This window comes from Callorhinus ursinus, unplaced genomic scaffold (genome assembly GCF_003265705.2).
Source record: "Callorhinus ursinus isolate GAN/ISIS: 27379988/994484 unplaced genomic scaffold, GSC_fseal_2.0 scaffold61, whole genome shotgun sequence".
Taxonomy (NCBI): domain Eukaryota; kingdom Metazoa; phylum Chordata; class Mammalia; order Carnivora; family Otariidae; genus Callorhinus; species Callorhinus ursinus.
Window position 1 is genome coordinate 4,519,711 of NW_027397123.1, and position 72,089 is coordinate 4,591,799.

General features: G+C 40.8%; 2 protein-coding genes across 5 annotated transcripts in view; both read right to left on the bottom strand.

Moving 5' to 3' along the window:
* Positions 1 to 512: 512 nt before the first annotated feature.
* ZNF30 (zinc finger protein 30) lies at positions 513 to 29,172 on the bottom strand. The gene is given in 8 exon segments (XM_025854359.2): positions 513 to 3,593; positions 3,595 to 4,821; positions 4,823 to 5,125; positions 5,127 to 5,160; positions 20,134 to 20,232; positions 21,232 to 21,382; positions 22,609 to 22,697; positions 24,012 to 29,172. Coding segments are annotated over 7 exon segments (1,935 nt in total). The 5' UTR covers positions 22,618 to 22,697; positions 24,012 to 29,172; the 3' UTR covers positions 513 to 3,481.
* Positions 29,173 to 61,281: 32,109 nt separating this feature from the next.
* Positions 61,282 to 72,089, bottom strand: part of ZNF599 (zinc finger protein 599) — a 48,176-nt gene continuing 37,368 nt past the window's right edge. For all 4 annotated transcript variants that reach the window (XM_073885281.1, XM_073885280.1, XM_073885282.1 and 1 more), the window contains one exon: positions 61,282 to 66,390. In XM_073885281.1, coding sequence (XP_073741382.1) covers positions 64,868 to 66,390 — 1,523 coding nt within the window. In that variant the 3' untranslated portion in view covers positions 61,282 to 64,867. The remainder of the gene's footprint in view (positions 66,391 to 72,089) is intronic.

Below are 72,089 nucleotides of genomic sequence, written 5' to 3' on the forward strand. Positions count from 1 at the left end.
TACCATCAGACACCTATTAGAGTAACTGAAAACAAAAACAAACTGACAATACCAAGTGCTAACAACAGTGTAATAACTGGAACTTTCATACATTGATGTTGGGAATGTAAAATAATACAGTCACTTTGGAAAATAGTTTGGTAATTTCTTGTAAAGTTAAAAACATGTAGTTACCATATGACAGCACCTCTACTCCTAGGTTACCTAAAGAAATGAAAATGTCCACACAAAAGTACAAACAGTGCCTTTATTCATGATTGCCAAAACCTGGAAACAACCCAAACTGCTATCATCTGGTGAATGGATAAACAGATTGTGGTTCACCCATAAGGACTACTACTCAACAATAAAAACAAATGAGCAATATGTGTGTACATATGTATGTATATTCATTCATTTGTTATATATTGTTGTATATAATCATTTGTTATAAATTGTTATATATATAAAGTATTTATGTATATTACATATATTTAACAACAGAATTTATAACATCAAGAATTACAACATACTTAAGAGTAAGTTTAACAAAATATGAGGAAGACTGACCATTACCCAGCATTGCTAAGAGAAATTAAAGACCTAAATAAAAAGAAACAGATGTTCATGAATTGGTGGACTCAATAGTGTTCAGATGTGAATTATCTCCATATTGATCTATAGATTCAATACAATCCATATTATAATCCTCCCATTTTCCCCCTTAGCAATTGACAAGCTGATTTTAAAATATGTAACTGAAAAAGACTTTCAACAAAGCAGTAGCAGTTTTGAAGTGTGCAGTAATCAATACTCTGGTATTGTTAGAATAGACACATGGTACAATAGTATATAAGAGTATTCGGAAATAAATGTTATGCAGTCTACTGATTTTCAAAAAGTAACTCAATGGAGGGAGAGAATTCGTTTCAAGAAATGGTCCTAGAACAAATGTGTATGATTGTCCCTTCCTTTAACACCTTTATTAATTGCATACACTGTGACAATAAGTTTCTAATTAATTTTGTTATTTTATTTTTAATATATTTATTTATTTGAGAGAGACAGTGAGAGAGAGCACAAGTGGAAAGGAGGGGGAGAGGCAGGCTCTCCGCTGAGCAGGGAGCCCGATGAGGGGCTCAATCCCAGGACCCTGGGATCACGATCTGAGCCGAAGGCAGATGCTTAACTAACTGAGCCACCCAGGTGCCCCTGGAACATTAATTTTAAGATAACATTAATTTTAAAATTAGGGGCACCTAATTTTTAAATTACATTAATTTTAAATAACATTAATAACATAAAATAACATTAATTTTAAAATTGGGGACACCTGGGTGGCACAGTTAGTTAAGCATCTGCCTTCGGCTCAGATCGTGATCCCAGGGTTCTGGGATCGAGCCCTGTATCCGGCTCCCTGCTCAGTGTGGAGTCTGCTTCTCCCTCTCCCTCTGCCCCTCACCCCTGCTCATGCTCACATGTGTGTGCTCTCTCAAAATAAATAAATAAATAAATATATTTTTAAATAAAATTAATGTTCCAATTACAGTTCGGGCCTCATATCAAAATTTCTGATACACAGGCATCTCATTATTATCTTCTCTGAGTAAACCGTAATTTCATAATTTTTGGTTTTCTCTTTAATCCCAAACTTATGCATACATGTAATCACTTCCCAAATTGAGATGTTAAAACTATCACTATTCAGCTCATTAATTGCAAAAGAAGCTGTACAATGGAAACCTCCAGCAGTGACTACCCTATCAAAGTTGCAACACTTAGTATTATTAATTATGGGAAAACCTGATGTTGTGTGTTTATAAAAAATGCCGCATTACCTTGGAAGTGTTTTTCAGAACCCAGTGAAATCTGTGTAACCTCCAATATGGAAAAAATCTGGGTAGAGGAACAAGTTAGGTGACAGCGTGAGGAAACAAATACAGAATGTGAGGCATTCTCTAATACAACTCCCTTGGATTTTTCCCAAAAAATCATGTAAAAAAGGTGGGGCTCAAGAGTAAAAGGCTAATATTTAGGAGTAAAGCCTACAACTTCCTCTTACGTGTAGAAATAAACATGTACACATGGAGAGATAAGAATATAGAGATAAAATAAATAAGGCAAAATGTTACAAAGATGGTGGCAATTTTGCTATTCTTTCAACTTTTCTCTATTTTGAAATGTCTATGAAAAAAAAAGTTGTAAAAGAAATTTCCAAGTGGGCATTATTCTATCTTATTATTAATTTTGAACTTATCTTGAATTTTGGACAAAGAATGTGGATTATAGGTTATTCTCAATAACTTCATACACATTAAAAGGCTGGGTATCTTTCAAGAATTGTTTGATTCAACTTAACAGATAAGTTCTAAATGAATATCCTCTCATGTTTCTTTTTTTCTACAAAGTTTTATCCAGAAAGATTTATCTAAAATTCTCAAATGGATACACAAATATAAGGGTATATCTAAATTAACTACTCCTGTAGGGTCTTACTCTCAAAATTTCACTACCAGTTTAAAAAAATGCTAATGGGGCGCCTGGATGGCTTGGTCAGTTAAGCATCTGCCTTCAGCTCAGGTCGTGATCCCAGGGTCCTAGAATCAAGCCCCACATCGGGCTCCCTGCTCTGCGGGAGGCCTGCTTCTCCCACTCCCCCTGCTTGTGTTCCCTCTCTTGCTGTGTCTCTCTCTGTCAAATAAATAAATAAAATCTTTAAAAAATTAAAAATAAAAAATGCTAATAATAGGGCACCTGGGTGGCTCAGTCAGTTAAGCGACTGCCTTCGGCTCAGGTCATGATCCTGGAGTCCCGGGATCGAGTCCCGCATCGGGCTCCCTGCTCAGCGGGCAGTCCGATTCTCCCTCTGACCCTCCTCCCTCTCGTGCTCTCTATCTCTCATTCTCTCTCTCAAATAAATAAATAAAATCTTTAAAAAAATGCTAATAATAAAATTAATAAATATTGAGCATAGGTTTTTACAAGTACATAGGTTCTATAACCACCATTTTGAAGCAATGCCCTGAAATAAAAAATAAGGTGCCTAATGTCAAATAGGTTGATGGTGGTGGCATGACAATGACAAGAACTGACATCTGTGCTATGGCAGACTTTCCAACATATATTAACTGTTTTTTTAAAAATCAGGATGGATTATCTGAAGTTTAGCAATGATTTAAGAGTAGTGGAAGGTTTTTTTATTCACTAGTTCATTCAACCATATTAGAATATGTCATATAAACTTTCATGCTATCAGTGCTGTATTAATGTCTCCCACCTTTTCTGAACTGGCCAATCCAGAATATTCGGATTCAAATATTATAAACACAAGAATGACAAAGGCTTTATGTTTTCTGAATTCCATTATGAATTCTCTAATAGGAGAATATTTTCTAAAGGCCTACCAAGATTTTTAACATCCATGTTTCTCATTAGCATAAACTCTCTGACGCTGAACAATGTTTAAGCCATACATAATGGACTTCCCAAATTCCTTAAATTTTTAGGGTTTTACATGCATATGGTTTCTCTGATGTACTTTAAGGGCTGAACTATATCTAAAGGGCTTCCCACGTTTTCTGCATTTAAAGGGTTTCTCACCAGTGTGTATCCTGATGTTCACTAAGGAATGAATTAAGTCTAAAGGTCTTGCCACATTCCTTACATTCAAAGGGTTTCTCACCAGTATGAACACTCTGATGTCCAATAAGTTGTCCATACACAGTAAAGGCCTTTCCACATTCCTAACATTCATAAGGTTTCTCACCAGTATGAATTCTTCCATGTTGTACAAGGTAGGAGGCACAACCAATAGTTTTTCCAAATTCCTTGCATTTATAGGGTTTCACATCAATGTGAATTTTCTGATGTTGTGTAAGATGTACATGTACTCTAAAGACCTTCTCACATTCCTTACATTCATAGGGTTTCTCACCAGTATGAACCCTTTGATGTACAGTAAATTGATGGTAACTAATAAAAGCCTTTCCACATTCCTTACACTCATAGGGTTTCTCACCGGTATGAATCCTCTGGTGTTGAACAAGGTATGAGCCAGTGCTAAAGGCCTTGCCACACTCTTTACACTCATACGGTTTCTCACCTGTATGAAGTCTTTCATGTTGAACAAGGTATAAGGCAGGACTAAAGGCCCTCCCACATTCCTTGCATTCGTAGGGCTTTACCCCTGAATGAATTCTCAGATGTGCATTAAGAAATGAACTAAGTCTAAAGGCCTTCCCACATTCCTTACATTCAAAAGGTTTCTCACCAGTATGAATACTCTGATATCGAGTAAGTTGTCCATACACAGTAAAGGTCTTCCCACATTCCTTGCATTCATAGGGTTTCTCACCAGTATGAATTCTCTGATGTTTAACCAGGGGTAAGCTACTACTGAAGGCCTTTCCACATTCTTTACATTCATAGGGTTTTTCACCAGTGTGAATTCGCTGATGTTGAACCAGGTATGAGAAGGTACTGAAGGCCTTCCCACATTCTTTACGTACAAAAGGTTTTTCACCAGTCTGAATAGTCTGATGCCAAAGTTTTCCATACACTATAAAAGCTTTCCCGCATTCCTTACATTCATAGGGTTTCTCACCTTTATGGATTTTTTGATGTTGAACAAGGTATGAGCTACTATAAAAAGCTTTTCCACATTTCCCACATTCATAGGGTGTCTTAACAGTATGAATACTCTGATGTATAGTAAATTGATGGTTATTACTAGAGGTCTTCCCACATTCCTTACATTCATATGGTTTCTCACCAGTATGAATTCTCCCATGTTTAACAAAGCCTGAGCCTCTAATAAAAGCCTTCCCACATTCTTTACATTCACAGTTTCTCAACAGTTTGAATTCTCTGATGTCGAACAAGGTATGAAAAGGTGGCAAATTCCTTACATTTATAAGGTTTCTCACCAATATGAAATCTCTGATGTATGGTGAGTTGATGTCCATTACTAAAGTTCTTCCCACATTCTTTACATTTGCAGGTTTTTTCACTAGAATGTGTTCTCTCATGTTGAACAAGGTTCGAGCCTTGACAAAACGTGTTCCCACATCCCTGACATTCACATGATTGCTCTCTGTTAGGAAGTCTCTGATGTAGAGCAAAAGATGTACATTTCTCAATAGTGGCATTTCTTTAGAGCTGTCTCATCCCTCAACTGAAAATCTGAAAGAAAACAAACAAAAAAAACCCCCCAAATATTCTGTTTTCCTATATGAGAAAATATAGGAATAGAGATTTCTATGGAAGAAAAGAGACATTGAAAATATCTACTAGAAATAAATAGCCTAGGCAATACTAAAATACTCTTACAAAAATCAAAAACAGGTCAAAGAGAAATACAGAGATTAATGAGAGTTTATTTAAAATATCAAGGTTGGTGATAAAATAGGTTTCACTTCTGATATTAGGTGTGGATCAGAATCTTTGAAGAGCTTGTTGAGAAACTGATATTCCAGCATTATCCCAGACGTCCTGAATCAGAATATACAAGGCAATCAAGTTCCTGGGCACTGATATGTTTAACATTTCTTACAAATGTTTCTGATACAGATGAAATTTCATTTCCCCCCACTGTGGCTTCTCTTTACACTTAGAGTAAAACCCATGCTTCTTTCATTAATATGATCCCCACTTACCTATCAGGCCTCATATCAAGTCATAATTTTCTTTGTTCCCTATTTACCTCACTTTCCCCTTTCAGCACTTGGAATGTGTCACAAATTTTCTCATCTTTTGGTTCCATCTGCAGGTGATGTCATCTCCCAAAAATTCTTTGGCATGTGTTGTTTGCAGACTGGATCTTTCTCATCCTATATATGTTCAAGGTAAAATGTCACTTTATCAGGATACTGTAAATTGCTGACCTTGTCTAAGGATGTCCATGTCTTTATCTTCTGTTCTAACACTTACTTCTTGTAATTCCTATCTGTTTTCAATTATATAATTATTTCTCTTTGTCAAAATTTTAATTTACTTCTCCCAAACCTACCTGTGATAAATATTTTGGCCTTCATGACCTTTGCCCACATCATGCCTGTGAATATGTTGCATCACATGGCAAAAGATGTGTAATTAAGGTTACTAATTAGTTGCTTTAAGATGGAGACATTAACCTGGCTTATCTGGGTTGGCCCTAAAAAGCAGAGCTTTCTCCTGGCTGAGGGCAGAAGGGGAGTCAGAGACCTTCAAAGTGTGAGATGGACAAGACTTGCTGGTTGCTGGCTGGAAGACAGAGCGGGCCACATGGAAAGTGTGAGAAGGAAATAAATTCTGCCAGTAACCTGTGAGCTTGGAAGAAGACCCCATGCCCCAAAGAACTGCAGTCACAGCTGATACTTGGATTTAGCCATCCTGTGCTGAACTGATCTATACAATTATTTGATTACATAGGACTATAGTCTTAAGCTACTAAATTTGTGGTAATTTGTTACAAAGTAATAGAAAACGAACACACTCTCCAAAAAGCAGGCCCAACCCCTATTTCATTCAGCACTGAACTATAACTCGCTAGCACACAGCAGAAATTGATTGCACAAAAAGATAAATCTCTAGACAAAAGAAATACTTAGGATATAATTAAAAGACAATATCATACAAATAACTCACTGATAACCCATTAATATAATATAGATAATCCTTGAAGAAATAAACAATTTCTGGAATGAGGCAGGGAAGGTACAAGATGAACCTCAGATATCTTTGCCAAAAAGTCAGGTAAATTTTGAAGACTCATAGGTTTCTCAAGAAACAGAAGAGACTTACTATGGAGCTCTGTATGGCAAATACAATGACAAAAGGAACACATGAATGATTATTTTCGATTATACATTCTGAATCAATGATAATGGATGGATAAAAGATGAATCCATAGTAATTCCTGTAAGCGAACAGAAAAAAAATAATTTTTAATCTTTGTTGTTGAATAATCTCACACTTAGAAAAAGTATTTAACTACTAGTAAAGAGTCAAATAATTTGTCTTTCTCTTTTCATTGGAACTATGTTTCAAGATAAACAAAAAGTACTAGTTTAGAATACTAAAATATTTACACAAGAAACTATAGTAACAAAGTACCTTCCTACAAATAATGATATTTTTTATTCTGATGAAGATTAACAACGTGACAAGTTGCTAAAGAAATGAATAAAGTAAGAGGAAAACCACACAGATTACTGTTTAGTTACAAGGGGAAAAATTAAATAATGTGGGTTTGGACTGTTATCACTCTAATCCAGTGGTCAATTTTTTTTTTTTAAGATTTATTTATTTTACAGAGAGAGCATGCATCTGTGTGACTTGGGGGAAGAACAGGAGAGGGAGAGAGAGAATCCTCAAGCAAACTCCCTGCTGAATGTGGAGCCCAACACGGGGCTTGATCCCAGGACCCTGAGATCATGACCTGAGCCAAAATCAAGAGTTGGCTGCTTAACCCACTGAGATAAAAATGTTTACCTTTAAAAAATATTTCCATGTTATGTGATAAGCTGTACAGGCATTTTGACCAGAACCAGACCACTGGGATGGCCCCTACAGATAAGTATTGAATTTGCACGCAAGAGTCAACTGGAAAATTGGATCAGATATGTTATCTCATTAAACTGACTGTCTGCCTTTAGGATGATTTCTGTTATCTCTTAAGATCATTTTGGCCCATCAATTCTCCAACTTCTCAGAAAAAAAAAAAGAGCTATTTAGATCATTTCATTCAAAAAGGAGAAAATCTGGGCATTGACTATTGTCAAAAAACTTCAACCACCATTAAAGGAGAATTTTGAACTGCTTTCTTCTGCTCTCAGGGCTTTTCACGTCATACTATACCAGATGACCTCAAAATGGGGAGAATTATACAGCACTGTGGTTCAGGACCCCTAGATTTGGGTCACGTCACAAAGGTATAGCACTCGTATCCAAGAAATTGGATAGGCAGTGGTTCTAGACAGATTCTATTTAGAAAATATACTGGCCCAACAAGGCAGAGATATGACTCTTAAGAGAATGTTGTACTCACATCTTTAAAGACCTCTCTGAGATCTAGGAACCCAGGAAACAAGTAAGAAATCACCAAGTTAGGTAATAAGAATAATTCCCTCCATATTGGGTTCTGTCGGCTCTTTGGATCAGGAATGGAATCTGTTCTTTTGGTTGAATTTGACTACTAGCCTCTGATCCTGGTTTAGAAGCAGACTAGAAATCCTGATCATAATATTTCTCATAGTACTGTCTATACTACAGCATTCAAATGTATAATCTACAGTCCTAAATGCTGTTGTGCTACCATATTCTTATCAACAGATCCAAATAATTTTCCAAATAAAAAAATAAGAAAATACACTTTCAAAAGGTTGAAATGACTTTCATATACACACAACCATGACACATCCAACAACTGTGTACATTTGGAGAATTTTGCTCCCGAGAAGATAATGTTCTATCCTCCAGATAAGGCTGAAAAATGACCTAAAAGGTAGTAGGGGAAACCAAGAAGTGAAACCAATATAATTCCTTGTCTCTGGGTTAAACAAAATTGAGAAAAACATACTTCCTGGGACATGTCTTAACCTTCCATAAATTATCAGGGCCCATGGGATTAAGTTTTAGTTTTTGAGTTTTTTTTTTTTAAGCAGTTCTAACTATTTGTAAGAATTAATATTTTCTGACTTTTATTCTTTCTTAAAGACCTTCCAAAGACAAAAATTCACTTATTTTCAAAAAAGAATAAATTTCTTTCTACCTTACAGTTACATAGGGTTCTACTGGATCTTTTCATGGAACTAAGATATACAATGGGATACCAATCATCTATTTTTCCTTTAAGAATAAAAGAATAATGTTCCCTTGGGACATTTTTCTGTTTCATCATCTGAAAAGCTATTTCATCATTATCAATTATATCCCAGTGTGCAAAAAAGAAAAATTTAAAATAAGGAAGTGGAAGAATGCTGGAATTGCCCAGAAAGATGATACAGTAGTGAAATAAATCATTACTACATTGTCCTTCAATTTTCTCAATGTGTTGCTCAAAGGATTGCACCCATCACCTTTTAAGGTTTCAAAGAAGACTTCAGACATCAAATTTGTGCCTTAAAAAATATTTAGCATTTGGGACGCCTGGGTAGCTCAGTTGGTTAAGCATCTGCCTTCGGCTCAGGTCATGATCCCAGGGTCCTGGGATTGAGCCCCGCATCGGGCTCCCTGCTCAGTGGGGAGCCTCCTTCTCCCTCTGCCTGCCGCTCCCCCTGCTTGTGCTCTCTCTCTGTCAAATAAATAAATAAAATCTTTAAAAAATATTTAGCGTTTATTGAACCCAGTTGAGAATTCAAAATTTTTCATTTTCTACCCATTATGGCAAAGATAAGCAAAGTGACAAAGAAAGACACTTCATAAACATCATGTAAATCAGAAGATGAGTGCAAAGATAAAGGAAGCAGTGCTCTAGAGCAGCCTGTCCAATATGGTAGCCACCAGCTCTGTGACTAAACTGAACTGAGAGGTGCTGTGAGTGTAACATACACACCAGATTTTGAAGACTTAGAGCAAAGAGAAATGTAAACTATCTCATTAGTAATTTTATAGTGATTGTACATAAAAACTGATATTTGGGATATATTGAAATAAACAAAATGCATTATTAATTACCATTTTCTTTTTAAATTCACCACTAGGAGATTTTAAATTACCTATGTGGCTTGCATTACATTCTAGATGACAAAATGGTATGTGGTGTACTATCTTACTAATATTGTTTACAGTAAAAAAAGACCACTGAGAGACAAGTTGCATATGGACTCAGAAAATAGGAAAAGTCATCGGGAGGCCAATTTTGTAGTGCGAACTGGGGGTGATGGTGGTTTGGATTAGAATGTTAGTGGTGGAAATTGGTGAGAAGGTATGGCACTCATAATATATTTTGAACATAGAACGAACAACATGCTGGTGTTCCTGCTGTGTGATATTCCAAATAGTTAAAGCCAAGATCATCAAAGGCAGTCTTAGTCTGAATGTTCATTTGAGCCTAAGATGACCCTCTCATAGGTGCTGCAAGTTAAAAAAAATGATTTTCTTGTTGTGGTTATAGAGAATAATGTCCTTTTCTTAGTATATTCTTTTTTTTTAATTTTTTATTGTTATGTTAATCACTATACATTACATCATTAGTTTTTGATGTATTTTCTTAGTATATTCTTGAATATTTAGGGATGAAATGTTAATTTGTGCAACTTACTTAAGTGGTACAGCAAAACTTTTTTTATATATAGATACAGAACAAAGCAAAAGATTAAAAATTGGTGAATCTAAGTGATGGTGTTAAGGATTGCTATATTACTTTTTCAACTTTTACGTGGATTTTAATTCAGTTGGCAACATACAAAACCAAAACACAAAACAGACTTTTAAGAACAGCATATTTCCTTACATTAAGAAACATTAAAAACAATACAATTTATTTAAAACAAAACAAAACAAAACAAAAAACCCTCAAAGTGATATATGTAGACTGATTAGATACAAAGTGGATAGGGTTGAATGGTGGTTCCCCCTCCCTCAGAAGGTGAGGAAATAGATGTAATTCATTAATATGAGGTCATTTCGGATTAGTGTGAGCACTAAATCTAAAGTGACTGGTGTCCTTAGGAGAAAAGGAGAGGACACATAGAGACAGACACAAAGGAGGACATGCTGTGACAACAGAGGCAGAGATGGGAGTGATGTAGCTATAAACCAAAGAAGGCCAAGACTACCAGCAACCACCAGAAGCTAGAAAAAAGCAAAAAATGATCCTCCCCCGGAACCTTCAGAGACAGCATGCCCTTGACTTCTTGATTTCAAACTTCTGGCTTTGAGAATTGTGAGGCAGATTTCTGTTGTCTTAAGCCACCAAGTTTGTAGTAATTTGTTATAGCAGAACCAATTTACAAGTTTGTGATAACTTATGATGGCAAAAACTAATACACAAAGATAAATATATACTACAGAAAAGAGCTACGAGACAGGTGTTAAAAAAAAACTTTTCTTCAGGTAATTTCCATTTCTGAAAATCAATTCTAATCAAATCCTGAATAATTATAGGAATAAATAGAGAGTTAGTCTCAATTAAAAAAAATAGGTGGGAGCCAATCAAAATGTGTGACACAGAACTGAAACTAAATAAAAATTTTAAATGCAAATAATAGTCTCTGAAAAAATTATAAATTTTTTTTAAAGATTTTATTTATTTATTTGACAGAGAGAGACATAGCGAGAGCAGGAACACAAGCAGGGGGAGTGGGAGAGGGAGAAGCAGGCTTCCCGCAGAGCAGGGAGCCCGATGTGGGACTCGACCCCAGGACCCTGGGATCATGACCTGAGCCGAAGGCAGACGCTTAACGACTGAGCCACCCAGGTGCCCAAAAAATTATAAATTTCAAACATGAACATTTCCTGCTCTTTTCTTTTTTAATTTAAATTTTACTTAGTTAACATACAGTGTAATATTGTTTCTGGAGTAGAATTCAGTGATTTGTCACTTAAATACAACACCCAGTGCTCATCACAACAAGTGCCCTCCTTAATACCCAGCACCTGTCTAGCCCATCTTCCACTCACCTCCCTCCATCAATCCTCAGTTTGTTCTCTATCTTTAAGAATCTTTTATGGTTTGTTTCCCTCTCTCCTTTTTCTTTCCCCTTCCCATCAAACATGAACATTTTCTATTAGAACTTATATCAGCTTTTCAAAAAAGAAGCTAAATTTCTTCTGTTTTTTAAATGAAAAATAATTAGTGCATGTTCCTAACTATATGACTTTCAACCACAGAATTGTATTTGAAATGTTGCAAAAGATCTTCATTTTATCAAAAAGAATGCTATCTCTTTCTTCCTGCCTTCTCTTCACTGCTAGGATACTGCATCTTCTTCCAGGACATTCCTCCTTCCCAGCCACTCTTGGGCCATCTCTCCTCAGCAGACTCCAGTGTCTACATCTCTCGCCCTCACTTACATCTCCATATCCTACTAGAGCTGCTCTTTACTAGAGCTCCCTTTACTAAGTTGTGAATGCCATTTAATTACATATTCTAGCTCACATATTAAGACTAAATTTCATTATAAGGGTTTGTTTTAAGTAAAAAAGGACACAGGCTACCATGAAGAGGCTCCCATTTGCCAAATATGAGACAATTTGAATATCAGAATGATAGTAGAAGATTATAACTAGCTGAATACAGTAAGAATGCCTGGGTTCACACCGAATAAATAACTGAAACATTGTTCAAATTGAGAAACAATCTGCAAAAGAGATGTACTCATCAAAAATGCCAAGGTCATAAAAGGCAAAGACAGACCAAGGAGTTCTTTCAAATTAAAGGAGATTAAAGTAAGAAGACTACTAAATGAAATTCATGACTTTTGTCTTGGATACTGGGTTGAATTTTATTTTTTTTCTATAAAGGATACCACTGAGGAGGCACCTGCGTGGCTCAGTTGGTTAAGCGTCTGGCTCTTGTTTTTGGCTCAGGTCATGATCTCAGGGTTGTGAGATTGAGGCCAGAGTTGGGCTCTGCACTCAGCAGGGAGTCTGCTTGGGATTCTCTCTCTCCTTCTCCCTCTGTCCCTCCCCCTGCTCATGTGCACTCTCTCTCTCTCTAAATAAAAGAATATAAAGAAAAGAAAATAAAGAAAAAAAGAAATATACACTGAAACATTTAGGGTAAAGGTGAAGTCATTTCAAGGGAAAGGGACAGAATGAGAATGATAAAAAGCAAATATATAAAATATTAACAGTCTCCAGCTAAAGGTTACATGTATGTTCTGTGTTATTCTCACAAATTTTCTGGTTAGGAATTATTTCAAAATAAAGAGTTACATAAAATCCATCAATTAAGAACCCTGTACATATTTGTTTAAATCAATACATTTCAGCTAAAAGAAGAAGATACAAATGCAGAATGGCACAGTGATTATTAAAGATAAGCCAACTCTGTCTAAATTCTAGTTCCAAGAACTAGCTCTATAATTAGGGAAATTTCTTAATCATCCCAAGTCTTAGTTCCCTCAAATAATAAAATACTGATAGCAATCTGAAAAATGTCTCACAATATTGCCATGAGAATCAATAAGGCAATAACGTGTAAAATGCTGAGAAGAGTGTCAGGCATAGAGTAGAGAATCAATAAAGTAACTGCTATTATCACCACCCCCCGTATGCATCAGAGACAATGATAAAAAAGGGAGAAAGTCGGTAGAGCATGAGTAAAGCTCAACAAAGGTTTCATACCTCCCCTCACTAATTTTCAGTTAATCATTTTTCTTCCTATAGCTCTGAGAAAACACAAGATAAAAGATATATATTTGTTCCTCTTCTATATCAATTAAGTTATCAACATCCACATCCACTGTCACCGTTTTCGCTTACTCACAAAATTCCACCATCTTCCCCGTCCAGCTCAAGGCCATTGCTTCTACAATAATTTCCTCTTAACTCATCCATTTTTACCACTCTGTGGAAGCGTTCCCAACATCAATCATGCAGGTGTAACCCCATGTCCCAACCAACCCCATCTCTTCATAGGCAATGCCTCTACAGAACTGTGGTACTCACTCCCATTCTGCTTAAACCACTCCTGTCAGGCTTTCATTCCTTGATGCCACTGAGGATTTTCCCTTCCAGGAAGGTCAAATATTGAGGCCATTGCTCATTTCTTGTTTTAATTCCCGTTTCAGTGATCGTTCATCCGCCCTGAATCATATTCTTCATCTTTGGTGGTACCACTTTCCTGTTTTAATTCTACCTTAAAATGTGCTTCTTCTCAACAGTCTCTTGTGCAGCCCCCCCCAAAAGACAGAACTATGAGACTCCTCTATCTGCACTGGCTCTTTGGGAAGACCTCATGCACTCCCCTGGCTTTAAATACCAGCCATATGCCAATAAAACCCAACTGCTAAGTATGAGCCTACACTCTCCCTGAGCTCAGGCTTGCATATTCAACAGCCTCGTCAGCATTTCTAATTGGATGATTAATAGCCATCTCAAGCTTCACTTATTCAAAGTACATGTGTTTAGATTTGCTCTCCATCCTGCCTTTTCTCTCTTTCCCATCTCAGGCAGTTGTGTCACCATTCACCGGCTCAATTCAAAACCTGCTCATCCTTCTTCATGTCCTTCGCCGCCACCCCCATTTATAATTCACCAGCATGTTGTTAGTTCTATGTTCAAAATCCATTATGAGGGGGGGCAGAGCAAGATGGCGGAGGAGTAGGAGACCTGGGTTTCGTCTGGTCTCAGGAATTCAGATGGATAGGGATCAAACCATTCTGAACACCTACGAACTCAACAGGAGATCGAAGAAAAGAATAGCAACAACTCTCTGAACAGAAAAGCGACCACTTTCTGGAAGGTAGGATGTGTGGAGAAGTGAATCCGAGGCGATATTCGGGAGGATAGACGCGGGGGAGGGGGCCTCCATGGGCCGCTTCTGGCAAGTGATAGAGCCGCGGAGCACAAAATCAGAACTTTTGGAAGTCGGCTCTGCTGAGGGACGTCGCTCCAGTGGCTAAGCGGGGGATGGAACCCTCGCAGGACAGTGTGGTCTCAGGACCCTCGGGGTCACAGAAAGACTGGGGTGCCTGAGTGCCACAAAGCTCCCAGGGATCGGAGCGGGGAAGCCAGCTGCAGAGATGGAGCTGAGGTGCGGGCTCTCAGTTCGGGGCTGCCATAAAATGTGATCGGTGACACAGTCGGGACACTGCTCCTCCAGCAGGGACCCAACAAGCAGCAGATCCCCTTCCTCCCCCGGGAGGAGCAGCGCGGGAGCGCACCACAGGGATCTGCTGGGTTTGGAGACTCCACACCTAGTCAGGCGCCAGAGATAGAAACGCTCGGTCACAGGCCACGTGAGCACGGAGTGCGGCCGGAGACCGGGGAGACAGGAATGATTGACTGCTTTTCTCTGGGGGCGCACTGAGGAGCGGGGCCCCAAGTTCTCGGGTCCTCCGGGTCGGAGATTGGGAGGCTGCCATTTTCACTCTGGTCCTCCAAAGCTGTACTGAAAACTTGCAGGGAACAAAAACTCCCAAAAGCAAACCCGAGCAGATTACTTAGCCTGGACCCACAAGGGCGGGGCAATTCCGCCTCCGGCAAAGACATTTGGGAACCATGGCAACAGGCCCCTCCCCCAGAAGATCATCAAGAACAGCCAGCAAGCCAAGACCAAGTTTACCTATCAATAAGAACCGCAGAACTCCAGCGCTAGGGGAATACTGCACATAGAATTCATGACTTTTTTACCATGATTCTTTAGTCTTTCAACGTTAATCTTTTTTTAACTTTTTATTTTTTGAATTTTTCTTTTTCCCTTTTTCAACCAACATCTTATCAATCCCTTTTTTAAAAAAACATTTTTAGGGCACCTGGGTGGCTCAGTTGGTTAAGCGACTGCCTTCAGCTCAGGTCATGATCCCGGAGTCCCAGGATTGAGTCCCACATCGGGCTCCCTGCTCAGTAAGGGAGCCTGCTTCTCCCTCTGACCCTCCCCCCTCTCATGTACTCTCTCTCTCTCATTCTCTCTCTCTCAAATAAATAAATAAATCTTAAAAAAAAAATAAAAAAATAAAAAAACATTTTTATTTTTCATTTTTAGAGTCATAATCTATCCCTTCATAGTAGTTACCCTTATTTTTGGCATATATATATATATAAGTTGCTCTCTCTTTAAAATTTTGAGATACAGTTTCTTCTAACAGATCAAAATATACCCTAAATCTCTAGTGTATGGCTTTGTTCTAGTCTCCTGCCTGATCACATTCTCTCCCTTTTTTTTCTTTCTTTTTTTTTAAAATCCTCTTCTTTCTTTTTTCAAACAACTTATCAATTCCTTTTATAAAATTTTTTATAATTTTCATCTTTACAGTCATATTCCATCCCTTCATTGTATCAACCCTTATTTTGTACATATATAAGTCTTTCTTTCCTTAAAATTTTGGGAGGCACTTTCTTCTAACAGACCAAAATACACCCAAAATCTAGTGTGTGGCACTGATCTATGCACCAGCCTGATCATATTTGATCATATTCTGTTTTTTTTTGTTTTGTTCTGTTTTTGTTTGTTTTTATCTTTTTCTTTTTTTTTTTTCTCTTTCTTTTTTCTTTCTTTCCCTTTCTTTTCCCCCAGTTTCAGGTCTTTTCTGATTTGTTTAGAGTATATTTTCTGGGGACGTTGTTACCCTGTTAGCATTTTGTTCTCTCATTCATCTATTCTCCTCTGGACAAAATGACAAGACGGAAAAAATCACCTCAACAAAAAGAACAAGAAGTAGTACCATCTGCCAGAGACCTACTCAATACAGACATTAGTACGATGTTGGACCTAGAGTTCAGAATCATGATTTTAAAAATACTAGCTGGGCTTGAAAAAAGCATTGAAGTTATTAGAGAAACTCTTTCTGGAGAAATAAAAGAACTAAAATCTAACCAAGTCGAAATCAAAAAGGCTATTAATGAGGTGCAATCAAAAATGGGGGCACTAACTGCTAGGATAAATGAGGCAGAAGAGAGAATCAGCGATATAGAAGACCAAATGATGGAAAATAAAGCTGCTGAGAAAAAGAGAGATAAATACTACCGGATCACGAGGGCAGAATTCGAGAGATAAGTGATACCATTAAGACGAAACATTAGGGCACCTGGGTGGCTCAGTTGGTTAAGCAACTGCCTTCGGCTCAGGTCATGATCCTGGAGTCCCAGGATCGAGTCATGCATTGGGCTCCCCGCTCAGCGGGGAGTTTGCTTCTCCCTCTGACCCTCCCCCCTCTCATGCTCTCTCTCTCTATCTCATTCTCTCTCTCAAATAAATAAATAAAATCTTTAAAAAAAAAAGACAAAACAACATTAGAATAATTGGGATCCCAGAAGAAGAAGAAAGAGAGAGGGGCAGAAGGTATATTGGAGCAAATTATAACAGAGAACTTCCCTAATGTGGGGAAGGAAACAGGCATCAAAATCCAGGAGGCATAGAGAACCCCTCTCAAAATCAATAAAAATAGGTCAACACCCCAACATCTAATAGTAAAACTTACGAGTCTCAGAGACAAAGAGAAAATCCTGAAAGCAGCTTGGGAGAAGAGATATGTAACCTACAATGGTAGAAACATTAGACTGGCAACAGACCTATCCACAGAGACCTGGCAGGCCAGAAAGGACTGGCATGATATATTCAGAGCACTAAACGAGAAAAAGATACAGCCAAGAATACTATATCCAGCTAGGCTGTCAGTGAAAATAGGAGAGAGAAAAAGCTTCCAGGACAAACAAAAACTAAAGGAATTTGCAAACACAAAACCAGCCCTACAAGAAATATTGAAAGGGGTCCTCTAAGCAAAGAGAGAGACTAAAAGCAGCATAGATCAGAAAGGAACACAGACAATATACAGTAACAGTCACCTCATAGGCAATACAATGGCACTAAATTCATACCTTTCAATAGTTACCCTGAATGTAAATGGGCTGAATGCCCCAATCAAAAGACACAGGCTATCAGATTGGATTAAAAAACAAGACCCAGGGGCGCCTGGGTGGCTTAGTCGTTAAGCGTCTGCCTTTGGCTCAGGTTGTGATCCCAGGGTCCTGGGATTGAGCCCCGCATCGGGCTCCCTGCTCGGCAGGAAGCCTGTTTCTCCCTCTCCCACTCCCCCTACTTGTGTTCCCTCTCTCGCTGTGTCTCTCTCTGTCAAGTAAATAAATAAAATCTTAAAAAAAAAAAAGACCTATGATTCCATTAAAAAAAAAACAACAAGATCCATCAATATGATGTCTGCAAGAGACTCATTTTAGACCCAAAGACACCCCCAGATTGAAAGTGAGGGGGTGGAAAACCATTTACCATGCTAATGGACACCAAAAGAAAAAGCCAAGATGTCCATCGACAGATGAATGGATAAAGAAGATGTGGTGTATATATACAATGGAATATTATGCAGCCATCAAAAGGAATGAGATCTTGCCATTTGCAACGACGTGGATGGAACTGGAGGGTGTTATGCTGAGCGAAATAAGTCAATCAGAGAAAGACATGTATCATATGACCTCACTGATATGAGGAATTTTTCATCTCAGGAAACAAACTGAGGGTTGTTGGAGTGGGGGTGGGGTGGGAGGGATGGGGTGGCTGGGTGATAGACAGTGGGGAGGGTATGTGCTATGGTGAGTGCTGTGAATTGTGCAAGACTGTTGAATCACAGATCTGTACCTCTGAAACAAATAATGAAATATATGTTAAGAAAAAAAAAAGAAGATAGCAGGAGGGGAAGAATGAAGGGGGGGAAATCGGAGGGGGAGACAAACCATGAGAGATGATGGACTCTGAAAAACAAACTGAGGGTTCTAGAGGGGAGGGGGGTGGGGGATGGGTTAGCCTGGTGATGGGTATTAAAGAGGGCATGTTCTACGTGGAGCACTGGGTATTATGCACAAACAATGAATCACGGAACACTACATCAAAAACTAATGATGTAATGTATGGTGATTAACATAACAATAAAAAATTTATAGAAAAAAAATCCATTATGAGTGCCATACCTTCTCACCACTTTCCACCACTAACATTCTAATCCAAACCACCATCACCCCCAGTTCGCACTACAGAATTGGCCTCCCGGCAGCTTTTCCTATTCTTACCCTTGTCCCCATTCAGTCCATCCTCTATGCAATCTGTGCAGGAAAAAGCGGGGGAGAGCGATGGAGGGTATCTGCAGACCTGAGAACCTCAAAATAACCAGTAGATACTCATCTAAAAGGTTAGCAGGCTAATTGGAGGAGAGGTAATGAAACCGATAGTGAGGTTTGGGGTGTTTGGTAAGGTTGGATGTGGTTGGAAGTGATCTATCAGGGAGAAAGAAAAAAGGGTTGTGATTAGGTAGAGGCAGGTAAAGGGCTTGAGTGGTAGTTGGAGAAGTTTTATCTCCTCATTTGGAGAATCTGGGTGAAGAGAACAGGAAAATTCTTTGTATAATTCTGCAATTTCTCTGTAAGCCTGAAATTATTTTTTATTTAATTAGTTTATTATCATTGTTTATTTTTTTAAGATTTTATTTTTAAGTAATCTCTACATCCAACACGGGGCTTGAACTCAACCCCAAGATCAAGAGTCGCTTACTCTCCGACTGAGCCAGCCAGGTGCCCCTGAAATTATTATTTTTTAAATGTTTTACTTCTGGGGCGCCTGGGTGGCTCAGTTGGTTAAGTGACTACCTTCAGCTCAGGTCATGATCCTGGAGTCCCAGGATCGAGTCCTGCATCAGGCTCCCTGCTCAGCAGGGAGTCTGCTTCTCCCTCTGCCCTTCCCCTTCTCATGTGCTCTCTCTCTCTCTCTCATTCTCTCTCTCAAATAAATAAATAAATAAAATCTTTAAAAAATGTTTTACTTCTGCTCAGGGTGATGTTTTAAGGATATCTGTTTTATAATAACTCATTAAGCTATATATTTTAATATGGCTTTCTAGTCTTTATCTCATTTTTAAAAATTTTTTAAAATTTTAAAATCAGAAAAATGTAAATTAGATCATTGCTTCTAGTCACTTTCAGAAAATAAGCCAGGTTCCTGATAATTAACAAAAAAATACACAGGACTTGGTCCCTTCTGATATTCTCCCTTTTTTATTGTTACTCTCCCCTCATTAATTCTGTTCCACTCTGCTCATTGCTCCTGAATCACACAAAGCTCATTCCCACCTCAAGGAATGCAAATTTGTTATTCACTCTGCCTGGAACGTTCTATATAATCATATAACCTAAGCCCTTCTTGTTCTTATCTCTGCTCAGTTATCACCACCTCAGAATATACAAATAATCTAAATGCAAAAGAGGAGCTGAAAGCAGTCAAATTCAAAATATAGCTGAAATATTGCACTGGGAAAGATAACAGGCCTAATAAGATGACCAGGGAAATATGAGAAGGTGAGGGAATGATAAAATTGGTAAAGGTGAAGTTTCTTTGGAAATTTTGGTGAGATATTCATCTTTCTCCCAAATATCAGGCTTTCTATGCAGGCCTTGCTGGGGCCTTTGAAGGGAGAGTTACAAACAACAGCTCAGAGCTGTGCCTACTCCCTGACCACATGGGTTACTTCCAGCAATGAGAGCTTCTCTACCTGACCGGCTCTTACTCACCTGTGTATTGTCTTCTTTGATCTTTCCTCACTATCATTCACGGCTCTTTCCATTGTTCCAATAAAGTAATCACATGTGGTTTAGAAATGGAATGTCCGGCTTACAAGGTAAGAATGCCATACAAAGTAGAAAGGAAATAAAACAGGAATTAAAAAAATACTTTGAGCTTAGGTTAAACTTGGAATAGACTAAAATGACATTGAGAAGTATTTTGGGGAAAGGCAAGGCGATTCAAGAATCCAAATAGATGGGCAAAAGGTTTTATTTTAAGTGAAATCTATTCTCTCTTTCTTTCTCTCTCTCCTGTGTCTTGACAGAAAGTATGACCTTGTAATTGAGAACACAGACTCTGGTACCAGAGTGCATGGGTTCAAATTCCTGCTTCTGCCTCCTACCAGCTGTGTGACCAAGGGAAACTCACTTAAACTCACTGTCTTCAACATTCTCATCTGAAATGGTTATCAATAATCCCTATCTCATAGGGTGATTGTGAGGAGAAAAATCAGTTAATACAAATCAGATACAAACATGTAAAGAGCTTAGAATAGTGACTGGTACACAGTAAGCACAATGTGAGTTACTAACATTATTACCGTTATTTTTCTAAGAGAAAAACCAAAAAGTTTCTTGAGACATATGTATCTATAGGACACTCATTTAATCTTAAATGTAAAGGTCGTGAATTATAAATTTTAACCACAAAATCAGGGTAATTGTTTTGTAAGAAAGAAAGTGAGGTACCTTCAGGTTTAAATGATTTGTTTATCCAGCACCCCACTGTATAAGTTGCACAGGCTCTTCAGATAGAACAAATCAGGACCCTCTGTCTAGCTGTTTTGCCTGCAGGTGGGTCAGACAGTAATAGTGCATTTATAGCAATTTTGAGCATAAACATAATGGGAAATCTGGCCTTTGTCAATGTTTATGCAATAAACAGCCCAGAGTTCTAATCCTACCATTTCATCCTTTCCAGCCTAACAAAGCTCAAACCATTTCTTTGGGAACAGAGGGAAGAAATTACGTTCACTTCTTAAGATAGCCCTAAAATGTACGATGTTGGGGAGAAGATTCTAATTTACCTGAGAGAGGTACACTTACCCAGTGAGACCAAGTTACTATAGTTCTCCAACATCACATTCCTGTACAAGTGCCTCTGAGCAGGATTCAGACTCTCCCACTCCTGCTGAGAGAAGGCTACGGCCACATCCCTGAATGTCACTGATCGCTGAAACTGCAAACCCACATATGTCTGGTGAAATTAAAAAAAAAAAAAGTTTTAAGATAAAAGAAAAGGAGACAATAAGTTTCAACGTAGCAAGGGAAGAATCACAGAGCAATCAAGTGGCTAGAAGCTTAGGATATAAGAAGCAAATGAGTCAGAATATCTGCATGTTCTGGAAGAACCCTGTTGCTATGGTCAAAATTTTCTGTATGTTGTGGGATACCACAGTACTCCAGATCTGTTGAGAAATTGATGAAATAATCCAAGTTTCTCTGTTAAATAAAACAGCGTACACAAAGACACTCCCTGCTCAGTACCTAACCTAATAAATTCTCAAGAAATGGTAATCTTTACATTATTTTCCCTTTAAGAGAAATAGGCATTTTTAAGCATAAAATCCTTATTTTAGAAAATAGATATTACACAAATTTGTTAACTTCTCAAGCTTCAAGATTATGATGTCAAATCATATCATTCCATTTTTCCTTATATTAATAAAAAAATTTTTCATGATGGCATAAAAGTACCTCTTGTGAATATGTACCAGAATTAGTCATTATTTTAGATTTATATGAGATTTGACCAAATGTCTTTGATTTCCCCAATTCAGGTAATCTACGACTTATGATAATAAGCTCATATTGTCATGCAGCATTCCTCACTCAACACTTTTGCTGTTTTTCAGTTAGTGGATTATGATTCAGAATCAAACGAATGTCACCCAAGTCTGGCAGGTCCCATTCCACCACAAAATTGACCTACTGTCACTCTCAGGCATCACCTGGCAAGAATGATGGTATCAATGTTTCCATGTCACAGTCATGGCCCTAATGTGTTCCTAAAAGCCTCACAGAGCATGTGATCTCATCACATTAAGACTGAGACCAATCAGTACAAAATCCCATCTTAGTAGGTCTGTGGAAAATGTTAAATCTTCTGATGTACGGTCAAATGAGGCCAATATCTCAAACTCACCAAACCACTGACTGACACAGGGAGCTCAAATAATTCATGAGACTTCACATCTTCACTGTTTCATCACAGTCCTTCAGCAAAGACTTATCACATATGATCTTTTCCGTAATTTGCTCAATGAATTAATGAACACCAATTAGGAAAGGGGACCTCACAAGGAAGAAGCAATTGTTTGGCACTGTTTCAAACAGGAGGAATCAAGCAGGTAATGAGATGGTGCTTAATGAAAATATCTGTGTAGTCTAAAAATCCCAGTATTTCACAGAGAAGCAACTTACATGGGCCATGCTTTTAGAAATCTAAGAACCGATCAGTCTTCCTGGGGGGTTCCTCTACCAGAGAAGTTCAAACTCTAGAAAATTCAGAGCTGAGAGAAGAAAAGGCGGCTTTAGTGTTCCCAGTAACTTCAGCCAATAAACCTTCTTGTCCCCGCATTTTGGCTTCCAAATGATGTTACAACAACCCTCACATGAAATTTTGGAGAACAGAGGGATTCTGGATAAATCCAAACCCCAGTGAACCAAGATGCACACACCCGAATGCAGAACAACAGCGCTTCTTCACGGAAGCCAGAATTAGACACGTCAGCAGGTTTTCTGGACAGGCCTTCATTTTGGAGAGGCTGATCTAGATCAAATGTTGGCCTGCACAGTTCTGCTTTGAACAGATCCTCCTCCCTACATCCCTACATTCTCTTTTGGGCTGGAATTTTTTTTTTTATTGTAGTTGACATATAATATTATTTTCAGTTTCAGGTACACAACACAGTGACTTGACATTTATACACATTATGAAATTATCACCCCAATAAATCTATCACCTGCCACCATACAAAGTTATTATTATTGACTACATTCTCTATTCTACATATCTCTGTGACTTACTTATTTTACTGGAGGTTTGTATCTTTTAATCCTTGTCACTTATTTCACCCATCTCCCTCCCTCCTCCCCTCTGGCAACCAGCCATTTGTTCTCTGTATTTTTGAGTCTGTTTCTGTTTTGTTTTGTTTGCTCGATTGTTTTGTTTTTTATATTCAACATATATAAGTGAAAGCAAATGGTACTTGTCTTTCTCTGACTTATTTTACTTAGCATAATACCCTCTAGGTCTCTCCATGTTGTCACGGATGGCAAAATTTTATTCTTTTTTATGGATGAGTAATATTCCATTGTATGTGTACATGTACTACATCTTCTTTATCCATTCATCTACTGATGGATGCTTCCATATCTTAGCTATTGTAAATAATGCTGCAATGAACATAGGGGTGCTGATATCTTTTTGATTTCATGTTTTTGTTTTCTTTGGGTAAATACCCAAAGTGGAATTGCTGGGTTTTGTAGGGTAGTTCTATTTTTACCTTTTTGAGGACCCTCCATACCATTTTCCACAGTGGCTGCACCAGTTTGCATTCCCACCAACAGTGCACGAGGGTTCCCTTTTCCCCACATCCTCATCAACACTTGTTATTTCTTCTCTTTTTTATAATAGCCATTCTAACAGTGTGAGGTGGTGCCTCATTGTGGTTTTGATTTACATTTCCCTGATGATGAGTGATATTGAGCATCTTTTTATGTGTCTGTCGGCTATCTGTATGTCTTCTTTGGAAAAGTGTTTATTCAGGGCTTCTGCCTATTTTAAAATCATTCCTACATTCTAAATGAAAAAGAAGCCTTACCACCCAAACCAGAACTTCTTTTGTGGCCTCAGGATAACGTCAAGACATGGGAGAGAGAAAACAGAGAAGACACTGATCAGGCATTTACTAACATCTTAGTAGCTCGGTTTTCTCATCATTAAAATGGGGATAAGAATATCAACTACTACATATGGTTATCTTGAAGAATAAGTAAGAAAATCCATTTAAAACACTTACTAGAAAATTGGCTTAACATGAGTTAGCTATTATTGTTATTGAAGAACATGACATGCCCCTCATTTCATTTTTATAAAGGACATAATTTGTTTCCATTTTTTACTTCTCTCTGGCATGTTTTCTTATAATTTTAATGAAAACACTTAGAGCCTGACCTTAAGAATGCAACTTTTCTTTTAAAAAATAGCAGGAAAGATTTCTCTGATGTTTAAATTTCCTCTTTCTCTATAGAAATTACAGAGAGGCACCATTCTTTTATAAGATGCAAAACTGAAATAACTAACAAAGGTTGAATCCTGTTCTTCCTGTGCAACGTGGAGACTGGTGTACATATTCATAACTGCTATCATCTTACTTTTTTCTTATATAAATTTGTCACTGGAAGAGTAATTTGTACAACAGATCCTCGGAAATCCTTTCACCTGCATGTATAATTTTTATATGACATTGCTATAATCCCAAAATGTGTAAATACCAATAAGGTTTTTCAAATAAGAGGATCACTGGTGCTTCCCTCTTCTTCCTGCAGCACGCAAAGAACATTGAGTCCTATAGTTTCCCTGTTTTAGTCTAAGAGTTGAAGAGTCTTTGCTACTTTGCATAATCAATTAGGGTGATTCTATTCTGCAGATACAATAAAACCCTACATATCTGCTAACAAAAAACCGGGGAGGGGGAAGAATGCACACCAAAATATTAATATTATGTCTGTGTTTACGACACATGCATTGGTTTCCTCTACTCTCACACTCACAGTGCTTCTGACACCAACTATGTATTTTTTTTGAACACATCAACAATTCTCTGACACCAGCTGGATGCCCTACAATTCAATTCAGCTCTGAGCTCTGACACTATCTACCTGGAGTTAGCATCAAATCCCACAAGTTAAGGGCTCAGTCCAAGACTGCCCCCACTTCAGAAACCAATCACAAGTCCCAGGTTGTCACCCGTAATTCTGACTAACTGGCTATAAATTGGGGTTCCCACACCCCCCTCCTCAGGTTCAAAATTTTGCTAGAACTGCTCAGAGAACTCAGGGAAAACACTAAGTTTATTGGTTTATTATACATTAAGGGATATGATAAAGTATACAGATGAATAGCTAGATGAAGAGATACATAAGGTGAGGCCTGGAAGGTTCCAAGTGTAGGAGCTTCTGTCTCTGAGGACATGGGGTGTACCATGCTCCCAGCACATGGATGTGCTAACCAACCCAGAAGTTCTCCACATCCTGTACTTTAGGGATTTTTACAGAGGTTTCATCATATAGGCATGATCGATTATTAACTCATTTTCCAGTCCCTTCCCCCTATCCCTGCCCTGAGAATGGGAGCTAGAGCTGAAGGTTCAAGTTTTTTTCTTAAAAAAAATTTTTTTTACTTATTTATTTGACAGAGACAGAGAGCAGGAAAGCACAAGCAGTGGGAGCAGCAGACTGAGAGGGAGAAGCACGCTTCCTGCGGAGCTGGGATCCTCATGCAGGGCTGGATCCCAGGACGCTGGGCTCATGAACTGAGCCGAAGGCAGTCGCTTAACCAACTGAGCCACCCAGGAGCCCCTGAGGGTTTGAGCTTCTAAACATGGCTTGGTCTTTCTAGTGACCAGGCCCCATTCAAGAACCCAAGAGTCACTTCTTTAGAACAAAAGATACTCCTATTACCCAGGAAATTCTAAGAGATTTAGGAGCTCTGTGTCAGACACTCCTACTACTCAGGAAATCACAAGGATTTTAGGAGCTCTGTGTCAGGAACCCTGGTCAAAGACCAAATATTAGCAGGCACCAGGGGTAGAAACCAATATAAATACATTTTTTATTATTTCACAGTCTAATAGGTAGAATTATGGGGAACTTTTTTTTTTAAATGTTAACTTTTTTCATAAATTCTTTGGATTACTGATTTTTTTGGGGGGGAGGACAAGTCTGCACTAATTCTACCTTCAGAATTTAATATGAAGACTTTTACAATAATTTTACAGTTATAATTAAACAGTTATTCACAGTGGATACATTCTAGACTTTAATAAAACCAAGATCAAATAGGATCATCAGGGAAAAGCAGTACTTGGACATCTTTTAGTTGTATCTCATCAACATAATTATATTTATTCTTCTCTGAAAAACGTAATTCAGGTTAAGTGGCCACTGCAGACGGAATGAGAGTATGAACGCAAAGTAGAGAGAACAGTCTTGGGTACAAAAGGAATGATCCATAAGTGTGGCCAAATCCCTCTTCTCCACTATTTAAAATATATACCGTCCTTGAAATGTATCTCACAAAACCATATGATAGTAAATGAGATTCATATATAATTTAAGATTTCTTTGAATACTACTGTCCATAACTGTGCACGTAGTTTAAAACTCTTCACATTTTTCTTCTTGTGACTGATCCTTTATAAACATATTTTTGTTAGTTGCATAATATTCCATCACATAAATATGGACTGAGGTACTTAACTATTTACACAATATTGAACTCTAATTTTGTACAAGATCATTCCCAGCTATTAAAATCTTTGCTTGCCCACCAACGGTTTTAAATATTTTTATTGCATATACCACCTTTGTTAATTGAATAAATCACTATGTTTCTCTCCAGAAAAATACACATATATAAACTACAACTCTGTATGCAATTATAAGTGGTTTGTGGTCACCTGGAAGCCCTAGTCAGTCTTCAGTTTAAGAATTTGTTTAAAGGGCTCTTGGGTGGCTCAGTCGGTTGGGCGTCTGCCTTCAGCTCGGGTCATGATCCCTGGGCCCTGGGAGTGAGCCCTACGTAGGGCTTCCTGCTCAGCGGGAAGTGCTCTCCCACTCCCCCTGCTTGTGTTCCCTCTCTCGCTGTGTCTCTCTCAGTCAAATAAATAAATAAAATCTTAAAAAAAAAATTTGTTTTAAAAAAAAGAATTTGTTTAAAAAAATTTGTTTTTAACAAGTTAAGCTTATTCTATTGCTGCTGAATTCTGAAAGGAATGACCCAGAATCACCAATGATGAAGAGTTAATACTTCCTGAGTGTTATGTTCCAGACATTGTTTTAAGGAACTTTATACGTATTAATACATCTTATCCTTATTATAGCCCTATGAAGCAGGAACTATTGTTATACCCATTTTAAAGATTTAGAAAACAGAGTGTGCAGAGTGTGTAGATGGTAAATATCTAGTAGTGGCAAAGCCAAGATTCAAAGCCAGATATTTCAGACTCAGAACTCATACTCTTCAACAGCATACCACACTGCCTCTCACTGTCCAATGACGTGTAAACAAATTCTGGCTGTCAAATCAAGGCCTAACAAATAAAACAAAATTTAAAAAGTAAAATTAGGGGCCCCTGGGTGGTTCAGTCAGTTAAGTGTCTGCCTCTGCCCGGTCATGATCCCAGGGTCCTGAGACCAAGCCCTGCATCAGGCTTGAGTCTGCTTCTCCCTCTCCCTCTGTGTGCGTGCTCGCTCTCTCTCTCTCTCAAATAAATAAATACTTTTTAAAAAATTAAAATTAAAAAAATAAAACAAATGACTAAGGACACAGACCTACCAATACACTCAAACCTACAATCACATTCCCACTTCTAAAAGCTTCTCATGGAAGACGACTGCTGCATGCTACTGAAATTATTAAACCAATGCCTACCTTGCTGAACTTGACAATGAAGCCTTGGGAGAAGGTGAGTTGTCTAGTGTAGTGGTATCTAGGATGCCAACCAAATACTAATACTCATCTTTTTACTCTATCGAAGTCTAAAATAAAGCCCTGAAAGCAAACTTCAGGAATTGTATTCCTACAACCTACTATCACGATGCTTAGAAAAGGGATCACAGAATAAGATTTAAATGATTTGTAATCACTAGTGAGAAACAACAACTAAAATGCTAATGAGAATATTGGGTAAAAGGGGAGGGTAAGGGGGACACAGGGAGGGGGAATCCATCTCTAAGGACCCCATCATTCACTGGAAAGAAGACACAGAGTAGGTCACAATTACGTAGAGTACTTCGGGCAAAGGAAAACAAATGTGCTCTTAAAACAAGTTAGTGAACAAAAAGGGGGTAATTTCCCATCCAGTCTTCTCGGGAGCTTTCCTTGGAGAAACTGAAGGCTCTAAAACTCCCGTCTCCAGATCAGTTCCCCGCCTTCCCGCTGGGAAGCTTTCATTCAAAGGCTCCATGACCGACCTCCGTCCGGGGACCGTCCGTCTAGGGCAGACCACTTGGCTGTGAGGGGAAAGGGGCAGGAGGCGGCAGGAACCTAGGACACGGCTCACGGTGGCACCGCTGCCGCCCAGCCTCCGCGGGCGCACAGCCCACGCCCGAACCACACAATCACCGTCCGGCACCCCGCTACTCCCGCACACACACGAGCTGGGGACGCGGGCAGCGCCGGCCAGCCCCCTCCCCGCACGCCCTGCACTCAGTGTGTTCCTTCACAGAATTCCACGCAGCCCTCTGGGCGGGTCGGAGTCTGCAGTGCCGTCCCCTTGAGGCTGGGTGTCGACTGTTTCCTCACAGACTTCCAAGCCCGCAGCCACGCCAACAATCACCAAACCGTGGGAGGGAAAGGCAAAGGGCCAGGTGGCCCCGGTGGTCTTTGGGAAATGTAGTCCCAGGCTGCTTCGGCCTGATCGCAGTAGCCTGTGGGAAATGTAGTCTCGGGCGGTAAAACCCGTAGCAAGTGTGCGGCCCACCGCCCATAAAGACCGCCCACCCCGCGCCCGGGAGACTTCTGGGAGTTCCCGTTGGTGTTGGGCTTACGCAGGCGCAGGCTCTCGCCGAGCTGACAGGCCAACCCATCTCCGCCAACTTTAGGGCTGGGCGAGTTTAATGGGCTGGTCGTCGGGGCGCAAGGGAGGCGAGTAAGTACCGGACCCGCCCAGGGAAAGCAGAGTTGAGGATTCAGGAGTTCACGATTGCCCGACGCTCGACGCACAAAGTAGAGAGGCAGCCCGGGACACTGCCGTACCAGACCTCCCAAAACCATAATAATATATTCTAAATTGTGTTATTATTTTAACATAAAAATATGAAAAATAGGTGTTTACAATTATTTCTTTCTGGATTGTTTACTTTTTTATTACAGAAATGCTATTAAATAGAACATCAATAGAACTAATAGTGGCAGTTAATAATAATAAAACAAGCAGGTGTGAGAAATGTTTCCATCCTCTGACACAGCAGTTTCTTACTAAATATTTAAATTTTGTACCCTATATTATTGTGTATTCTTAAGGTACATAAACGTTAGACCTTTAAAAAGAATAAATACAGTAGGACTAATTAAACATATATATATTTAAAAGAAATGTTTCTTCCTGTCTCATCATACATTAGGATATTTTTACTTTTTACTTTTTCAGTAATACTTGTCTGAACTGTCCGTGGGTTTTATAGCTTTTTTTTTTTTTTTTTAGGTAGTGGTAAGACTGAATACAGTCAAATAATTCACTTTGACTTGCAGATCTTGTCTTTTTTTTTAAGATTTATTTATTTTGAGAGAGAGAGCACTAGCAGGGAAGGGGCAGAGGGAGAGGAAGAGAAACTCAAGCAGACTCCCCTTTGAGCCTGTTGCTGGGGCTCCATCTCACCAGCCTGAGATCGGTACCTGAGGTGAAACCAAGAGTCTATAGTTTAACTGACTGAGCCACCCAAGCACCCCTGAAGATCTGGTCTTATTAAGCCTACATTACACTATTTTTAGTGTTAGCCCAGTGTTAGGATATCAGTGTTTGCATATGGAATACTTAGGATTTTACTTACTAGCAGCAGTATGTTTTCCACCTTGTAGGAATTAGTTTCCAGCTCTCCAAAAATGTCCCTCCACTTTGTTAGCTACAGGTTCTTTTGGTGGAGCAGCTGTTTGTTGACCACACCCTTTGCCTTATAAGTTCAAAATATAGGTGGTTTATGTCCAAAATGTCTGTCATTTGGGGGGGGGCGGGGCAGGGAGAGAGAGAGAATCCTAAGCAGACTCTACACCCAGTGTGGAGCCCAACTCGGGGCTTGATCTCATGACCCTAAGATCATGACCTGAGCCGAAATCAAGTGTTGGACACTAAACCGACAGCCACTCAGGTGCCCCTATGTCTGTCGTTTTTAAACACTCTGAAACATGTTGGATGTCATCAGAAGTTATACCTTTTTCTCGGGGAAAATGGCATTAAATCACAGAGGCAATATCAACTTGTGAAACTGACTGGATTCCACATAAGCAGCTCAGGGTCCAGGGCTAAAGACAGATCCACAAAAAGGAACTCCATAATTGAGCAAGATATCAGTTCTGAAGACAACCAAATAGAAGTGAAGAGATTAAAGAGATCAGGGTGACTTCACATGGGATAACTGGGCAAGGTGTCATTAGGATGGAATGCTAGCCCAAGGCAGGGATGAAGTGAGGGAGCAAATGGAAATGAATGAATAGAAAGGAAAGGTCCTGACAACGATCATGGCTATAATGAATGTCAACAGGGCTGCATGTTAGAGAATAACCCAGGTCCTATTATATGTCTATGCTTTAAGGGATACAACACTCCTGCACACTATCATTATTGAGTATTTTAAAAGGTTCACTTTTCAAATATAAATAAATGTCTTATAATAAATGTATATAGTATGGACTGTAGCCTTCTGCTCCTTTCACAAACTTTTAGTTTGAGCCACATGAAATTACCATTCCTCTAAGTCAAAAGAGATCAAATGCTTGCAGTTTAAGTTTGTTCAATCTAATAAAGTAAACACTCCTCAATTTAATTCAGTCACCATAATTATGAAATTTTGATGGTTATGAATTATTCTATTTTATTAATAAAATAATATTTTACTTATTTTCCTCTTTAGAGTTATTTATGTTACATAGCAGCAAATGGATCCCCCACAGTGGGGTTGTTATTCCCACTGACACAATTCATCTGAATGCACATCCCCTTGGGACCTGGGTTCCCTACACCGATGCCACACAGGTCCCCCCATTGCCTTGTTCTTCTTCTCCCTCCTGGTCCAAAGCCTACTTTGCTTCTTATCCCAGTGCTTCTACTCCCTAAAAGACCTGTCATCAAGGTCTAATTCAAGGTCAAAATATCAAGGGGTCAATTGTATTGTAAGGCCTGAATTTTCTTTTTTTAAATTCATCTAATTAAAAAAGTGAGATATAATTGTGTAAGGTTAAGGTATACAATGTGTTGATTTGATACACTTATGTATTGCAATAGGATCTCAACCATAGCGTCAGCTAACACTACCCACCACATCACATAACTATCATCTTTTTTGTGTGTGTGGTGAGAACATTTAAGATCTAGTCTCTTAGCAACTTTCAAGTACTATGTACAGTATTGTTGTCTATAATCACAATGTCGTGCATGAGATGTGCACAACCTACTCATCTTCTACTTGTAGGTTTGTGCACTTTAACAACATCCCTCCAGTTACCACATGCCCCCAGCCCCTGACAACCACAGTTCTACTCTGTTTCTACAAATTTGTTTTTTTCAGATTCCACATGTGATATCATACAGATTTCCTTTCTTTGTCTGACTTATCTCATTTAGCATACTGCCTTCAAGGTCCATCCACATTGTTACAAATAAAAGGATTTCATATTTCTCATGGCTGGGTAATAGTACAGTGTGTGTGTGTGTGTGTGTGTGTGTGTGTGTGTGTGTGTATGTCACCTCTTCTTTATCTATTCATCTGTTGACAGACACTTACCTTGTTTCCATATCTTGGCTATCGTGGGTAATTCGGCAATGAACATGGGAGTGCAGATGTCTTTTTGAGCTCTTGTTTTCTTTTTTCTTTTAAGATTTTATTTATTTGTCAGCAAGAGAGAGAGAGAGCGAGCGAGCACAAGCAGGGGGAGTGGCAGGCAGAGGGAGAAGCAGGCTCCCTGCTGAGCCATCGTGACCTGAGCCAAAGGCAGAGCTTAACTGACTTGAACCACTCAGGTGTCCCTGAGCTCCCGTTTTTCATTTCCGGTGGATATATACCCAGAAGTGGGGGATTGATTGCTCGCTCATAATGGTAATTCTATTTTTAATTTTTTGAAAAGTCACCATACTGTTTTCCATAGTGGTTGAACCAAGTTACATTCCCATCGAAAGTACGAAGGTTTCCTTATCTCTACATCCTCGCCAACACTTGTTTTTTTTTTTTTAAGATTTTTATTTATTTACTGAGAGAGAGAGAGAATGGTAGAGAGAGAGCATGAGAGGGAAGGAGGTCAGAGGGAGAGGCAGACTCCCCACTGAGCAGGGAGCCCGATGTGGGACTCGATCCCGGGACTCCAGGATCATGACCCGAGCCGAAGGCAGTCGCTTAACCAACTGAGCCACCCAGGAGCCCCTCGCCAACACTTGTTATCTTTTTTGCTGACAGCCATTTTAACAGGGATGACATAATATCTCACTATGGTTTTGATTTGCATTTCCCTGATCATCAGTGATGTTGAGCAGCTTTTCCCAGGCACCTCTTCAGTCAGGACTGAGATTGCAAGTGGTACCTCGACCTCTCTGAGTCTCACAGGGGCCCAAGGACCACACTGGGAGGTCCCCGGCTCGGGCCACTTAGGTTCCCCACCCCAGGGAGAAAGGCTGCTTACCTGGCTAGCACCCCCTATCAGCAGTGCACTGCACCTGGTCCTTAATCAGCAGGTCTCAGTTTCCCGCCAGCTGGTGAAACTACTCTTACAAGCCAGGTCAATACTTCCATGGCAACCAGGGGCACCTCACACTTTCATTACTATAAACCACCCCTTGCCCAGAGCCCCTTCTCATGAGTGCAACACTTGCGTGACCCTGTGTGGCATGTGATGTCTTGGCCTAGGCTGTGTGTATATGTGACTAATAAACTGTTGCCACTTTCATTTGTCCAGTGTTAGGTGTTATGTGTTCGACCATCCTGTGTTATTTGGGTTGGGGAAATCTCTCCTTCACCAGCTGTGTAGTGATTAGAACACAAGGCTATCATGAATTCTTTTTTTTTTTTAAGATTTTATTTATTTATTTGAGAGAGAGAATGAGATAGAGAGAGAGAGCATGAGAGGGGAAAGGGTCAGAGGGAGAAGCAGACTTCCCGCTGAGCAGGGAGCCCGATGTGGGACTCGATCCCAGGACTCCAGGATCATGACCTGAGCCGAAGGCAGTCGCCCAACCAACTGAGCCACCCAGGCGCCCAGGCTATCATGAATTCTTAAAATTTTCTGTCAACTTCCTTAAAAAATGCAAAGAAGGATATGCTCATGTTAGGATGGGGAGGGAGCTCTTTGTAAAAATTGTGATAAATAAAACAGGCATAACATAAAATTTACATTATAACCATTTCTAAGTGTACAATTCAATGGCATTAAGAACATTTACATTGCCGTGCAACCAACACCAGTATCCATCTCCAGGACCTTTTCATTGTCTCAGACTGAAATTCTTTTTTTTTTTTTTTAAGATTTTATTTATTTGACAGAGAAAGACACAGCGAGAGAGGGAACACAAGCAAGGGCAGTGGGAGAGGGAGAAGCAGGCTTCTGCTGAGCAGGGAGTCCGATGCGGGGCTCGATCCCAGGACCCTGGGATCACGACCTGAGCCGAAGGCAGACGCTTAACGACTGAGCCACCCAGGCGCCCCTCAGACTGAAATTCTGAAACTCTGTACCCATTAAGCAAGAACTGCCCATCGGGCGCCCGGATGGCTCAGTTGGTTAAGTGTGATCCCAGGGTCCTGGGATAGAGCCCCACATCAGGCTTCCTGCTCTGCAGGAGTCTGCTTCTCCCTCTGCCTCTGCATCTCTCTGTCTCTCATGAATAAATAAACAAAATCTTTAAAAAAAAAAAAACTGCCCATCACCCCCTACCTCTAACTCTTGGCAATCACTGTTCTACTTTCTGTTTCTATGGATTTAAGTAGTCTAGGTATCTCATGTAAGTGGAATTGTACACTCTTTGCCCTCTTATTTCACTTAGCATGATGATTTCAAGGTTATCCATGTTATGGCATGTACCAGAATTTCATTCCTTTTTAAGACTGAAAAATAGTCCATTGCATAGGTGTACATCACATTTTTTTTTAAATTTTAGACAAGCTTCTTCCTTTTTTTTAATTTTTTTTTTAAGATTTTATTTATTTATTTGAGAGACAGAGAGAATGAGAGAGAGAAAGCACATGAGAGGGGGGGAGGGTCAGAGGGAGAAGCAGACTCCCTGCTGCGCAGGGAGCCCGATGCGGGACTCGATCCCGGGACTCCAGGATCATGACCTGAGCCGAAGGCAGTCGCTTAACCAACTGAGCCACCCAGGCGCCCGTACATCACATTTTATCCATTTATCTGTTGGTAAACACTGGAGCTGTTTCCACTTTTGGGTTCTTGTAAATAATGCTTCTGTGAACATTGGTGTACACCTGTTCATGTCCCTGCTTTCATTCTTTTTGGATATATACCCAGAAGTGGAATTGCTGCATCATATGGTATTTGTTTTTAATTTTTTTGAGGAACCTCTATACTTTTTCCCACAACTGCTGATTTTTCCACCAGCAACGCACCAGGGTTCCCATTTCTCCTTGCCAACACTTAATTTCCTTGCCAACACTTAATTTCCATTTTTTTTAAAGATTTTTATTTATTTGAGAGAGAGAACACACGGTGGGGAGGGGCAGAGGGAGAGAAAGAAAGAAAGAAGCAGACTCCCTGCTGAGCAGGGAACCCAGTGACGTGGGGCTCTATCCCAGGACTCCGAGATCATGACCTGAGTCCAAGGCAGATGTTTAACTGACTGAGTCACGCAGGTGTCCCTTAATTTCCATTTTTAAACTGATAACTCTCCTAATGGGTATCTAACTGTGGCTTTGATTTACATTTCCCTAATCATTAGTGATCTTGAGCATCATTTCCTCTGCCATTTGTGTATCTTTGGAGAAATATCTATTTAAGTCTTTGCCCATTTAAAAATCATTTCTTTAACTGTAAGAGTTCTCCATATATTTTGGATATTAATCCCCCTTATCAGATATATGAAAACTTGCTATCTCCGCCACATACATGTTTTACTAGTTTTATTCTGAGGATCAGAATACCTCTTTTTGCTATAAAGCAAAAACCTTTCAAAAATTATCTAGTCCCCTCATCTAGTTCTCATTTGTAGAAGTGGACTTTATTTTGTTTTTTAGAAACTGATCACAGGTATGGCAAAGTTGATAAAGTGTCGTGAGTATTCCAGTTTTCATTACATATTATTTTTTCTGTGTACATGATCAGATACTCTCAGAAAAATTGTTATGTTAATACTATTACAACCCTTTTAAATCTTTTTCTCTGTCTCATGACACCAGCTAGATTATCTGGTATAATAGTATATTGAAAAAGTAATTATGATAGCCTTGTCTGGTTGCTAATTTGATAAGCAAAATTTTCTGATGTTTTATCACTAAAATCAGTTTATTGTAGTGTTTTCATTGATAATATTCTACTAAATAAGGGCACATATTTCTATGCATAGTGTGACAGATTTTTTAAAAATATGAATTGATTTGAATTTTATTTACATTTTTCCATATTTATTAAGATGATGTTATGATTATGTATTATCCACTAATATGGTGAATGGTATTTATCTCTTTCCTAGTAATAAATCATTCCTAAGAGGAACTCAAGGTATTGCAATTTGTATGCATTGCTGAATTCAATTAGCATTTTTTTTAAAGTTTATTTATTATTTTTAGTAACCTCTACACCCAACGTGGGGCTTGAACTCATGATCCTGAGATCAAGAGTCACATGCTATTCTGACTGAGCCATCCAGGTGCCCCTAATTAGCAATTTTTTATGACAATCTTATTCTAACCCCACTAAATGAGTTAGTAATTGCTTATTTCTGAAAGATATTGAGTATATTTGGATTTATAATTTCATTGAATATTTCCTAAAACTCTCCTCCTATAAATCTGTCAGGATCTGGGATTTTTCTTTTGGAAATTGTTTTAAAATAGGAAATATATCTTTTTTATTGAAGTGTAATTAACATGCAATGTTATATTAGTTTCAAGCGTATAACATGTGATTCAACAGTTCTACGCAGTACTCAATCCTCACCATAAGTGTAGTAGTCACCATCTGTCACCACACGACATTATTAGAATGTTAATTGACCATATTCTGTATGCTGTACCTTTCATCTCTATGACTTATTTATTTTAAAACTGGAAGTTTGTAGCTCTAAATCCCCTTTATCAATTTCACCCACCCCCAATCCACCTCCCCTCTGGCAACCACCGGTTTGCTCTCTGTATTTAAGAGTCTGGTTTTGGGGCGCCTGGGTGGCTCAGGTGGTTAAGCGCCTGCCTTCGGCTCAGGTCATGATCCCAGGGTCCTGGGATCGAGCCCCGCGTCGGGCTCCCTGCTCAGCGGAGAGCCTGCTTCTTCCTTTCCCTCTGCCTGCTGTTCTGCCTACTTGTGCGTGCTCTCTCTCTCTGTCAAATAAATAAATAAAATCTTTAAAAAAAAAGAGAGAGAGTCTGGTTTTGCTTGTTCATTTGTTTTGTTTTGTTTTAGATTCCACTTATAAGTGAAATGATACAGTATTTGTTGTTTCTCTGACTTATTTCACTTCACATAATGCCCTCTAAGTCCATCCACTTTGTCACAAATGGCAAGATCTCATTCTTATTGATGGCTGAGTGATATTCCATTGTATATGTATACCACATCTTCTTTATCCATTCACCTGTCAATGGACACTTGAGCTGCTTCCAGATCTTGGCTATTGTAAATAATGCTACAAAAAACATAAGGGTGCATATATCTTTCAAAGTAGTATTTTCATTTTCTTTGGGTAAATACCTCGTAGTGAAATCACTGGAAAAGGGGACCCTCGTATACTGTTGGTGGGAATGTAAATTGGTGTAACCACAGTGGAAAACAGTATGGAGATTCCTTTAAAAATTAAAAATAGAAAAGAAATACCGTTTCGATGTTTGTAAGGTTGTTCAGTGAAGATATCTCTGACAACTGGACTTTTGAGTATTGACATGGAGGAGATGAGAGAACAGGCTATGTGGACATCTGGGATAAAATCATTCCAGGAGGTGGGGATATCAATGCAGGGTCTCTTAGACAGAAAGATTTTGTGTATTTGAGAAGTCGGTGGCAACAACAAGGGATGAGGTCAGAGGTCAGCTTGGAGCAGATCCCACAAGGCCATTATAAGGATACAGACGTACTAAGAAGTCTGAATACACAAATACATTGATTTGTGATGTTACATATATCATATAAAAGTTCCCATAGAGGCCTGAGGATGTCTCTGAGCTTTCTATTCTATCCCATGGATCTATCTGGATTTGTGCCAGGACCACAGCTATAGGAACAACTCTGCCACAGGACCCTGGTGACCTCGCACATCACAAAGATCACGTGGGCAAGGCTCTCCTGCAGTCTGACCCCAGGGTTGGCAGAACGTCCTGTAATGATTGTGCCAGGAACACGACCAAACAGACAATCTCGTGAAGAGCTCTCACAAAGCATTTCTCATCTGCTTCCCTGTCTTGCAGGAGGCTGCCATGAGGAAGATTCTCATCTGCCTCCCTGAGTCGGGTGAGGCCTGGGCCCCTTGACCTCATGCCTCCCCACCCCTGCATTTCCGTTACAGCTGCAGGCTCTCAAACCGCTTAGCTGCCAACTGGAATTGACCCTCACTACCGCCTAAATCTGTCACTGCTACCTTCTAGTGTGTTTTATTTAACATCTGGTCAACATGATAGCCACTTCTTGCCCTTCTCTTTCAGAGTTATCTCTAAGTGCAAGCAGTATATGATACTGGAAAAAGCTTTTGTAACAGAGTAAATGTATCTACTAAATAAGATACAATGATTATATCCAAAACAAGGTGATTGTTCATTTGTAATACAGTATAAGAAAAAGAATTACAGGGGCGCCTGGGTGGCTCAGATGGTTGGGCGTCTGCCTTCGGCTCGGGTCATGGTCCTGGGGTCCTGGGATCGAGTACCGCATCGGACTCCCTGCTCCTTGGGAGCCTGCTTCTCCCTCTGCTTCTCTCTTTCTCTCTCCCTCTGTCTCTCATAAATAAATAAATCTTTAAAAAAAAAAAAAAGAATTACAGGGGTGCCTGGGTGGCTCAGTCGGTTAAGCGTCTGCCTTCAGCTCAGGTCATGATCTTGGGGTCCTGGGATGGAGCCCTGCATCAGGCTCCCTGCTTGGTGGGGAGTCTACTCCCTCTGTCTGCCGCTCCTTCTGCTTATGCTCTCTCTCTCTCAAATAAATGAATGAAATCTTTAAAAAAATTATAAATATGGAAATATTGGGAATAAGATACAATCTTACAGAAATATAATGGATGGGATAATAAGGTTGATATAGCTGAAATATGAAACTATAAGATGAAATATCAGATAACTGTAGATGCAGATGGAAAGTGGCAAAGTCACTGAAAATATGAAAGAAAAACTTAAAAAAGCTAATAAGTAACAATGATCCAAGCAGACATATCATATCTAGATGATAAATTTTTTTAAAGATTTTATTTATTTATTTGAGAGAGAAAATGAGAGAGAGAGAGCGAGCACATGAGAGGGGGGAGGGTCAGAGGGAGAAGCAGACTCCCCGCTGAGCAGGGAGCCTGATGCAGGACTCGATCCTGGGGCTCCAGGATCATGACCTGAGCCGAAGGCAGTCGCCCAACCAACTGAGCCACCCAGGCGCCCTAGATGATAAAATTTAAAGAAAGCAAGGAAATATAGAAAGGAAAGTTTTATAAAACAGAAACCTACATCTTGATACATTGTAATACAATGAAGGGCAAAGAAGACTTCTGTAGTTATGCCGGTAGAGAAACAAAGGACCAGCCATCAGCTGGAGCTCAGTCCCAGTTGGCTCAGTAATTACATCGGATACAAGAGTATAAAGAAGTAAAAAGTTTGCAGTATTGAAGGAAAGAAATTTCTACACCAAGAATATTTGAAAGGAAGAGAGAAGAAGAAATATTTGTGAGGACATTAAACCCTAGAATTTTTTTTCAAACTAAGATCTACCATGAGACTCCTCTCAAAGAAATTATTCAAAGAAGAAAAATAACTCTGCTAGATGCTAAGAGGATCATCAATATCCTGATAAATTTCATTATTGTCTAAGATACTAAAGAAAAAATAAATTTACGGACACACACACCATACATTTAATAGTAAGTTCTATTTGGGAATGGAAATATTTCCTGGACAATATTTACATAAACTTTTCCTCGGCTTCACAGAGCGGGAAGCAGGGAGGGTCTCCTCAGCACTACCTGTCTTCTCCAGGGCTTCCAGGTCATTAAGCGTCATCCCTGTCTCTCCAGGTGGATGGAGCTCAGAATTAGAGTCTCAACGTGCATTGGCTTCTGCTGTGTTGGTAGTATTGGGAGATAAAAAGGACTGTGAGAATGTGTTAAAATGCTTGTTTTAAGTTTTCTAAAAGTCATAAGGAAATCCACAAGGCAGATAATAACAGACACACTTAGAAAAGGCAAAAAAAAATATTGGGTGTTGTTGTTATTTTCTACCAGAAACTAGGATAAATTCTGAAGCTGCAGAAATAAGAATCATTTGACCTTGAATCTTTGCACACTGTTAGACTAAGAGATTCAGTGGCAAGAATGTAGAGCTCAGAAGATCCACACACATTTGGACACCTAATTTATGACTGTGGGGAAATCACTGCTTTAAATATGCTCTTTTTTTAAAGAGTATTTATTTATTTGAGATAGAGTGAGAGAGAGAGAGGGCGCGCGTGCACACAAGTAGGGGAGGGGCAGAGGGAGAGGGAGAAGGAGACTTCCCCCTGAGCAGGGAGCCTGATGCGGGACCTGATCCCAGGACCCTGAGCCAAAGGCAGACACTTAACTGACTGAGCCACCCAGGCAGCCCTTGAACTTCTTAATCAAGGTTGACTTATCTCTTTATGGGTTTTTTTTCTTCTATGTAAACTTTACAATGTATTTTTCAAGTTCATCATAATCCCCTCGGGAAAACTAAAATTGCATTGAATTTAGATGTTCTGGGAAATTTGACATGAATGTCTTCCCACAGAGATACTGGCTTTCTTTGTTAGATATTACACTATATTTCCTGTTTATTACTGAATAATGTATTTGGGCATGAACTTCTCCATCCTCTCTTCTCCAAACTTCCAAGTCCAGTGAATGAGGACCTGGGGAGTTTTTTTTCCCTCTGAGTTCTCTTTATCACTAGTATTAGGCCACTAATACCCAACTAAGTTGGGAAGAAGTGGGTGAGGCTAACATCAAGTTGTGGTGTCCAGGGCTCATCGTATCTCTTTATAGTCAACAGAAAAGACACCAACTGGAAATTTTCATTTATCCCTTCCTTAATATATACTGTCAACATGAACTTACAGGTCAGAATACTAATCATATGAAGACAGAACTCTGAAAGAGAGAATATTATCTGAGCTACATACACCACTAGAACATAAAATTTATTGTAATAATCCAAAATTATAATTAATAAAATGATTTTATTCAAGGAGATGAGAACTGTAGTAATAAGAAGTAGGGGGCGCCTGGGTGACTCAGTTGGTTAAGCAACTGCCTTCGGCTCAGGTGATGATCCTGGAGTCCCGGGATCGAGTCCCACATCGGGCTCCCTGCTCGGCAGGGAGTCTGCTTCTCCCTCTGACCCTCTTCCCTCTCGTACTCTCTATCTCTCATTCTCTCTCTCAAATAAATAAAATAAAATAAAAAATAAAAAAAGAAGTGGGCACAAATGGTCCTAAAAAAAAAAAAGTGAATTTTTTAGCATAAAGTGCAATTTTTATTTTTTTAAGATTTTATTTATTTATTTGACAGAGAGAGACACAGTGAAAGAGGGAACACAAGCAGGGGCAGTGGGAGAGGGAGAAGCAGGCTTCCCACCGAGCAGGGAGCCGGATGCGGGGCTCGATCCCAGGGCCCTGGGATCATGACCTGAGCTACAGGCAGATGCTTAACAACTGAGCCACCCAGGTGCCCCTAAAGTGCAATTATTTAAATAAGAAGAGATAAGTAATGCTGTGGGCAATTTTGGCCCCACATGGTAAGGATCCTCTGAGAAATCAGATGGAGCATCCTCAGAATTGTCCCACCAAAGCGTGGGGAGGCTGGGGTATTTATCCGCTGTTGAGAGGTGCTCCTGCGGAAAGCTATTCCCCACAGTCTGGTTAGTGCCCGTCGGCGGCTGATCAAGCTTTGTGTTTTCCTACAAGATCTCAGATGCATGGACGTATGCACTCACAGACTTTCTTCTTTTTTTAATCGATAAGCAAGACAATAACCACATATTTGGTCTTTATTTAGATGTTTAGATTCATATTTGATTTTTTTCCTCATTTTTCCCCTCCATGTTTTCCACTACTTTTTAAAGGTTTCCTTAATATATTTAAAAACAGTTCTCACATACTTTCTTTTTATGTATATCTAGAAGTTATATTTCCCTTTTTAAACATTGCCTCTCCTTTGTAGGTTTGTATTGTCCAGATATTATACTTCATTCCAGTTATTCAAAGAAGCTTTCAAAGGAGTTTAGGTATTGAGGACAGCTCACCTGGACCTCAAAACAATGATAGTAGTGGCCTCAGCAGGGGCATTGGAATTTTGTTTACAGAGCCTACCACTGGCAGGTGTGGACAGCATATTCTGAGACCTTTCTTCCCTGCCTCTTCTCTGCCTTCTGAGGCTGAAGGACTGGATGAGCTGCGTTCATCAGCTCTTCCTTTGTTGAACTTTCTGGCAACATGGAAGCCCATTGAGGATGGACCAGAAAGCACCTCGATTATTCCTCCAAAGAGGCAGCGATGCTCCCGCAGGCTATGTGAGCTGGTGACGGCATAGCCTGTAATAAATGAGCACGTATGTCTCCGGTTTCTTACGCAGGGTGCCTTCTGGGTGGTTGGAATGGAGATTTCCCATAGAGGCTTAAGCCTTCAGGGGTAGATGTTGATTATATACTCCCACTGCTATGGTGGGACTCCTTCTCCTATTGCCCTGCCCTTCGGTCACTTCGGATCTTCCTCCACCTTCACTAGCCCTTCCTGGTCTCTCTTGGGGTCCTCGCTTCAGTCTCCTTTGGGCCAGGATTTAGGAAGTGTCTGGATGGCACTGGCTTCATAGAGGAGACTGCCTGCTCAGGTGGCAATTGGAAAGTCAGTTTGCATCCTGGACAATCCACTTAACTTTCTTGAATAAGGAATATCATGGACTTGCCGGCAGACGGCACTGAGCTAACCTGAGAGTCCTGCGGGGACACGGAGTATGGACTCCAGGGAGAAGAGCTGAGCCCGTGGGATCAGATAAGCGCCTCTTAGCAATGGAAAACCGAGGGGAGGAAAACACGCGTTTGCAATAGAAGAGCCTGCGAAGACACGAGATTGCAGTAGGGGCGGGGGTGGGGGTTGGAGAGGCACAGGGTCATCACGGTGGTGATCCCTGGAGAAGTGGTGAGCGCTGGAGGGTGGCGGCGGCTGGGGCGTGGGGGCACAAGGCGGGAGCGAGGCTCGCCTAGGAGGGTGCCACGAAGAGCAGCTGTGCACTGCGGGGTCCTCGGGAGCGGGCTGGGGGACGCAGGACGGGGTCCCCGGCTTGCGACCCCTCCGCGACGAAGCTCGCGCTGCCCAGCGGATGTTGGACCCACTGCAACGGGTGACGGAGAAACGGTGCGCGAGCCAAGGGCGCGAAGAACTAGCGGCCAAGGGCAAAGGGCGAGGTCCAACGGCCCAAGCCCAGCTGACTCCCCGAGCCTTCGAGCCTTCCCTCACCTCGTTCCAGGCGTTTGGCACCCAAAGGGCCGCGCCAGGTGTGCAGACTGTCCGGGACTGCGGAGGCTCTCCTGACATCTGGCACCCAGGCCTGTGACCCACCAGCCCTTCCTGCTTGGGTCCCCGGAGGCAGAACAGGCTCCCACCCAAGGGCAGGAGCGACCCTGACCCTCCCACGGTGGGGATGCTGCATGGGGTGGGGGGCGCAGCGGGCCAGTGCTGGCGGGGGAGAGACCAGAGCAGAGGCGGCGCCAAGAACCCCCAGCGGGTCCCTCCCAGGCAGCCGCCCGAGAGGACACGTTTTCCCTCCCTCCACCCCCATACAGGTAGTTCAGAGCCCCGGGGAACTTCTGTAGTGCCTCACCGGGTCCCGGAGCCAGGGAAAGGTATGAGCCTACAGCATCACCATCTGGGCAGTGAACTTTTCTGAGGTGGAAACAAGATGCCCCCAACTGCCCGGATGCTGCTTTTCACACCTCTTCCTGGCAGGCAGGTTCTCTTCATTGCTTTTTTTTTTTTGTGAATTTGGTAAAACAGCATTTAAGCCTTAGAACTTTTCTTAGGTTATACAGGTGGTAGTGGCTGAGCCAGCATTGGAAGCGGGTCTGTGTGATTCCAGAGCTCCTGAATGTAGCCACCGGACTGTGGCGCCTCCTCATTATGTAGGCATCAGGTATTACTATTTTTAACAGTCCTTAGAGTACTTAGCATCATGGCTCACCTTTGGTGAGTACATGCGCTGCCAGGAGGCATCTGAATTGGTTCAACTCATAAGTGGACCATTGGCCACGTTGGGCTCCAGGCTCCTCAGAAGATGCTGGACAGAGACCACCAGTTGGCAGCATATCCCCATTGGCCATTTCTCTTCTGACTGATCCTGGCAGCCAATCACGTAACTGTCTGTGCAGGGACAGGAGATACACACATCAGATGGGTAAAGGATCCATCCTGGCTTAAAAGCCTTGTGCCCTAAAGGCACCAATAACTTTTGAAATCATTCCATAGACCAGTTTTCAAGATCCTGCTTGAAACTGACAACAGTATATTAATTTTTGCAGTCCACTGCACGGGACCTAACTGTATCTAATTGGGTCTTTTTAATTGCCTCTCAACCATGTTTTGTAGCAAGAAACAGCAAATTATAGCCTATGGGCCAAATGCAGCTCATAGCCTGTGAGGCTGGTGAACTAAGCATTGTGTTAATATTTTTAAAGAGCTATAAAAATTATTATAAAAAAGAATATTTGATAGAGACTATATGTGAGCCACAAAACTTGTATTTGCTCTCTCGCCCTTTACAGAGAAAGTTTGCAACTACTGTTTTGTAGTTTTCTGTGTACGGGTCTTGCACAGCTTTTGTTAATTTATTCCTAATTTTATGAGATTTGTAAATGTTATTTTAAATGGTATCTTTTGTAATTAGTAGTACATGGAAAATACACTTCCTTCTCTCTCTATGTTGACTGGGACCTTGCTAAGTTTACTTTTTGCTTCTGGTGGTTTCTTTGCAGATTCCTTTGAGTTTTCTACATACACATAGTACTTTCTGTAAATCACGTATCTCTGAATAAAGTCAGCTTTACTTCTGCCTCATCTGCATGCCTTCGGTTTCTCTTTCTTACCTCCTACATTTGCAGAGACCGACAATTGTCAGCACAGCAATATTGGGCATTTCTCTCCTAGTTGAGCCTTGCAGCTGATTACACAGCTGTCTATGAGTGATCTTCTTCCAGAGGCAAGGAGAGCAGATGCGTTTCAGGTGAGTGACGTATGCACCCTGGCTTAAAAACCAAGGACTGCAATGTATCTTGTATAGTGATTCCATAACCAGCTTTTAAAGTCCTGGCCGAAAATGACTACTTACCAATATTAACTTATCTAGTCCACTCATATGATATATAGAGACATAAGAGCAGAAGGAGATAGAGACATAGATACATATGATATAATAGACATAGACATGTATATTCGTATTTATGTCTAGATATAGTTTTGGCAATGATCTTTTGGATTTGACACCAAAAGCAAAGGCAACAAAAGTAAAAACAAACAAGTGGAACTACATCAAACCAAAAAGCTTCTGCACAAAAAAAAAAGAAAAAGAAAAAATCAATGAAATGCAAAGCCAACCTGAGTGAGAAAAAAATATTGGCAAGTCATACATCTGATAAAAATTAATATCCAAAATACATAAAGAACTCATACAACTCAATGACAAAAAACCAAACAATCTGATTTAAAAATGAGCAGAGGAAGGAAAAATAAGATAAGAACAGAGAGGGAGGCAAACCATAAGAGATTCTTTTTTTTTTTTAAGACTTTATTTAGTCATTTGGCAGAGACACAGCAAGAGAGGGAACACAAGCAGGGGGAGTGGGAGAGGGAGAAGCAGGCTTCCCGCAGAGCAGGAAGCCCGATGCGGGGCTCGATCCCAGGACCCTGGGATCATGACCTGAGCCCAAGGCAGACGCTTAACGGCTGAGCCACCCAGCCGCCACCATAAGAGATTCTTAACTCTAGGAAACAAACTGAGTGTTGTTGGAGGGGAGGTGGGTGGAGGGATGGCATAACTGGGTGATGGGCATTAAGGAGGACACTTGATGTAATGAGCATTGGTTGTTATATGCAACTGATGAATCACTAAATTCTACCCCTGAAACTAATAGTGCACTATATGTTAACGAAATTGAATTTAAATTAAAAATTTTTTAAATTTTAATCTAAATTTAACTAAATTTAACTAAATTTACTTAATTTACTAAATTTACTAAATTAACTAAATTAAATTTAAATTAACTAAATTTAATTTAAATTAAAATTTTTTTAATTAAAAAAATAAATAAAAATAAGCAGAGGACCTGAATAGACATTTTGCCAAAGAAGACATACAGATAGCCAACAGGTACATGAAGAGGTGCTCAGCATCAGTAATTATCAGAGAAATGCATCAAAACCACAATGAGGAAAAACATACATAATGAGATGCCACCTTAGACCCTGTTAGAATGGCTATCATCAAAAGACAAGGAATAATAAGTGTTGGTGAGGGTGTGAGGAAAGGGAACACTTGTGCACAGTTGGTGAGAATGTGACTGGTGTAGTCAGTACGGAAACAACTATAGAGGTTCCTCAAAAATTTAAAAGTAGAACTACAATATGATCCAGCAATTTCACTTCTGGATATCTGTCAAAGAGAAGGAAAACACTATCTTTTTTTTTTTAATTTTTTTATTGTTATGTGAATCACCATATATTACATCATTAGTTTTTGATGTAGTGTTCCATGCTTCATTGTTGGAAAACACTATCTTGAAGAGATATCTGACCCTCATGTTCACTGCAGCGTTATTCACAATAGCCAGGCCATGGAAGCAACCAAGGTGTCCCTCAATGGATTAATGGATAAAGAAGATGAATGAATAGGAATATTATTCAGCCCTAAAAAAAGAATTAAATCTTGCCATTTGTGACAACCTGGTTGGGCCTTGAGGGTATTATGCGAAATGAAATAAGTCAGAGAAAGGCAAATAGCATTATGATCTCACTTATATGTGAAATCTAAAAATACTGAACTCCTATATAAAGAGAATAGATTGGTATTTGTCAGAGGTAGGGGTTAGAGGTGTGCAAAATGAGTGAAGGTGAAGATAGTCAAAAGGTACAAACTTCCAGTTATAAAATAAATCCTGGGTATATAATGCACAGTATTGTATACTTGAAGGTTTGTAAGAGGGTAGATCTTAAAAGTCCTTGTCACAACAACAACAAAAAATGTAACTCTGTGGTGATGACATTAACCAGACTTGTTGTTATCACTTTGCAATACATACAAATATCAAATCATTATGTTGTACATGTGAAACTAATATGTCAATTATAATTAATTGCAAGACATCAGTGGAATTTTTAAAAAATTACATGATCATCTCAACAGATATAGAAAAAGCATGTGACAAAACCCAACGTCTTTTTATTATAAAAGAACTCAACAAAGCATAAAAGTGAACCTCCTCAAGCTGATATGGCATGGACAAAAACCCATGGCAAATATCACTATTACAGGTAAAAGATGGATGCCTTATCTCTAAGTTGAGGAACAAGATTAGAATGTCCACTCTCACCCCTTTTACTCAATATTTTACTGGACTTTCTAGCCAAAGCTGTTAGACAAGAGAAAGAAAAAAAAATGCCATCCAAATTGAAAAAGCATAAGAAAAACTATATTCACAGATGATATGCATCTTATATAGAGAGTATCGAAGGAATACACTAAAAAATATTAAAACTAATAAATAATTTCAGCAAGATCACAGGATACAAATCAATATACAAAAATCAATTGTATTTCTATATATTTGTGGTGAACCAATAAAAAATGAAATTAAGAAAACATTTTCAATGCCATCATAAAAATAAAATACTTAGGAATAAATGTAACAAGAAAGTGTCCTGAAAACTACAAGAATGTTGTTGAAAGGGATTTTAAAAGCTCTAAATAAGATGAAAAACCTCATGTTCATGAATAAGACCTGATTTAAGATGGTGGTACTTCCCAAAATGATCTACAGATTCAACGTGATCCCTGTTTAGAATCCCAGTTGACTTCTTTGTTAAAATTTATAATCTGATTCTAAAATTCATAAGGAATTGCAAAGGACCTCAATTAGCCAAAGATCTTGAAAAAGCACAGTGAAAGAGGACTCATACTTCTCTATTTCAAAAGCTACTACAATGCAGTGTTAATTGAGACAGTGTGGTATTGGCATAAAGGTAGATATATAGATCAATGTAATAAAAAGAGTCCAGAAATAAACTCATATATCTATGGTCAACTTATTTTTTATAAGGGTGCTAAGACCATTCAATAAGGAGAAACAGTCTTTTCAATAAATGGTGGTGGAGCAACTAACTGGATAGCCACATGCAAAAGAATGAAGCTGTACCATTATCTTTCTTTTTTAAAAAAGATTTATTTATTTGAGAGAGAGAGATTGAGTGGGAGGAGGGGCAGAGGGAGAGAATCCTCAAGCAGACTCCCTTCTGAGCAAGGAGCCCAATGTGGGGCTTGATCCCAGGATGCTGAGCTCACAACTTGAGCTGAAATCAAGAGTTGGACGCTTAACCGACTGAGCCACCCAGGTGCCCCGCTATTATCTTTCACCATATACAAAATTTAACTCAAAATGGATCAACTACCCAAATGTTTAAGTTAAAAACTTTATAGAAGAAACTCTTAGAAGAAAACATGCGGCTAAATCTTCACGACCTTTTGTTTGTTGTATTTGGCAAAGAATTCTTAGGTAAGACAGTTAACAAAAGAAAGCAAAAGAAAAAAACAGATAAAATGGATTACATCAAAATTTAAAACTTTTGTGCTTCAAAGGATACCATCAAGAAATCGAGAAGAAAACCCACAGAATGGGAGAAAATATTTATACATCATATATCTGATTAGGGACTTGTATCCACAGGTATGTAAGCAACACAACTCAATAATAAAAAGATATAGACAAAAAAAAGAATTGAAAAATAGGCAAAATATCTAAATAGACATTCCTTAAGGAAAACATGTAAATGGCTAATTTGCACATGAAAAGATGTGCAACAGCATTAGTTATCAGGGAAATGCAAATCAAAGCCACAATGATATACCAACTAGGTTCCCCTATGTATCTCTTCCTCTAGCTATTCACTCATATCTTCTAATATCCTCTATAGTAAACTGGTAATCTAGTAAGTAAACTGGTTTCCTGAGTTCTATGAGCTGCTCTAACGAATTAAATTGAACCTGTGGAGAAAGTCATGGGAACCTCCAATTTATGGCCAGTCAGGAGCACGGGTGACAACCTGAGACTTGTGATTGGACTGTGAGCTCTTAACCTAAGGGATCTGACACAATCTCCGGTAGACAGTGTCAGAATTGAGCTAAATTTGTAGGACTCCACTGAGAATTGGAGAATTGCTTGATGTGTTAGAAAACCTACACGTCTGGTGTCAGAAGTGAAGTGCTGAGATAAGCGTTAAGAGTAGGCGAGAGACACACAAGAGTGTGAGTTTCCATTACAGTTGCACATATCTGTGAATATCCTACAAACCATTGAACTTACATTTTAACTGGGCAAATTGTATGAGTATGTGAACTATATCTCAGTAAAGCTGTAAAAAAAAAAAACCCAAATAACTAGAAATATGAATAAGACTGCATCATGAATACAGATCTGAAAGCTATTGAAAGGATAACAAGGGGCTAAAAGCACCTTTCTAGGAAAAGAACTGCAGGTCCAAACGATTTTTTTTAAGATTTTATTTATTTATTAGAGAGAGAGAATGAAAGAGAGAGAGCATGAGAGAGGGGAGGGTCAGAGGGAGAAGCAGACTCCCCACCCAGCAGGGAGCCCGATGTGGGACTCGATCCTGAGACTCCAGGATCATGACCTGAGCTGAAGGCAGCTGCTCAACCAACTGAGCCACCCAGGCATCTCAGGTCCAAATGATTTTACTGGCAAATTCTATCAAGCATATAAGGAAGAAATTTTGCCAGTGTTCTGCACACTCTTTCAGAAAATAGAAAAGAAGGAAATTTTCCCTAACTTAGAACAAGTGGCCAGCATTACCCTAATACCAGAACTTAACAAGAAAAGAATACAACGGGAGGGCGTCTGGGTGGCTCAGTCCTTAAGCGCCTGCCTTCGGCTCAGGTCATGATCCCAGGGTCCTGGGATCGAGCCCCACACCGGGCTCCTTGCTCCCCGGGGAGCCTGCTTCTCCCTCTCCCACTCCCCCGTGCTTGTGTTCCCTCTCTTGCTGTGTCTTTCTGTCAAATAAATAAAATCTTAAAAAAAAAAAAAAAAAAAAGAAAAGAATACAATGGGGGTTTTTTAAAGGCAAAAAGAAATGGGTGTACACATTGTTTACAAGGAATTTTGATTGGTGTTGGCAGCAGAAAACTAATCTTGGCCAAACATAATTGGTTGCTAAAGCTATCACTCAGCAAAAACAAGTCTATTACTGTAGCAAGGTGCTGGTGTTTGTGCAGAGTCCTCAGAGTATTTGTAGTTGGGCCCAATTGAAGTGTTCAAGGTTCCACCTGGTGAGGACCTGCATTAAAGCCCATCTCCTTAATGGCTTCCTGGCTCCATTTTAAAACCTCCTGACATAAGCGACTCCATTTTATTTCACCCTTCATAGACATAGTTGGATTAATATTGATCTTATTTGTTACTGTTTTCTATTTATTGACCTTGTTCTATGTTCCTATTTTTTGTCTTCTACTCTTTTTCTGCCACAATTGAGCATTTTATATTATTCTGTTTTCTTTCCTTTTTAATATATCAAACATATTTCTCTTTTTCCCTCTTAGTGGTTGCCCTAGAGTTTGCGATATACATTTACAACTGACCCAAGTCTACCTTCAAGTAACACTATACCACTTCACAGGTAGTGTGAGTAGCTTATAATAACAAAATAATCCAAATTACTCCCTCCCATGCCTTGTATCATTGCTGTCATTCATTTCATCCATATATAAGCATATATAACCATAGACAGTTGGATAGATGATAGATAACCACACATAATCAAATTATTGATTATTAGTATTTTTTATTAGTAGTGTTTCTAAACAAACTGCTATCGGTTAGAACAATTACCGAAGAACAAATTAAAAAAATTTTATCTTCACTCATTCCTTCTTTGGCATTCATCCTTTCTTTGAGTAGAACTGCGTTTCTGTCCTATGTTATCTTCCTTCTCGCTCAAGAAATTCTTTTAATATATTGTTTGCAAGGCAGGTCTATTGGAAACAAATTCCCTCAATTTTTGTTTGAGAGAGTATTTCTCCTTCACTTTCAAAGCACAATTTCGTGGGTTGCAGAGTTGTAGGTTAGTGGTTTTTTTCTCTCAACACTAACTTTTTCACTCCACTCTCATTTGCACAGTGTTTGAAGAGACTCAGATGTAATTCTTTCTTACTCTTTTTTCCCCGCCTCTGGCCTCTTTCTTTCTTTCTTTCTTTCTTTCTTTCTTTTTTTTTTTTTGGTTATATGTTTTCTTTTTTTTTTTTTTAATTACCTTATGTTAGTCACCATATAGTACATCATTAGTTTTTGATGTGGTGATCCATGATTCCTTGTTTGCCTATAACACCCAGTGCCTCTGGTCTCTTTCAAGACTTTGTCTTTGATTTTCTGTAGTTGGAAAATGATATGCCTAAGTGTAATTTTATGGCATTTATCCTCCTTGTTTTCTGAGCTTCCTGGATCCCTAGTTTGGTGTCTGATGTTAATTTGGGAGAAATTCTCAGGCATTATTGCTTAAAATATTTCTTCTCTTCCTCTCTATTCTCTCCTTCTGGTATTCCCATTATGTGTAGGTTACACCTTTGTAGTTGTCCCACTTTGTCGATTATTCGGTTCTTTTTTTTTTCTTTTTTTCTACAGTCATTGTTCTATTTGCTTTTCAGTTTTATATGTTTTTCTTGAGATATCCTCCCCAAGCTCAGAGATTTCTTGCTTCAGCTGTGTCCAGTCTTCTAGTAAGCCGATCAAAGGCACTCTTCATTTCTGTTACAGTGTTTTTTATCTCACAGATCCAAGAAGAGTGGTTGATTTGTCAGTCTGTTCAGGTTTTTTCCTTGTTAGGACAGAACAGTAGTCTGTTTTTGGTGCTGTCTTAAGATTTCCATCTCTCTGCTTACAACTGTCCTTGCCCGCTGTCTACTTTATCCATTGGAGCTCTTAGCGTATCAATCATACTTCTTTTAAAACCTGGTCTGATTGGACGCCTGGGTGGCTCAGTCGTTGGGCGTCTGCCTTCGGCTCAGGTCATGGTCCCAGGGTCCTGGGATCGAGCCCCGCATCAGGCTTCCTGCTCTGCGGGAAGCCCGCTTCTCCCTCTCCCACTCCGCCTGCTTGTGTTCCCTCTCTCGCTGTGTCTGTCAAATAAATAAATAAAATCTTAAAAAAAAAAATTTAAAAACCTGGTCTGACAATTCTAACATCCCTGCTATTTCGGTTCTGTTGCTTGCTTTCTATCGTCAAGCTGTGTGTGGGAAGTGTTTTTGTTTTTGTTTGGCCTTTTAGTAATGTTTTCTCCTAATCCCTTATTTTAGTACTGCCTTGTAATGTTTTTTTTGATAGGCCAACATGATGTATTGGGTAAAAGGAACTGCTGTAAATAGGTCTTTAGTAATGTGGTGGTAATGTGTCGGGGGAAGAGAAGCATTCGAAAGTCCTGTAATTAGTTGTCAGTATTTCAGTAAGCCTATGCTTTTGCACTGTGAACTTCACAAGTGTTTCTCAGGTGTTTTTCTTCCCTCTTAGGTGGGACAGGATGACTAGAATGGGCTGGAGTTGGGTATTTCCCTTCTCCCACATGGAAGCTTAGCGTGGACTAGAGTGGGGCATTTCCCTTCTCCAATAATGTGGAAGGCTCAAGCTGACTGGAGTTGTGTGTTTTCCTCCCTACGGTCACTTAGGCTGTGATTAAGGAGTTTCTCCTGAGGGTAGGCCTTGTTAAGAACAGAGTGCTCTGGCATATGTCAAAAAATAATTCCTCCTCCCTCTCAACCCCATGTACATCAGAGCACAAGGGGATTTTTCTCTGATATTTACTGTGAGAACCCGGTCAAGCTCCTGGAAATACTACTCACTATAGGAGCCCTCCTGTGGAGGTCCCCCAGGAGTTTTTAACTTACAGACTTGTCCACATCGTGCTTCCAAAAATTTGTCAACAACAGTTCAAGTTTTTGTTCTAAAGAAAAGGTTCATGGCAGCCAGACTCTCAGTTTCAACGGGGAAAAACACTTTACTGATGTCATAAAAATCTCGTAGAAACAGAAAGTAGAAAAGGGAAATCTGCACATAGTTGAGGACAATCATAAGCAGTAAAGGAGAATAAAACAGAGTTACATCAAATCGGGTACTTACAACATCCAACCTCATTAGCTGGGGAAGCCCTGTGGGGACGGCCGGGCTGGAGTCCCGCCTGAACGCCCTGGGCTGATCATCCTCCCCTCAGGTGAGACTTCCAACTGACCGTCCCCATAAAGGCTGTATTTATAGAGCAAATGATGGGGGTCTGAAGTTAAACATTTGTTCGCCTACATGCAGTTTGGAGTGAGCTGCATTTCTATGTTACGTCTTTACATATTCAAGGAGACTGGATGAGGTGTGTTTACTTCCCCTCCACTCATGAGTCTCTGTTGTGGTAAACCATGACCCCCTGTATCCACCTGCCTCTCCAGTCTTAGGGCCAGCAGTTAGCCCTGTGTCCTCACCTGTCACAGATCTAAGAAGAATGGTTGATTTTTCAGTCTGTTCAGCTTTTTTCCTTGTTAGGACAGAGTAGTGACTTCCCACCTCCTTAAGTGTGGAATTGGAAGTCCCCTCATCTTCTTTTTGGGGGGGAGTTTCTGAGGAATTGGCATTAATTCTTCATTTTATGTCTTTCTTACCTGCTCCCATATCCCTACCAACAAGCCCTCCAGTTTTAACCTTGATATTTTCTTCCGTCTCTCCTACTATATTTGTAAATTCCTTTCAGGCAAGAGATGTCTCTCAACTCTATGTTATTAGGCTCTAGCAGCACAATGTCTAGAGTAGAATCATCAACTGAATACATATTTAATAAATAGTATGTAAAAGATAAAGCAAAGGCTTACATTTTTCTTTTTGCCCAGCTTCAGATAGTTCTTGTAGTATATGGATTGTCCCAGAAAATACTATATTTTCAAGAATTAAGTCTAGTGGATACAGCAGGACTCTAGAGCCAGCCAGAACTGGGTGAAATGATAACTATTGTGATTTGCTAGTTTAGGGGTTTAGAGGAATGCTAGACCAATTATTTTCTCAAACAGGCTATATCTAGTTATTCCCTTGAAGAGAGAATTTTTTTTCCTGAATTTTTATAGAGCGTGAAAACACTCCTAGATGAAGCATTCTAGACCTAAAATTTCCAATAATTACAGAGCAGTGGTGAGCTTTTTCTTCCTTTGTTCCTCTAGGCACAAGAGCCTAGATGCCACAGCCATCCTCTCGAGTTATGAATGTGTGGGGATGACTGCCTAAGTCCAAATTAAAGAGAAAGACGCAAATGAGACATTTAATTATTTTAAAAAATTATTAAGTGTGTTTTCCGAATGCACATTAGGGATGATCTGACCTACAGTGAAATCGGAGTGATGGGAGAGGGCCACCTATCTCTCTCTCCTCTGAACTTCACTTCCTCATGGTCACCATCCCTTACATTTAAAGTAGAGGTTTCAGACATCAGCACACGTAGTTGTAAAGTGTGGCTTATACCACATGTAAAGTGTGGCTTATACCACATTTTTCTTGTTCTCATTAATTAACCTGCTGCTTATACATCTTCGTTCTTTTACTCAACTGTGGAGGAAAAATTGACTTGTATGAGTGGTGATGTGTTGAGTCAGGCTTAACCTTCCAAAGTTCTGTGGTTCAGCAAATAGGATGTGGTATATCCTTATATATTATAATATATAATACTACATATATTTTATGTAATATATAATGTATACATGTAATATACATATATTACATAATATATAATTTTACATTATGATGTAAAATGTCATTATATGTTATATATTATTTAATCTGGTAAGAAAGAAAAGAGCCCACTGAGGCAAATGGGTAATGCAAATGCAAAAGGGGATAACTTTAGGCAGCAGGAGGTCCTGCCCACCCAAGAATAGAGGAAAACTGGCCCATAGCTCAAGTGTGCCAGGCTAACAGCTGCACCCAGGTATGACATGGTTGACACTTACCGATCTCTTTCTTCCTTCCACAGTGGAACCTCTCATGGCCAGTGTGTTGACTTCTGATCAGCCTTATCTGCAACTACACCATTTTACACATACACAAACATGCTGAGGTACTGGGCTTCAGCTCGCTCTAGGAGGACAGAGTGTAGGTTAAGTTTGTTTGACATAACTAGAGGGGCTGAGCCTCTTCCCATTAATGGCAATGGGCGGTCACCCACCATTTCTAGATAGCTTTTGCTGAGACATTGTTTCTCTCGGTAGAAGAAAACAAAGGGGTTGGTGATCCAACAGATTTCTCTGCAGAGAAATCTGGGCAGGTGATAACGGTGCCCCAAGGTGAGAGCACTGCTTGCTGTACCCCAGGACAGTGCTACATCTGCTCTGGAAGACAGCAGCAAAAGTGCTGAAGTCGGGACATTTCCTTAGTGGGGTTCACTGCTCCACATCAAAGAGAGTACTCTAAGTAGACTCCAAATGTTCTGAGTGAAGGTGACAATAGAGAACCTTCCTAAGGGTACCATTGTCCCATGAGACGGATGTGCTCTGATCATGAGTGCCCGGCTGCTCTGAATGACGGTAAGAACAAAAATATCCAGAAGGGCAGGTATGGTGCTGACTTTTCCCACTGCACCACCTGTGTTCTGGACCACGTCCCTCAGGTGCTCTGACATTAGCATTTCCAATCACAAGTACAATGGCAGCCCCTCAGATAGCAACAGATGTGCCCTGGCCAGGTGGACACTAGGTGTCTGATGGGAGAGCAGCAACACAAGTGTCTCAAGACACACATTTCTTCTCAGTGGTGCAGGCTTCTCCAATAGTAACAGGTTTCCTGTGGCTAGATGGGCCCCAAGTGCTCAGACCAGACGCAGGAAGAGAACCCTCCAGACACAGTTACAGTGTTGGCCTTTCCCACTATAAAACACATGCTCTTTCAGGGGAGACCCAGGATCTCTGACCGCAGGTAGGAACATAAAGCCCTCCAGGCACAGGTATGGTGTTGTCCCCTTAACTGCCATAGATGTACTCTGGTTGGATGGATCCCAGGTGATCTGAACATAAGAAGACCAAAAGTGCCTTATGGTACATGGTCCTTCTCAGTGATGCTCTCTCGTCCAGTAGTAGTAAGCATGTTACGGCTGAGCCGGCTCTAGGTGCTCTGATTATAGGTAGGAAGGAAAGTGTTTCCAAGGACAGATTTGCTCTCAGCAGTGCTGGCTTCTCCAATTGCAACAGGGATGCAACAAGCTGACAGCATCCCCCAACATGAGCTGTGGTGCTGGGTGTCCCACTTGGCCTTGCTCCAAAAATCAGTGTTCCAGACATGAAGCCACAGCCTGGGATGTACACAGTAACCCCAAAGCTGCCACTATCCATAAGGGTTGCAGGTCCTGTAAACCCAAATGGGTCTGGAGTAGTGCCTGCAAAACGTGAGCAGCAGTCTTCAGTGCTGTGCATGCTGGTGACAGCTCCAGAGCAGGGAAGTGTGACTGGACCGGGGCGGGGCGGGGGGGTGGCGCGGGGGAACAGCTGAAGGGCCACCCAGAGCTGGCTGGGTGCTCAGGAGATGCTGAATTTGGAACACGGGGGTGCCAAACTCCCAAAAGTGGACCGCTGTTGGGTGCCAGGGCCGCAGTATAGGCTAGGTATGGAGGTTCTGCGGGGGCTGCTAGCTTTCCCAGAGGGAAAGAGCTGTGAAAGCTGTCAAGAAAAGGCAGGAAGATAGAAGGCTGGGAACTGAGTGTGGTATCAGAGTCAAAGGCTGGTTTGGATGGCAAGGCTGAAGAGTCTTGGAGTGAGGCTACTGCAGAAGCAGTGGCAGGTGGGCCAGAAAAAACCAGGGGCATTGAAGAGACTGGCTTCCTGCTGCTGCCCAGATCGGCTCCCAAATTTCAGCTCAAGGGCAGTTCTTGCCCTAAAAGGAAGGGGGAAAGTTCTGGTAGGGCTGCTAGCCATAAAAGCAGGTAGCAACGGTGGCCTTTGCAGGGATCCCTGGTCTCATGGGACGGGGCTTATGTTGGACCCTGGTGGAAACCTGAAGATGAAAGCCTGGCAAGGCAGAGTGGTGTCTACGGCAGATACGCCAAGTCCAAAGCAGCTGCTGAGGTCCATTCTGCAGATGTGCTGACTGCGATGTTAGGGGGGTGATTGCAGAGGCTGGTGAAGACGGGGACACTGGTGAAAGGGACTTGAAGAGGAGGCTGTAAGAAAGAGGGAGGAGAAACCACACACATAGATGTAGGTGACTCGATTCTAAAGACAGGAGAGGGAGGAGGATGAGGTGCTAGGAGGTGTGGTAAGAGAAGGAGAAGATCCTGCAACTATGACTGAGGGATTGGAATGCAAAGGGCCTCTCTTCTCATTATTAAGTGAAACCCCAAAGATGGGTTGGAATCTAAAGTGAGCACCAGGAGGGGCAGCAAAAGGGGAGTTGGAAATTGTGCATCCCATTTCATGACCAGTATCTGGTGTGTGGGTAGGTAAAGGGGCAGACAGGATCGGGCCCCTGTAGACAAGTCGGTCAAGTCAGTGACTGCTAATTTGGTCATTTCTGGAATCTGTGAGGGGAAAGTGGCCAATGGCAAAGTAACTGGGTTCCCTGCAAGAAACAGGGAGCGAGAAGAGGTAGGCTGAGTGGTCTGAGTTTTATCCTCCCACCTTGTGGTTCCATTGGTGCTGTGTTGTTCTCCAAGCTGAGGTCTTCAGCAATGACCATCTGAGGAAGGGAGGAGATGGGAGCAGACTCACTTCGAACCCACAACAGTGGCAGTAGTAGTGGCCCTGAAAATTTCTGTTTACAGAGCCGACCACTGACAGGTGCGGGTGGAGGATTTCTCCTTGACAGAGTATCCGAAAGCTTTTCTCTCTTGGGTCTTCTTTGACATCAATAAGGGCGGAGAGCTGAGTCAATGGCCTTCATCAAGCTCTTCCTTTCTCAACCTCCCTGGCAGCCGGACCAGACAGCCCCACTGCACCTGGCTCATCCTGCAGAGAGGCAGAAATCCTCCAGCAGGGCTGGATGAGCTGCTGAAGGCATGGCCTTGGGTGAAGGAGCTCATGGAAGTTATCTTAACTAAGCAATCTTCTTGGAATAGAGGTTGCCCTTCTGAGGCTCAGGATGCTCCCAAATGTGTGACATCTGCACTTGTCACCAGGAGCCTAGATGCTGAAGGTACGCTCCCACTGCTACAGGGACCCCTTTCTGGTAGTCCTGCCTTTTGCATACTTTTGTCTTCCTTTGATATCCCCTTCCTTCACACTCCTGGTGACTTCAGCTCAGTCTCCTTTAAGCAAGGATCTGGGGGTGACTGGATGGCCTTGGCCATCCCCAAACTCAAGCTGGGGAGACGGGGGGGTTCACCCTGTCTCACCTGGTGTGTCCAGACAGTATGGGATGGCAGCAGTCTGGGATGGCTGACTATGAGATTAGGTGACAAAGGAGGAGTCATTGTGTGCTCTGGAGGAGGGATCTTTATCATTCCAGAGCGGACACTTTGAGGTACATGCAGAGAGCAACAGCTTCTTCAGAGAGTCCCCTCGGGACCACGAGAGAGCATCACTGAGGCTGCCTGATCTGATACCACCTGTTAGGGGGATGTAACCCCAAGAGGCAGAGGCCCTGGATCCAGGCAGAACTGTCTACCTGTCTAGGAAAAAGGCCAAGGGCAGGTGCAGGGGCAGCAGGGTGATCTCTGCCAGAAGAGGAACACATGTGTGCCAAGGGGCAGGGACAGGGCAAGAGAGAAGCTTGCTGAGGAAGTTGCCCATGAAGGACAATTTGTATACTGCTGGGTCTTGGAAGTGTAGTTAAGGAAATCTGAAGAGCTTTCCTAGCTACCTGTTCTCCATGGCACACCATGCACTGTCCAGCCTGATGTTTGTGACTCATCCCTGGAACACGGGACAGAAAAGCACACCAGCTCAGCCTCCACCAGCAAAGGGCATGAGGGAAAAGCACCAAAGGCAAAGGGCAAGGCCCAGAGAGCGAATCCTCCCAGGACTTTCTAGCGCTTCCTGACTTTCCTGCTGCTGGTTGCAGGTGTGTGACACCAGACGGGCCTGGCGGTTTGGTGAGACTGTTAAAGACTATACATTCCAAGAGCCTGCATGACTGTCACCCCAGTGCCTAACTGGAGGGCAGCAGCATAGGCAACCTGTGGTTGGGGTTCTGCCAGCCCTTTTCCCTATGGTCCCCCAGAGGGCAGAGCCTGCTCAAGGCTAGAGCAGGAGAGTAACATAGATCCTGCCCAGGTGGGGCATGGCTTGTAAGAGGTTGGGGTAGAAACACTAAAGCTGGGGAGACTGGGGGTTGGCCCTGTCTTACATGGTGTGTCCAGATGGTATGGGATGGCAGCAGCAGGGTCTGTGCTGAGGCAGGAGGGCGGTGAATTTACCCCAACAAACCTCTTGGAATAGAGGTTTCCCTTCTGAGGCTCAGAATGCTCCCAAATGTGTGACATCACTTGTCACCAGGAGCCTAGATGCTGATGGTACACTCCCACTGCTCTGGGGACAAGCACAGGAGCCACCAGGTAACTCTCACAACCCATCTCCCACCCCTTCCATGCCAGTAGGTCATGGCTCAGAGCACCACCTCCTCCAGAGGCCACTCTAGCTCCTCTCCAGTTCCTGGAGCCGGGGGCCCCTTTTCTGTGGCCACTCTGGAAAGGCAAGTGTCCTGAGCATCACCAGCTGGACTACTAGGTTTCTGAATACCAGTGACGACATGGAGATTGCACCATGACACGTCTGTTTTTTCTGGCAGGCATGTTCTCTTTGCTTGTTTTCGCAAATTCAGTAAAATAGCATTTAAGCCTTAGACCCTTCACCAAGTCACACAGGTAGGAGTAATGCCACAAGAATTTTAACCCAGGCTGTCTGATTCCAGGGTTCATGCATATAACCACCAGACTGTGGTACCTTCTCATCAGGTATGCACCGTTTCACCATATTTTGATACTTAGTACAGTCGCATACGCTTAATGAACACGGTCACTGCCTATGAGGAGATCTTCTTCGGCTTAATTCATAGATCAACCATTGGCCACACCAGGCTCCAGGCTCAGAAGACGTAGGACAGGGACTGTGAGTTGGTAACACATCCCTATCAGACATTTCTCCTCAATATGAGCCTAGCAGCAAATCATGCAGCTATGAGAGATCTCCTCCCAGGTGCATGAACAGCAGGTGCATATCAGTTGTGTGCTGGATCTACCCTGGCCTACAAGCCTTTTGCCCCAAGGGCACCAATATCTGTTGTAATAATTCCATACACCAGCTTTCAAGGTCATGGCCGAGATGAACAACTTACCAATATTAACTTTTCCAGTTCACTAGTTGGTACAGCTTTTGTTTAAAAATTTTTTAAATTTAAAAAATTTTAAAACAATTTTTTCTCTCAGTATTTTGTAGCAGCGTTCCAGAAATTATAGATCATAGATCATGGGTCAGATTTGGCCCCCAGCCTGTTTTTGTAATGCCAAGTAGCTTGAAATGATGTTAATATTTTAAAAATGTCATAAAATCAAAACAAAACTAGAACATGTGACAGAGACATTACATGCAAAGCCTACAACTATTTCCTATCTGGTGCTTTATAGTGAAACTTTGCCAACCCCTGATGTGTACTTTTTTGGTGCATAGGTCTTATACAGTATCTGCTAATTTACTCCTCACTACTTTGTGAGATTTTAAAAATGCTATTGTAAGTGGTATCTTTTAAATTTTAGTTTTCAATCATTTACTGGTAGCATATAGAATATACAATTGGTTTTTATATATTGATCTTGTATGCTGGAAGTGTGCTAAATTTCCATGCTCCTGGTATTTCTTCGTAGATTTCTTATTTTTTAAACACACATTCATAGTTTCTGTAAATAGTTTTACATAATCCTTTTTAATCTGTATGCCTTTTACTCCTTTTTACCTTTACGCTTGCTCTGATATCCTGTAAACTATTGAATACCAGTGAAGATAATAAACCTGCATTCCAGGTTCCAGTTCTTAAAGAGAAAAGTGTTCAGTATGCTATTAGTTGAAGGTTTTTTTGTATATGTGCTTCATCAAATCAAGGAAATCCCCTCCAATTTCTATTTTGCTGGAGATTACTTTGAAAGAAGTGTTGAATTTTGTCAATTACTTCACATACAGATTTGAGATAATAATATGGCTTCTCTCCTTTATTCTGTAAATATGAATTACATTGTTTTTTTTTTTTAATGTTAAAAACCAATCCTGATTCCTGGGACAAACCCCACCCAAGAGGTGGTCCTGCTAGATTATCCTCTTATATTTGGTGATTTCCTGAAATGGTCATTAAAGACTTTTATGTCTATGTTTCTGAGGGATATTAATCTTTAAATTTCTTTATGTGTTTGTACTAGAGTAATGCTGGCTTCTTTGCAGAATGAGTTAGGAAGTTTCCTTCTTTGTTTACAGAGTTTGTGTAATCTTGGTAAAATATCTTCCTTATATATATATTTTTAAAGATTTTATTTATTTGACAGAGAGAGACACAGCGAGAGAGGGAACACAAGCAGGGGGAGTGGGAGAGGGAGAAGCAGGCCTCCCGCTGAGCAGGGAGCCCGACGCAGGGCTCGATCCCAGGACCCTGGGACCATGACCTGAGCCGAAGGCAGACGCCCAACGACTGAGCCACCCAGGCGCCCCTCTTCCTTATATTTTTGATACAATTTACAGGAAAACCACTTGGATGTGCAATTTTCTTCATAGAATGGTGTTTAAAGTCACTTGTTATCCCTTTAATATCTACCAAATCTGCAGTGAGGCCCCACCTTCATTCCTGATATTGGAAATTTCATTTTTCTTTTTTTATTTCCTGGTCAGTTTTTCTAGGGATTTGTCAATTTCATTAACCTTTTAAAAATCCATTTTTAGTGTGTTAATTTTTCTGTATATTTTCTATTTCTGCTATTAGCTTTATCATTTATTTCTACTTATTTTGGATTTAATTTCTTTTTTTTTTTAAGATTGACTTATTTGAGAGAGGGACAGAGAGAGTGCAGGGGGTGGGGAGAGGGAGAGAATCTTAAGCAGACCCCGATGAGCATGGAGCCCAACACAGGGCTCAATCCCATGACCCTGAGATCATGACCTGAGCCAAAATCAAGAGTCGAGCGCTTAACCAACTGTGCCACCCAGGCATCCAGTGCTGTCCAGTGTTTGTAAGCACAAGAAGGCTGTGATGGACCTAAAAGAATATACATGTGTTAGATGGGCTACCTTCGGTCAGGAGTTGTACTGCTGTTGACTCGGAGTTCGATGTGAATGAATCAATATGGCACATGCTCGAGTAGAAGAAGAAATTCACTGATCTGTACATGAAGCCACTTCAGAAAGTGTTAAAAGTATCTTTTAGAGTGTGTGGCAAAGCTATGAAAAGGATGGAAAAGCAGCTCAAGTGGATTCGTGAGATGAAGATCAATAAAAAAGTATAGGAAGGCATTGTTCTGAGGCTGAAGGCCAAAATTTAAAAGTCCTGTTACCCAGACAGGGAAAATGTTAAACCCTGATCAGCTAGTTAGCTGGCTTGCACATTTCAAGAGACAATACAGTATTAGCAGTGTGCAGATAAGGCCGTTCCTGCAGATCAGGAGGCTATGGAATAATTTTTTAAATACCTGCTAAATATTTATACAGGGAAAGCGTTATGTGGAAGAGCAGGTTTCAGTGCCAATGAGACTGGCTTGTTTTCCTAGGCTATTGACAAATGAACCCATATAATGCAAATGGCCTCCAAACCCCATCTTCAAATTATTCAAATATCATGCAATCTTGCTATTGTGTGTCAATACTAACAGCAACTTAAGGGCAAACCCCTAAAGATGTACGGAACCCCAAATCCACAAGAACTTAAAAGGAAACTCCAGTTCAGGAGTTTAACATCTGACATATGAGATGTCAGAAACATTCTGGGATTAAGCTTCCACCACTGCTCATCCAAGAAGTTGACAGCTATCTCTGGGCCAAAAACCTTGCCTCCAAGGTTGTATTGATTTTGAGTATTGTCCCAGTCCATTGCCATGTAGAACTTGCAAATGCCCACCCCAACCTAGGTGTTCTTTTCATGCCCCTAAACGCTAAGTCTGTCACCTAACCTCGCCATCAGGACATAATAAAGCTTTCATGGTGAACACTCCAAGGGAACTTTATAGTAAAGCAATACAACACCAACAAGGAAACCGGCACAACGGACTACTGGCAGTCTGTCACAACAGCCAAGGTGGGGGACTGTGGCAGTATCAAGCAGACTACTATCAGTAATATCTGGAAAAATGGCCAGACCACCTGAAAATTTTCAAAGGCTTTGAAGGTGTCACAGAAAATATAAAGGCCAATGGCAAACACATAAGGCATATCACACGGCAAATAACTGAAAAAAGCCTCAGTGACATGAGGGAAGATGTGGAAGAAATTTGGGCAGAAAAGGTAGTAGAGTCCACAAAGACCCAGAAGAGAGAGCAAAACAAGGCACTGAAGTCAGTTGTGATGAGGATGGTGATGAAAATCCAGCTACCACTGAAATGTCCCTCTCAAAGCAGCTGTAATATCAGAATGAAATTCTGCCTTGGAAGAATTTGCAATGACATGAAAGAATGTGACCCTATTGTTGAATGCATCCTCCTGCTATTTTTCAAGCGGCTTGAATTAAGTACCATCAACTACTTTGGTTTTCTTGGGGTAAGCCAAGGTCAAGAGATTTATCCAGAGTGCACTGCCCCACCACACATCCCTTAGCTCTCTCAAAACTAGTTGTACTTAATGTTAATCTTTGATTAATTTTAACTTTTCCTGCACTTTCTTTGCATGACTGTACACTATAGCACAGTGTAGGTGTTCACATTACTGTAGTTTACTGTGTTTATGTAATGTGTGAGTACTAAACTGTGTGTATTATTTGTATGACTGACAAAGTAGTAGAGTAACAACAAATACATGATACAAAATGATGTAATAGAAAGTTTTATTATGATACTGCATATAATTTATTTCTAAGAAACATATATTAAATTCAGATGCCTTTAAACAGAACAAAAATCCATAATAGGTCATGCATTGATTGGCTGATGAAAATATGAACAGAGGCTCAGACAAACATAAGTTTGCATTTCCTTTAGAAGCAATGGTTCAGTAGTCATTAATTCAGTGTTTGTGATGGATTTACAGAATACAACTACAATGAATAACAAGAATTGACTAAATATATGAGTGTGTGTGTGTGTGTGTGTGAAGTATTTTATGACTTGGGCCTCTAAATCTCTCACAAACATTTATGCTCCCCAAGGGTAAAAATGACGATGTTTTAGAATAAAGAGTACTTTCAAAAAATGTTGGCAGCAGGGCTGCCTTCAATGGTCCAACTCTCCTGATGACAGATACATAAAAGACACATGGGGCGCCTGGGTGGCTCAGCCAGTTAAGTGTCTGACTTCGGCGCAGGTCATGATCCCAGGGTCCTAGGGTTCAGCCACACACCAGGTTGCCTGCTAAGCGGGGAGCCTGCTTCTCCCTCTCCCCAACTCGTGTTCCCTCTCGCTCTCTCTCAAATAAATCTTAAAAAAAAAAAACACACATAAAGGGAATGAGGTCTTTTTATCTCTCACACCCCCACCATCCCCTGTCCCAACCCCAATGACAAGTTCTCACAAGGTTGGCAGGGAAATTGGAAAGAAGCCATACACTCATTTCTTTTCCCTTTCTCTTCTACATCTCCTCCACCTCTCATTGTACTTCTAAAATACTCTTGAGATGGTTTTATAGTATAAATATAAGAATAATTCTTGCTGACATATTTCCTAAATGCATAACCACTGGGTCTCACTTGTGGATGATTCCCGGGGGGTAGTGTAAGGGTCTAGGCTGGGTCAATTTCTACTATGACCCTTGAGATGACCTGCCATAAAAAGCTTTCACATGGATGGCAATTATGTTTCTCTTCAGTATGAATTATCAGATAATGAGCAAGGTGTTTCTCCAATTCAGGCCAAAAGGTTTTCCTGAAAAGTTATATTCAAAAGAAAAGGTATTTCACCAGTATGAGTTCACTAAAATTGACCGATATAAACAACCTGCAGAGGCCTTTAAACTCTGGTATGAATTTTTCGATGGTGAGTGAAGGATGAACTGTGGCTGAAGGTTTTTCCACATTCACCACATTCAAAGGGTTTCTCTCCAGTGTGAGTTCTCATGTGTTGAGTTAAGGCAAAGTTGTCACAGAAAGCCTTCTTACAGTCTTTGCATTCATACGGTTTTTCTCCAGTGTGGATCCTATTATGACGGACAAAGTTCGCAGGTTGGGTAAAGGCCTTCCCACATTCTCTGCATACATAGGGCTTCTCGCCAGTGTGAATCCTCATGTGTCGAGTAAAGGAAGAACTGTAGTAAAAAGCTTTCGCACATTCTTTACACTCCAAGGGTTTTTCTCCACTGTGGGTCCTATTATGTCGGATAAAAACAGAGTGGTGTGTAAAGGCTTTTCCACAGTCACTGCACTTATAGGGCCTCTCGCCAGTGTGAATCCTCATGTGTTGAATTAAGGAAGAGCTGTCACAAAAGGCTTTCCCACATTCCTTGCATTCAAAGGGCTTCTCCCCAGTATGAGTCCTCTTGTGCCGGATAAAAGTGGAGCGGTGAGTGAAGGCCTTTCCACATTCGTTGCACTCAAAGGGTTTCTCTCCAGTGTGAATCCTCATGTGTTGAGTGAAGGATGAGCTGAGGCAAAAAGCTTTTCCACATTCTTTGCACAAAAAGGGTTTTTCTCCTGTGTGGGTCATATTATGCTGGATAAAAGTGGAACGGTGAGTGAAGGCCTTTCCACATTCACTGCACTTGTAGAGTTTCTTTCCAGTGTGAATCCTCATGTGTTGAGCAAAGGAAGAGCTGTAGTAAAAAGCTTTCCCACATTCCTTGCACAAAAAGGGCTTTTCCCTAGCGTGGGTCATATTATGTTGGTTAAAAGAAGAGCGGTGGGTGAAAGTTTTACCACATTCTTTGCACTCATAGGGTTTATCTCCAGTGTGAATGCGCTGGTGCTCTGTGAGGTGAGACCTGCGTTTGAAGGCCTTCCCACACTCAATGCACTTGTACGGTTTTTCCCCAGTATGCAACCTCGTATGTCGAATGAAGTCTGCCATATAACGACAGGCTTTCCCACATTCACTGCATTTATAGGGCTTCACTCCAGCATGAATCTGCTGATGCCGACCAAGGGCCCAATTCTTGCTAAACCTTTTCCCACAGTCTTTGCATTTATATAGGTTATTCCTTGCATCTATCACAGGGTCTTTTCCTGGTCCTTGTTCATGTTCACGTGGATCACCTTGGGTAGTGACTTGCTCCTGCAAAACCGTTAAACACAAACGATCATCTGTCTCCAAATGATCATGTTTATGGGTCAACTTCCTAGGGCATGTCTCCTTGTGGGGGTCTGCTCCTGGCCTCAAGTTCCCTTCCTGCATTTCTGATAGCTTTTCCTGATCCCTTGCTTGCCCCAACCTGGAATCCCTTGGGACTCCCTGGGTCACTTGTTCCTCAAAAGGGGCTTCCTCAGTGAAGGCCAGCTGAGAAGCAGTAAGTTCTGTGGTCTCAGGTTTTGCTTTTTCACCTGAAGGGAATCCAATACAGAAAGGTGTCTATTAGTCATGTCAACACAGAACAAACAAAATTACCATTTGAGTGGCAGAATGAAGATGAAAATAATCCCTCTAATGCCTGTGGCATTTATATATCTATTAAGCCCAGGTTTACAATTTCTTTCTTCACTAATCCTTGGACTCTTGACATCTTTAAAAGGCAACCCAGGAAGAAAAGCTGGGACAGGCGTAGAGAATCTGGAGCGGAGAAGACTCCTCACCCTCCAGAATGGGGGAGGGTGGGCAGAGTAAAGACTACACCCTATGTAATGACTGTGCCCCAACATGGTATGGCAGCACAGGGAAGGGGCACCTAGCCCAACCCACATGGGAGACAGAGGTCAGTGGAGGCTACCTGGAAAAGGTGCTGTGGGAGCTTATTTCTAAAGGAGAGTAGGAATTCTCTGATGGAGGAATGAGGAGAGAAAGTACAACATGCAGTGTCTTCAGAGAATTCTGAATGCCAGCCAAAGTGAAGTGGATGAGCGGATGGTGGAGGTGAGGATGGAGAGGCAGACAGTGACAGAGGAAAGAAAAAAATCTCAGGATTCCGGGCTGTGGGATAGTGGGGCACGGTGAGAAACTACTGGGTGGGCGTACCGAGTCTACCTCGTCCGAGTAAAGACTAGGTGAACAGACACCAAACAAATACCATCGCGATGAAGAGAATTATAAATTTACCACATTAATGAAGATCTCTATGAAAAGGGAGAGTAGTAATATAAAGTTGTCCTTAAATTCATCTATAAATTCAATACAACCTCAAATAAAAATCCCAATAGAGTTTTTCAGGCATATTGACAAACTGATTGTGGAATTTACATAAAAGAACAAACAGACCAGGCTATCTGCACAGAAGAAAAAAGAAGGGAGTCTTGCCCTTTGAGGAATTAGAATTATGATGATTATATACAAGAAGGCAGTACGATGTAAGCATAGATTTAAGATAAACTGTCAAACTGTCAAAGGAAAAAACAGAATTAAGAGCTCAGAAATGCATGTATGAACTTTGAAATATGACAGAAGCAGCAGAGAGGCCCAGTGGGAAAAGCAGGGACTATTCAATAAATGGATCTACAGAAATCATTTCCCATATGGGGGAAAATGAAATTGCATTCCTAACCTCAAGCCACACAAAAATTAACTCTAGACTGATTAAGACCTAACTGTCAGAGGCTCACCATTAACAACATTTAGTAAATAGTAAAAATGATTATCTTTTAGATCTTGGGAAAGTGAAAGATTTCATAAACAAGATAAAAAAGCATTAACTGTAAATGAGAAGACCAGTCAATCTGACTAAACTAAATATAATTTTTTAAAAGGCAAACGGGGGGGCACCTGGGTGGCTCAGTCGGTTAAGCGTCTGCCTTCAGCTCAGGTCATGATCCCAGGGTCCTGGGATCGAGCCCCGCATCCGGCTCCCTGCTCAGTGGGAGGCCCGCTTCTCCCTCTGCCTGAGGCTCCCCCTGCTTGTGCTCTCTCTGTCAAATAAATAAATAAAATCTTAAAAAAAAAAAAGGCAAACAAGGGTATCTAAATTACTATCAGATACCAGACTACAGAGCAAAGGAAATGAGAAAAAGAGGGACACTATACAACGCTAAAAAGATCAACCCACCAGGAAGACAGAACAACCCTAAATCTGTATGCAACAAATATCAGAGCCCCAAAAGAAACCACAAACTGAGTTCAAAGGAGAAACAGAAAAAACCACAATTACAGTTGGTAACTTCAACACTCCACGTCCAAAATGAAAACTAAGCATATTTGTATGAGCTGACATTTCACAGATCTACATCAGCCAATCAACCTATGAAGAGGGACTCAACTTTCCTAGATATGAGGGAAGGGCAAAAGACCACAATGTGATACCATATTATATTCACCCGATTGAAAAAAGTAAAGAACTTGACAGTATGGGGTGTTGGAAAGGCCACAGATCCATGGACTTGTTAGTATAATGCCGGTGAAGTGTGAACAGGTAAGATCCCATGTGAGAAAACAGCACGGCAGCATCTAGTAAAGTTCTCCTTCTGCTCACTTGGAATAATCGAAAAATTCTAGCCCTAGGAACACCACTAAGAGAAATTCCTACACATATGCATGAGGACATATGTACATGAATTTTCACAACAGCACTCTTTGTGGGTATAAAAAACTGGAAACATGAAAGTCCTCATGAAAATAAATGAATACACGGTGTTACATTCATGCAAATGACTACAGAAGAAAAAAAATGAGTGAACTATACTACACGCACGGTGAGTCTTAATAACATACTGTTGAGTAAAAAGTACAAATCATGTAAGACAATATAACCTATGATATACTTTTTATAAAGTTCAAATAAAAAAAGCACGTATATACATGAGTACGATGAAGTCATTTTTAAGTCTGTTTTGAGAATGTCAGTTAATAACGGCATTATAAAAACACGTATATAGGATACATGCATCCCTGTGTTTACTGCAGCATTATTTACAATGACCAAAATATGTCCCAAGCGTCCACTGACAGATGCATGGATAAAGAAAATGAGTTACATATATGCAATGGAATATTATTCAGCCATAAAAAACAATGAAATCTTGTCATCTGTACAACATGGATGGAGCTAGAGAGTGTAATGCTAAGTGATCAGTCAGAGAAAGACAAATACCATATGGCTTCACGTATATGTGGAATTTAAGAAACAAAACAAATGAACAAAGGGAAAAAAGAGACAGAGACAAACCAAGAAACAGATTCTTGACTATAGAGAGCAAACTAACTGATGGTTACTAGAGGGGAGGTGAGTGGGGGGATGGGTTAAAGAGGTGGTGGGGATTAAGGAGTACACTTGTCATGATGAGCACCAGGTGATTAAGATAAAAACGTAAAAAAATATATAAGTATCTTCATTTATTTTTTTAGTTTCATTTACTGGGGTAAAAATATATATATATATAACATAAAATTTAACATTTTAAGATAAAACAATCTTAAAATGTAATGGATAGAATAATTAGACAAAGTGGAAAAACTCCTTGAAAGATTCAAATTACCAAAACTGATAGAAGATAAACAATATATGAATAGCCCTATATTGACTCCAAAAACAAATTGTTATGGACTGCATGTTTGTGTTCCCCCAAAATTCATGTGTTGAAGCCCTAACCTCCAATGTGAATTTGGAGCTAGGGCCTTTATGGAAGCAACGAGAGACACCAGAGTGTTCTCCCTCTTCCCCCAACCACCCCCAGCACATACACAACACCTAGGAAAGACTATGGTCTCCCTTTGTCTTCTTATAAGGACACCAATCCCATCGGGGGGGCTCCACCCCCATGACCTCCTCTAAACCCAATCATCTCCCCAAATCCCGACCTCTTAATAGCATCACACTGGGGGTTCTAACCCCCCAGCTCCAAGTATGAATTTGGGGAGGACACATAACAATGTTCACAATAATGTTACATAAGAAAAATTATGTAAATCAACCAGTCCAGTACATGGCAAATGTTCAGTAACCTGTACACCCCTCTTATCATTATTATAGGTGTTGCACTTGCCAATCAGAACGTCAACAGTAACCTGAGTAAGAACATTTTCAGTAGTGTGGTGCTGAGAAACACTACTGGCTCTCAAAGAATAAAGGGGAAGATACCACCTGCTCCCCAGTAGGCGTTAATAGTTGACAACTCTTACGCATGACTATTGGGAATGTGAAACAGTGCGGTCCCTTTGAAACTGGTGGTTTCTACTGAAGCTAATTATGTCTCTACACCAGGATCCAGCCAGGCCACTCATTTACATATTCCCAAAAGAAATGTGTGCTTATATCCAACAAAAAATGATTAAGAATATTCATAGCTGCATTCTTCACAATATTGTGAAAATGGAGAACAAGCCGAATAACAGGAAAATGGATATATGTAATCTATTCATTCACTGAGACACTGCACAGTTAAGAAATAACTCTAAATTTTGCAACCACATGCAGGAACCTCAGAGCCATGATGATTATCAAGACAGACATAACAGTATTATGTACTGTGGGGGTCCATTTATAAGTCTTTAATCTACAGTGATTGAGTTGAACACCGGCTACTTTTGTAAAAGGGGTATTAACAAGGAGGGAGCAGAAGAAACCTGGGAGGTGCTGGAAGTATTTCTTGACTGGGGCGGTCGATACTTGGGTTTATATATGTAATATTTCATAAAGATGAACCTTTAAGATTTGTATATTCACTATGTGTAAGTTATACCTTCATACAGTAATTAAAGAAAATAGTAAAAGAGTAACGAGGAAGCCTAGAAGTGCTGTGTAGCTGTCTCCTCAGAGAATGAGAAAACTCCTCCCAGAGGGCTTGGTTGTTCAGGTGAAATAGAGTCGTCAACAATCACATGTGTTGGGAGAGCCAAGAGCATGTTTTGTTTCAAGTTTCCCCCAAGTGTCTGAAACTTCACTGTGTTTCCTGTGTTGGGTGGAGAGAAGGTGAAGATATAGAACAGGCAGGAATTATTTCCTTCGCTTCCTTCACTTATGTGAAGACCCAAGGTCCCGGATGCAGCAGACTCGTGTATGGCTTCTTGTAATTCCTACCTCGTGGTGCTTACACCCTGTTATGATGCCCTCTGGCAGCATGGCGCAGGCCCTTGATTTGCTTCTAAAGAACAGAATATGGCCAAGTGGTGGAAATGTAAAAGATGAGGCTGTGTGTTGCATCCCTCTTGCCGGAGTCTCTCCCACCATCGCTTGATCTGAAGGAACCTGACATGTTGTGAGGTGTCTCTGACTGTGGTCTTCCCATTCTGTAAGTCAAGAAAGCCAGGAACCGAAGGACGACCCCACACCACCTCCGCCTTCTTCACACCCTCTATCCAGCCGTTCCTGAATCCTGATCGTGTTCCATCTTCCGTATCTCCAGAATCTGTCACCTTCCCCAACTCCGTCGGTTCCGCACGAGCCTCCTTGGCCAAGCCATACTCGTCCATACGAAGATGGAACACGATCAGGATTCAGGAACGGCTGGATAGAGGGTGTGAAGAAGGCGGAGGTGGTGTGGGGTCGTCCTTCGGTTCCTGGCTTTCTTGACTTACAGAATGGGAAGACCAGTAGTTGAAAACGGCGAGGTGGGAGCAGCGGGCCAGATCATGAGGTCCTTTTTAGGATGTCAGTGGAACACTGGAACACTGGGATATTCCAGTGAAGATGCGGAACTGCAGAGCGGGGTGAAGGTGTGAGACAGACTCGAAGGGGTGAGGAGGGGAGGGCCGGACACTTGCTGGCTGAGCAGCCAGAAGGAACACGAGAGGGGAGAGATCACGAATCTGCATCGAAGCCTCTCCATCCACTCGATGGCTTCAGCGGCTCGGAGCAGCCCAGATGTGAGGCTGACAAAGGCAAATGTCTCCTTGAGGTTTTATAAGACGGGAGGGCAAGAAGACAACAAGGCTAGGGACTGCTCCCGAGTAGCTGCTTCACAAATGGAAGGACGGATCCATGCAGGGATGTATAGGTGAATGAATGATTGGATGAAGGTGGAAAAGTGTGGGATGCAAAGTAGGGTTAGAGGTAGTAATCTGCAGAAAAAGAAAGGACTGTCTTTTCTGAATTTGGAAGGAAGTTTGAGATATCATTATTCATTATGACTAATAATGCCTGAATATTACAAACACACAACTT